The sequence below is a fragment of the Pelodiscus sinensis genome, chromosome 1, assembly GCF_049634645.1.
Source record: "Pelodiscus sinensis isolate JC-2024 chromosome 1, ASM4963464v1, whole genome shotgun sequence".
Taxonomy (NCBI): Eukaryota; Metazoa; Chordata; order Testudines; family Trionychidae; genus Pelodiscus; species Pelodiscus sinensis.
The window spans coordinates 322553596-322625109 of NC_134711.1; the positions used below are offsets into that span (position 1 = coordinate 322553596).

The following is a 71514-nucleotide window of genomic DNA, read 5'->3' on the forward strand; positions in this document are numbered from 1 at the left end:
CAAGAGCCTGAATATGATCCCATGAATATGTATATTCCATTTGCGTGCATGTATCATTCTTGTATGTGAAGTTAGAAATATGAAGTGTAAACCTATTCATTAATCTAGAATTTCTAGTGAGAGCCATTAGTGGTACTTAAGGAACTTAATGGCCTGGTGCTCAAGGCAACAAATGGTACATGGCTTTGTTTTTCATGTTAAGTCCAAACTGTGGTTAGTTCTACAAAGACGTGACCAAATCCAGTTGTTGCTGGAATCGATCTTGAATTTGGTATTTTTCCATGGGGATGGGGACATTGGAACAGAGGATTCCTGCCCTGGGGAAATTCTATTTAAGGGGTGGGAAGCAATCAAGGATTGTCTTCAGCTGGCTTTTGGAAAACTACCTCCCCACCCTAAGAGGATACACAAGAAGCTTTTACACCCAGGCCAGAGAAAAAATCAGCTCTGACTTGAAGGATTTTATCTGGAATAAAGGTGAGAAATATGATCTGTAACAATCTCTCTTAGTGTATTGGATTAACTGGCGTGTTTTGTTTATTTTAGATTAGTAACTTTCTTTGATTTGTCTGTTTTCACTTGTAATCACTTAAAGCCTACTTTTTATACTTAATAAAACACTTTTGTTATGATCAAACCCAGTGTAAATAATTGTATCGAGGTGATGGGGGGGGCAAGGTACAGCTGTGCATATTTCTCTTTCACTGATAAAGAGAGTGCACTCTGTGAGCTTTTTCTGTGTAAAACTTTTATACAGAGTAAGGTGGCTTTATTTGGGAGGTTTTGGTCCCTTTTGAGGACTGTGCTTCCTATAGCTGAGCCTGATAACAACTGTTATCAGTGTTGGTGTTACTCTGTTGAGCGGCTGTTACCCCTACTCTGTGCCTTTGCAGGGGCAGACCAGAGCTTCTGGCCCAGCAGGACAGGGTGGTGCAGCAGATAGGGAGGGCTCCATGGTATGATCAGCACACTGGGTGACAGTCTCAAGGGCACCTCTGTGATCCAGCCCATCACACCCTGCATTTAGTAATACATAATTTGTGACCCACCACCAGCCAGGTTAATTACAATGAGCTCCATCAGCTGATTATCTAGCAAAGCAGGAACAACTATTTACTTAAACACACCCAGGGTCTTCCTTCCCATCCCAGCCTGCAGTCAGCAAAGCATTCACCCAGACCCTACTTACAGCAGTATTTTGCATTTGTCCACATTGATTTCATCCTATGCCTTTCAGACCATTTTTCCAGTTTGTCAAGACCCTGTGCTCTAACATGCTTGCAACCCCTCCCAGCTTGTTGTTATAATTTACCAAGATATTGGCTAAAATTATTGAAGTCATGTAAATTATACTTATAATTATAGCATTCATAATTAGCATATGCTTAATCCTCTCTCAGGCTATATCTACACAGCAGCGTTATTTCGGAATAACTGACGTTATTCTGAAATAACATAGTCCGCGTCTACACTACAAGCAGCTGTTTCAACATAATGTCAAAATAATGTTGAGCTGGAAGACTTTTATTCTGACTCCTGTAACCCTCATTGTATGTTGAGTAAGGGAAGTCGGAGGAAGAGTGCTCTTTCTCAGACTTCCTGCTGTGTACACAGTGCCAAAAGCTGAAATAAGCTATTTCGGCTTTATCTATGCAATTGACGTAGCTTAAGTTGTGTTGCTTATTTCGGCTTTATCCCTGCTGTGAGGATGTGCCCTCAGTGTGGAGGGGTGGAATAGACGACCTTTTGAGGTCCCTTCCAGCCCAAGCCTCTTTGGAAGCACACTGATTAATCTGGAATAGAGTGACTTTTATACTCAAATAGAGGGCCTGTGTGGGGAGTTATTGCAAAATAGCTTCTTCCACAATAGTTATTCTGTCAACATCCCCATTAAGATAAGTCCTAAGGCCGTGTTCCAAATGTCACAGATGCCTGTTCTGATTCTGTATGTTGTCAGCCAGGAGGCATATCAATTTCTGTGGGGTATGTGATAGTGACGGCTGATAACTCTTCTGACTTGTTTGTTGCTCCCTTTTTGCACTTGTGAGGAAGGCGGCTAAGGGCCTGGTTCTTATTTCACTTAACCAATCCAGTGTGAAACCAATACTGGAAGGGCTCCATTTACTTCCATGGAATCACTCCCTGATTTACACAGGGGTAAGAGGGAGGAGAATCAGGCCCGTGTCTCTATTTATGCATCAGTCCTGTGAGTTTCATTTGGTAATTTAAGTCCCTGCCTGTTAATCAGGTGAAACGTATTTCCCCTGAACACTGGATCTCTTCAGCAGCCTCTAAGAGATGTCTCGTGGTCAGGGCTGGGATAAGAAAATTATTCAGTACCAATAATTCGATTGACTCTGGGCAAATGTAATTAGCTGGGCTTTGACATTGGAGTGTCTCTTGCCGTGCTGCTCGATGTTTTAGGAAATCGCCTCATGATGGAGTATTAATGAGAACATTCACAGAACCCAGTGAAACAGACTCCTCCCTGGAATGTGCTTTTCCAGCTGCTGTATATAACAAGGGACACCAGCCACTTTGCTGGTCTGCAGGGAGGTGTCCGTGGAATGGCTGCCACCATGAGTCATCGGGGTTTGCTTCTGCTGGTGCTACTGACTCTGGCTCTGAACATCTGTAAGTACAGTGGTGCCTTGTCTGTTGTCTTTATAGGTGATCGGAAAAAAACTTGTTTAGTGATTAGAGCAAAGGCTGGGGATTCCTCTTCCGTCCCCTCTGGGGAAGTGGTTCCACTCTGCATAAGTACTGACATGGCCATTGGGCCCGGGGAGGGTGAGAAGGACTGAGGCTGGTGGTGAGGGCACCCACTTGGGAGGTGCAAGGTCCAGTCCCCAGCCTTCAATTGCTCTTTCAATAGCATTGCTTCAGCAGGCAAGACTGAGAGTGCCTATCAGAATGGGCCACAGCTCAGGGGTTACAGCATGCTTTGGGCGGGGCGGGGGAAGCCCTTGTAAAAATCCCTCTTCCCCATCCAGCAGAGAGGGGACTGACCCTTGGTGTCCCATGTGCCCGTGAGTGCGCTAACTGCGGGGCTGCAAGTCACAGTCTGGGCTGCAGCACCTTGGCCTTTGGCTGTGTTTCTGTGGCGCGAGGCAGGCACCTAATTCACTCCCACAAGGGTGAGTGTGGGTGCCTAAGCCACCTGGCTGCAGAAGAGGGAATCCCCTTCCCGTACCGCAAGCTGCATATCTTTGCTTGTGATCCACAAAATGGGAAACCGCTCTCTGGAATCAGGCTGGTACATCTAAAGTGTTTCCTGCGACTGAGGCATCTGCTTTGCTCAGGAGGCCACAAGGAGGGTGGGTGTTTAGATGCATCCGTCGTTAGCATTTCCCATTGGCGGGCTTAGATGACCCCCGTGGAGCACACTGGCATTTATGGGTCACACTGTCAGGTGCCTATCGCCCCCCAGTCATTGTGTAGGAGCCTAGTGGTAGGTGTCTAAATCAAGCTTTGTGGATAAAGTGTGTTCATGTGATTTTCTAGGTGCCTAAAATCTAGGTGTGGTGATGCTGAGTATTGCACTGCCTGGTCCACACAAACATTTGGCTGCCAGCAAGCCGGGGCCTGAGTCTATCCTGCACTAGCCTGCTGCTGTCTAATGGACTCTGTTGATTCACACTAACAGTTTGTTAATGTGCTTTGATCTACTCCTCTAGGAAACAAGACTGTTCACCTGCGCCAGCAAGATCTAGGTGGACAGTTTAGCCTGGTCTACACTGAGAAGTTAGACTGGTTATAACTACATCACTTAGGGATGTGAAAAACAGACCTAACCCCCAGTGTAGATCGCGCCAAGTCAACGGAAGAATTCTCTTGGAGAGGTGAATTCCTGACACTGATAGGAGAGCCTGTCCCATCAGTGTAGGTAGTATCAACAATGATGCATTGCAGCATTTTTAGTGTAGACAAGCCCTTCATCCCCCATGGCTGGCTAATGCAGTGTAGACAAACTCTCCAGCTTGCTGCATGCTAACTGCTCATGTAGATAAGTCCTAAGTTCCATTGCGGAGCTAGGCCTGTGTGCCTCAGTTCCCTCATCCATAAAATAGGGATGTGAGTGGTTAACCAGTTACCTGGTAAGCCTCACTCTTAACGGGTGACTCTTGTCGGTGCTGGTTAACTGGTAGGGGTTGGAGTAGCTCCCTGCTTGCCAAGGGCAGAGGGCTGCTTTATCTCCACTGGGCTCACTTCAGGCAGGGGCTGCTGTGGCTGGCCAGCTGGAGCAGCTCTTGTCTGTGGTGGGGGTGTGGTGTGATCTCCCACCCACTCCTCCTTTAATCAGTTAATTATTTAATCCATAATGTTTAACCGGTTAACCAATTAAACAGGATTTTACATCCCTACCACAACATAGGGATAATAGTCACATTTCTCAGAGCTTTTGTGCCAAGTAGTTAGCTAATGTCTATAAAGTGTTCTCCTACCCACAGCAAAACCTGTACAAGAGACCACCCTACTGGGCCACTGAAGAGAATTACTGGGAAGCAACTGTTATACCACCGATTGTTGTCCTTCCCTTGAGTGGTCTTTCAAGATGACTGTATCCATCTGAAAAAACGTAAAAAACAACAAATAGTCCTGTAGCGCCTTAGAGACTAACAAAACATGCAGATGGTATCGGGGGTATGCTCTGTGCTAGGGCGCCGCCCGCTGGCTGCTCTGGGGATTAGTTCCATTGGGGATTAGTTCCATCCGGGAACAATGGCTCTGCCTGTCACTCACTCCTTCACCCAGCTGCTACTCTCTGCCATTCAGGGTGCTCTTTTCATTGTTTGGCCCTCTGGCCAGGTCACTATAGTGCTCCCCTTCCAGGGTAGAAAATCCTATCTGGCAACAGTTCTAGGCCGTCTTCTGTTCCACTGCCCCGTTAGTGCCACTTCCCCAGTGGCTGGTGGGGAACGCAGACCCACCCTCTAGTCTGGGTTTCAGTTCTGCTTTCTGTAAGACCCTGTTGCTCTTTCCCCAGACTCCTTCCTCTGTCTTCTGGCTCCCCCCATCCTGGGCTTACCAGCCCAAACTCCCTGATTACTTAACTCCATAGCCCAAATCTAGGGTTGCTAGATGTCCGGTATTGAACTGAACAGTCTGGTATTTTCACCTCCTGTCCCATCAAAAAATTCAGAAAATACCAGACACCTAAAAAGTCCGGTACTTTCTGATTTTTTTTTTTTTCCCAGCTAGGAGGTGAAAATTCTGGGCTGTCTGGCTCAATACGGAAACAGCCTGGCAACCCTAGGCTATGTCTAAACTACACCCCTCTGTCAGCAGAGGGATGCAAATTAGACATATCGAAAGTGCAAATGAAGCTGGGATTTAAATATCCTGTGCTTCATTTGCATAATGGCGGCCGCTGCTTTTTTTTCGAAATGGGGCTTTTCGAAAAAAACCGCAGTTTCGACGGGGTATTTTTGACAGAAATGCCCCATTTCAAAAGATCCTGTATTCCAAACAGCCCTGTCGAAACTGCGGTTTTTTTCGAAAAGCCCCATTAAAAAAAAAAGCGGCGGCCGCCATTATGCAAATGAAGCACGGGATATTTAAATCCCGGCTTCATTTGCACTTTCGATACGTCTAATTTACATCCCTCTGCTGACAGGTTCCGCAGGGGAGCTGCCTGACCCAGCACAGGGAGGCAAGATGGCGGGTGTCCACTGGTAGCCTGTTAGGGCCAAAAAGCCTCTCTACGCAGTTTTTAAAGGGGCCACAGGTTTTTGTTTGGTTTTTTTTTTTTTTTTTTTTGCTTAATAACTCTCGGAGTCCTTTTTTTTTTTTTTTTTCTCTTCAACAAACTTTTTTCTGGCGTGGTTTTTTTTTTTTTTTTCAGTATTTTTTCTGAAACCATCCGGCAACCCTACCCAAATCATACCGCCTTACTCTCAGGGAGTTACCACAGCCTCTTTCTGCTACCAACTTCCTGCCTTATTCCAGCCCCACCCATCCCTACTCCGCTGGGTACAAGTCTTCAACCAGCCTTTCAAACCTGGGCTCTCACCTTGGTGCAGTCTATCAGGTTAATTAACCTAATTTAACCTGCTTAGCCTTGGCGGCGGGGAGAGGGGGACACCTCATCACAGAGCCATATAGGAAATGTGATTTTCCATTGTCAATCATATTGGATGTAGATAGACTTCTCATCTCAAACTGATCTGGAATGGTACCATCACTGTGTGCAGATGTGTAATCTAGTGCTTAGCAGAGAGGTCCAGGAGCCAGGACTCTTGGGTTCTGCTATTGTTCCTGATTCTGCTGTTGACTTTCTTCTGTGAGCTTTGGCAAGTCATTTAACCTCTGTATATGAAAAGTGACACGAAAGCACTAACTCCATAGCAATGTTCCCTCTGATTTTTCCATCTGTGTGGAATAATTTTTGTTCTGTGCACCAAGGTATGTGCAGATGTGCACCACCAGTATAAATGCATGCTGCCAGCTGTGGGTGCTCTGCTAATCATCATGGCAGTGCCTGATTCTCTGCTGGGTGGCCCTCCAAGCGCTCCGCTTACAGGCAACACTGCTCCATAGGGGTGTTGTCATGCTTAAAGAGTAAAGGGTTTGAAAAAGAATTAGACAAGTTCCTGGAGGACAGGTGTATTAATGGCTACTAGCCAGGATGGTCAAGGATGCAACCCCATGCTTCTGATTGCCGGAAGCTGGGCATAATAATGGGATAGACCACTTGATTATTGCCCCATTGTGTTCATTTCCTCCAGGGGCACTTGGCATTGGCTATTTTTGGAAGACAGGATACTGGGCTAGATTAGACCATTGGTCTGACTCTGTATGTCTGTTCTTATGTGTATGGTGTTAATTGATATTTGCGAAGTTGCCTGATACAGTGGAGTTAACCAAAAAGGGTGCCTATCCCATAGAGCTCTTTGGAGACCAGAGCTGTCACCACCTCAGTCCAGCGCTACACTTACTGTGGGGCAGATGAGGAAACCTGAACCCCTCCGCCCCATCAGTGTTAACTTTTGGTCTTGCTTGATGCTTCATCCTGCAAGATTCTGGCCCCGTGCATGGAACATTGTGATGCAGGAGTAGGCTGTAGACATGGTGATAGGACAGTGGAGTGGTATCTCGTGCACTCAAGCCCACAATGGGACCTCCTCGGCTCATCTCTTATAGATACTGTATTATCTCCTTTAAAGACCAGTTGTGCTATTGAAATCAAAGCCCAGACTCCCTTTGATTTTGGTAGGAGCAGAAGCAGGTCAATAAAGCTATGCTGATTTACAATAGCGTATAAAAGATCCCTCCCCCACCCCCCAACACACACCCCAGGCCCTATCTTGCAACACTTACTCCCAGGAGTAACCCCACTGAAATTAATGAGCTAGTTGTAGCATATTACACCAGGCACGGTGGGACTAACCTATGAATAAGGCCAGGTTTGCATTTTTGTGCCTGTTGCAAGGAAACGCTTAAATGCCCATTTTTATTTTTGCAGGTCTGGGGGTCAGCCCTGGAAACTGGGGCTGTGCGAATTACCGGGGTTACTGCCGTGCTGCCTGCTTTCCCCAGGAGAATTCACTGGGCCCCAAGGACTGTGCTGAAGGGTTTGTGTACGTCCCCCGAAACAGCTCTTGCCTTTGTACCCTTCTTCCGACCCTTCCACAAAAACGGAGAGGCTAGGGCCCTGCCGAGTGCCTAATGCTGCATCTGATTGCGATCAAATGGAGCAGACTGTTGCGAAGGTCAACTTTAACATGGGGCAGCGTGAGTCCCAGTATGTGTGTTAGGGTCGCCACCTCTCTAATTGCTGGTAACCACATGCCCAAGGCCCTGTCATGGCTTCCCTTGATGCCCAGCCCCTTCTGCCATTTTCCCCCAGGCCACGCCCCTTGTCCACCTCTTCTCTCAAGGGCCCATTCCCCTTGCTTGCTCTTCTTCTCCCTTGCTGGATGGTCTTCATTTCCCTCTTCCCTCCCAGCGGGCTCCCTCTACTACGAGGCTGGGGCAGTAGCCTGATAAGGAGCCTGCCTGTAAGAAGGAGGTGGCCTTGACTGAGCAGGGGCTGGCATGGGTTAATAACCCAGTGCCTCCCCTCATCAGTGGTAACAAGACATTTGGTGGCCAGTCAATATTTGACAGGACACTGCAAGTCCCCTTTTTCGACTGGACTTTCCGATGAAAAACCGGGCACGTGGCAATCCCAAATGACACCTGCAATGAGGAGTAACGGTAGTTCGAATTAGGAGCTTTAATTCAAACTACCTAGTCCATGCCGCGTGTAGCCGTGGGCACAGAGTTCGAAGTATGGGGCATTTAAAAATGGCGGCGCCCGGGACCGTGCAAATAAAGCCTGGGATATTTAAATCCCGGGCTTCACTTGCAAGTTCGAATGCCTACATTAGCCACCCTAGTTTGAACTAGACTGGCAGTGTAGACATACCCATATAGTGGAGAGTATGTTTTATAAAATTTGAAGATGATACAAAGTAGGGAGGGGTTGCAAACACTTTGGAGGACAGATTAGAATCCAAAATGACCTTACGGCACTAGAGAATTGGTTGGAAATCAACAAGATGAAATTCAGTAAAGACAAGTGCAAAGTACCTCACTCAGGGAGGAAAAAGCAAATGCATGGTTACAAAATGGCAAATAACTGGCTGGACAGGAGAACTGCTGAAAAGGATCTGGGGATTAGAGTAGATCCCACAGTTATAGTGGATAACAAATAGAATGAGCCAGCTAGGTGATGCATCTATGGAAAAGCCTAATATCCTTCTAGAGTGTATTAACAGGAGTGCCCTAAGTAGGACAAAGGAGGGACCTGTCCCACTCTTCTCAACCCTGGTGAGGCCTTAGAGCAAGTGCTGTGTCTTGTTTTGGGCACCACGCTTTAGGAAAGATATGGACTAGCTGGAGAGCATCTGGACACGAGCAACAAAAACGAGAAGAGATTTAGAAAACCTGACCTATGAAGAGAAGTTAAAAAATATTGGGCATGTTTAGGGTTGAGAAAAAGACTAAGGGCAGGGGTGCTTCAGATATGTTAAGGGCTGTTATAAGAGGACTTTGATCAGATGTTCTCTAGATCCATTAAAAGTAGGATACAAAATAATGGACCTAAATCTTCAGCAAGGGAGATGTAAGTTAGATCTGAGGAAAGGCTAACTGTAAGAGTATTTAGCCCAAGTCTGGGCAAAATTTGCCCCACGGGCCAAATCTGGCTCACCGAGCCACCAAATCTGGCCCATGGAGGCAGTGAGGAGCCCCTGGCAGGCTCCCCTGCTTGCCTCGCAGTCCCACACACTGCTCAGAAACGTGGCTGCAGGGAGCTTTCTCTTTATGAGTCTGGAAGGGAGTGGGGAAGATTTAGATGCTGCGCCTGCCCCCAGCACAATCCCATTGGCCAGTTTCTGGCCAGAAACTGACCAGTGTGGGCTGCCTGTTTGAATTACAAGCAGCCATGAAGCAAAAACTCTCTCCCCTCCTTCTCAGTTACTCATTCAAGCACAGGGCCAAGCAGGCAGAAACATTTTAAGGTCTGCAAGCTGTTAGCTCTGCAGGCAGGCATGCTGGTTTGGCTGTGGGCTGGTAAGTCTCCTGGCCAGAACCTGCCTCTGGCATCCCAAACCCTCCCTTCCCCAATCCTATGCACCCCACATGAACTCATGTCCCCTCCCAGATTTGCCACCCTAATCTCCTGCCCGAGAACACAATCCCCTCTTACTCTAGGTCACATCCCAAAACTCTGCACCCCAGTCTCCTGCCCCAGGTCACAACTGCCTCCTTTACCTAAACTCCCTCCCAGACTCCATTCTCCCTCCTGCATCCCAATCCCTTACCCCAAACTCCCTTATACACCCAACCTCCATCCCAGACTCTGCACCCCCTCCATTAATACCATGGAAGAGTGTGGTCCTTGAGTGGCTCCCCATTAAAAATTATTGCCCATTACTGATTTAACCTATGGATCAAGCATCACAGGGAGGTTGTGGAATTCCTGCCAATAGAGGTTTATTTGGAAACAAGTTAAATAAACACCTCCCAGGGATGGCTTAGATTTACTAGATCTTGCTACAGCACATGGGGCGGGATTAGATGAGCTCCTCGTATCCCTTCTAGCTCTAAATATCTATGGGTACTTCTTCACAGCAGTGCAAAACTTGAATTAAGCTACGCAACTTCAGCTTTGTCAATTGCGTAGCTTAAGTCGAAATAGCTTAATTTGGCTTTTGGCGCTGTCTACACAGCAGGAAGTCGAAGGAAGAGCACTCTTCCTTAGACTTCCCTTACTCCTCGTGAAATGAGGGTTTTGGGAGTCAGAGTAAGAAGTCCTCCAGCCCACCATTATTTCAAAATAAAGGCTTGTAGATGCGTACTATGTTATTTCAGAATAAAGCCAGTTATTCTAAAATAACGCTGCTGTGTAGACATAGTCGATGATTCTATGATCAGCATTTCATTTTGCTGTATCATCTAAAAGATTTAAGGGGGAATTTGTATCAAATCATTTCCTTTTCATTTGGTTGCACATTGTCATTTTTATTGCTTTTTTCCCCTCCTCTCAGCTGCTGTGTGTCGAGTGCTTTTGGATAAGAACGGCTTTACCCCAGGAGTCAACGGTACCTGCGATGAAGCTCCCCAGCAACAGAAGAACACCAGATGTCAGTGTCTAGAATGATCAACCTTTGCTGTTTCATTGAAATCAATAATGTGTCAATAATTGTAGTTTCATCCTTCCCACTGAAATCAATGGGAAAATCCCTACTGAATTCAATGGAAGAAGGATGGGGTTGTTTCCTCTGCCTTTTGTAATTGCATTTATCCAGTGTAGCAGCCTAACAACCAGATCTGGCTTAATGAATCCTGTCAGATTCCTTACTCTCACCCTGACTCTAGAGGGTGCACAACTGTTCTCTCCTTTCACCCGCACACCCCCAATCTATCCCTCCACCCTTTTCTCTGCCATATAGACACACAGGCTGCGTCTAGACTGGCATGATTTTGCGGAAATACTTTTGCGCAAAAGCATCTGTGGCCAGTCTAGACGCGATTTTGCACAAGAAAGCCCCGATCAGGGTGACAGGCCCTGTTTCTTTTGGTGGTTAATCCACTGCAATGTTTGGTATTTCAATGGATCATTGAAGACCCTGCAACAGAGAATGATTTCTGGAAAAAAATGTTTATGATTGTACTTTAGATTTCTAACAGATTTTTGTCAGGGTGGGCTGAGAACTCATCTGTTGTGGTGATGGGTGCTCTGGAAAATAACTATATTAGACAGAAAAAAGTCTCTGCAAGGGATAAACTAAAAAAATTCACAAATATCTGATTTCAGGACATAATGCAAGAAAATGTCACCTTGTCTGACAGTGCACAGCATAGAAATGGTTGTAATGTGAGTGCAATGTCACAGACTCACAGTGACTGGCTGACTATATGGCATGATAATGGGATCCAGTCTTTTACCAGTTCAAAGCCAATTCCCGGTCAGTATAACTATCTTTACAGCTTATTTTGGGAAAGTATCCCAGATCTCAAATGGTGCCCAAACTTCCCCCCTTCTCTGCAATATCAGACAAGGTGGGCAAGTTAATAGATTTTATTGGATCAAATTCAGAAAACTTGTCTTCCTCATCAACAAGTGACACTTGTTACCTCGCTCATCTTGTCCCCCTAATATCCTGGCACTGAGACAGCTACAACTACATTGCAGACAAGGTTTGGATAGACATGGAGCCTGAACTTGCTCCTGGAAGTGGCCTTTCTGAATCCCCTTCTTAGAAGTGTCTGCTCCAGCTCAGGGGTAAGGAATATTTGAAGAGCAAACCCACACTGCTGCTGCCCATATAGCAGCAGATACCACAGTGTGCTAGGCACTATATAAAAACCTGAATAGAATAGATGAATTCCATGGATTAACAGAATTCTTCAGGCACCAGGAACTCATTTCCCTACCACTGCATACAAGTAACTCCCAGCGAAGTCAAAACTTGCTCCAGTGGAGTAAGAAGTGGGCTCCAACATGGTAAATTTATAGGTCCTTCATCAGCACTGCATTTTCTTAGAGAAGATACGTCTGTTAGCTTGTCTTGTCCATCTCTCTGGCTGATACAGAATTGTTCTCCACAGTAAAGAATACACTTGTGCACAGACTAAATGACTGACACTGTTTTATTGGACTAACTGGAAGGCAAAAAGAAATCAAATGTGTGATTCTTGACAACTGCTGATTAATTATTTCTAGTTGGACCAGAACTGGTTATTATTGGCTACTAAAATGGGGTGGGGAGAGGGAGCTATTTTTTTTTGACAATGTAATCAGTTGTACGCCTTACAGAGCAGTAAAAACCTTGCTTGAGAATGTCTCTAGACTAGAGTGTTTCTAGTGCGTACAGGTTAAACATATCTGAAATAACCCCTCCGTTCTCTGCTTTGATTAATTGAATTGCATTGTATTGTTTAGGATGATTAAAGGTGGTTTAACTGGAAGCTGGTACCATATAACACTGACGTTTTTATGTAAGAGCAGTTCACTGAGCTCAGAGTTTGCTGGAGACGTAACGCCTTTAATTAAAATGCAATTTAGAGTTAATCATGTGTTAAAAACTGTTCAATCCAAGACTGTCTTTGTTATGGACATACTGGCGACATGATGCTGTGTATATACTAGGCTGTAATGGACCAAAGTATGTGTCAGAATCCAGGCCCATACACAGGAATTGCTGTGGGGGCTGGAGAGATACTACTTTGTAAATGTGGACAGCAATTTGGACCATGAGCTGTGGTGGCTGCCAAGATGGCCCAGTCTCACCCCCAGTTTTGCCCTTGGGAGGAGGGATCAGCCCCAGCCTTCTCCTGGCTAGCCAGAATTAAGACCATGTGGGGGAGGGGGAGGATATTCATACCCATTGCCCTCCTTCCCCCCGACACATATGGGCCTGAGATTGATTGATAAATTAGATACAATTAGATAGGATGTATGGGGATAGATAGATACATGAGGGCTGTGTCTAGACTGCATCCCTTTTCTGTAAAAGGGATGCAAATTAGACACATTGCAATTGCAAATGAAGCGGGGATTTAAATCCCCCCCCGCTTCATTTGCATGAACATGGCTGCCGCTTTTTTCTGGCTCGGAGCTTTGCCGGAAAAAAGCGCCAGTCTAGACGGGGATCTTTCGGAAAATAAAGCCTTTTCCAAAAGATCCCTTATTCCTTATTATAAGAGGAATAAGGGATCTTTAAGAAAAGGCTTTATTTTCCGAAAGATCCCCGTCTAGACTGGCGCTTTTTTCCGGCAAAGCTCCGAGCCAGAAAAAAGCGGCAGCCATGTTCATGCAAATGAAGCGGGGGGGATTTAAATCCCCGCTTCATTTGCAATTGCGATGTATCTAATTTGCATCCCTTTTACGGAAAAGGGATGCAGTCTAGACACAGCCGAGGTGTATGGGGATAGATAAGTAGATTGATTGATTTGGGGTCTTTTTTGTGCCTTTGCTTTCTGAGCCTTTTGGGTCACACTCAGGTCATGTTTTCAGACTTTTCTCTGCAAACCTGAAGACCTGAAACACTTTTTAAATGAAAGTCAAGGGTGCTTCTGCACTCCAGAGCCTATGTTGACATAGCTGTGCCCCCTAGCTTAGATGCAGCCCACATGAACAGAAGTTTTTCTGTTGGCATAACAACACTACCACCCCAAACAGAGCCCTCTTAGACTCACATCTTGTGAAGTCATGCCCAGTAGTTAGCACAGTGGCCGTTAGAGACCAGCATTCAGAGCTGGGGTCAGGAGTCCAAGAGCAGCCAAAAAGCAGGTTTTCATAGACTCAGACTTTCAGGGGAGAAGGCACCATCATGATTATCTGGTTTGACCTCCTGCACGTTTAGGCCAAAGAATTTCATCCACCCACGCCTGGCTACATTGCAGACCACAATCTGTGGCTAGATAGGCGACGGGTGACAACCTGGCTTGGGGAAGCCCCACCCTTTCTGTGTCCACCAGAGCCCCACCCCCAACATAGCCGCTGACCCCATCCTGTGCCCCAGTCCCATCATTTATGGTGCAACCCTCCACAACGAAGGGATGTGGCCCTAAGGGGCACAGAAAAGGAGAAAATCTCTTTTTGGGTTGATACTAAAGTTAGAGCTGAGAGGCAAGAATAAGGGGAATGAAGGTCCAGGACTGGCAATCAGAAAACTTGCCATTTTCCTGGCTTTGTGACCATGAGCAAGTCCCTCCAGCTCTGGATGCCTCTGTTCCCTACCTATAAAAAGAGACCCAATCTGGGGTCTATCAAGGCTGTTCCCCACTCTGGCACTCATTTACTGTTCCCATTTTACAGAGAGGGATGCCTTTTTGGTGTGTGCTTCAGTCAAAACTTAGCTACTGTGATATGCAGGAGGGCTGGGATATGCAGGGGACAGATTCAATGCTCTAATGGTCCTGTCTGGCCTTAACATCTAGTAACTAATGTCAAACTCAGTGTGGCCTAGAGAGCAGCCTCTGGGGTTTACTGTCCAGCCAGTTTGGTTCCCAGCCTCAGCTGTCATTAAGTGGGATGATCAAACATCCCCGGAGGCTGGTCAGGGTCAGGACATCAGCCTTGCAGGGGAGGGGTGGGTGTAGAAGTGAGGGTCACAAAGGCTGGTGGCAGGACCTCTGCTGATAGAGGGAAAGAGGTGGGTGGTTGGTGAATTCACAGAGAGACCCTGCCATCAGCCAATCAGGGCAGGGTGCAAAGCAAGGGCAACCTCAGAGATTCCCCAGGCTTTGCAGGACCAAGGCTCCTTCTCAAGGTCTCTCCCTGAGGACTGATAATGAATTAGGATTAAACTGAGTTTAACCCTTTAGTAACTGGGTGCTGGCCAGCACTCCTCCTATTCATCACAAGCCCACCTCCCCCATGGTCCCAATTCCTGTCAGCCATGGGAAGGCTGAAGCTGATTACCCTCCTGCCAGGAACAAGGCTGAGGGTGGGGCTGAGCCATCATGTCAGCCACCACAGCTTGTGGTTCACATTTACAAAAAAAGCACCTTCCGGCCCCCACAGAAATTTCTGCATAGGGACCTGACATAGGGTTGCCAGATGGTTTCAGCAAAAATACTGGACACACTTGACATTACATGACAATCTACATTACATCTTATTTAGAAAATACTGGACATTTATATTGTCTCATTTATATTTTCTCAATTTGTTTCCCAAACAGAAAGCTAAAATACTGGACTGTCTGGTTCAAAACCAGACACCTGGCAACCCTAGCCTGACAGAACAGCAAGGAATCTGAGAGAAGCCTAAAAAAGCAAGGTGAATAGGCAACACAATGCAAATTAAATCAGTGTAACTTATTTTGGAGGGGAAAAAATAAATTATATATTTTACAGAGTTCTACATTATCAGAGAGATCTGGGAATCATTGTAGGCAGCTCAATGAGGACCTTAGCTGAGTGTGGGGCTGAGGTCAACAAAGCAACCCATGTTATGATGCATATGGTGAATAACTGAGAATGCCTTTATTTAAAGCAATAGTGCAGCTTTATCTGGACACCATGAGCTGTATTGGTGACCCCCTCTCAGAAAGGATGCTACAGAGTTAGAGGGGGTTCAGGGACAGGTGATGAGCATGACTAAAGGCCTGGAAACATTCTGCTACAGAGAAGCAGAAAACATTGGGATGGGTACTTTAGAAGGAGACAAGTAAAGGGGTCATGCTACAAATATATAAAGTAATACATGGTTTGGAGAAGGGAGATGGGGAACTTCTGTTCTGTCTCATAACATCCAAACACAGTGACATTTAAAATGTGGGAAATTCAAAACTGCTTAAAGGAAATACTTTGTCACAAATCTAATTAGACCGTGGAACCCATTGCCACAAGAAAGGATTGAGACCAATTTAATAAGATTTAAGAAGGAAGCAGACATTTATGTAGATATCCAGTTATGATAGCGAATGGTAACAAACATTTGGAAGAGGTGGCCAAAGGAGATTGAGGTGGAGGAGTGGCTCAGAGAAGGGAACCCTGGAGCTGGGGGACTCTGTCCTGGACTCACTGGGGGTTTAGAGCAGCAGTCATTGGGGCCTCAGGCCAGGGGGATGTAGGCTTGGAGTCATTGGGGTCTTAGGCCAGGGAGGCACAGGGCTGGGGTCTAGGGTTACCATATTTGAATTTTCCAAAAAGAGGACACCCCTGAAACTATAACACATTAATACAATGTGGGTTGGTAGATACTGATACACTCTTGCTTCGGGGTGTCCTCTTTTTTGAAAGTTCAAATGTGGTAATCCTACTGGGGTCACTGTGGGCTTGGGCAAGAGGGGCTCGCTTCTCTGTGGGGGCTATGTGCTGGGAGTGATGGGGGGCTCAGAGACAGTCACTGGGGGGGAGCCCAAGGTGAGGAGGACTGAGGACTCCCAGGGTGGGGGTGGGGTTCTGTCTGGGAGCACTGGGGGGAGGCTCAGAGAGAGGGTGATTGGGGTGCTCAGAGCACTAGGGGAACTCAGGGCAGGGAGGGAGGCTTAGGACGGGGGGCTCTGTTTTGGGAGCACTAGGGGGCTCAGGGCGGGGGGGGCTCTGGCTGGGAGCACTGTGGGGGGGAGGTCAGGGCTGGTCACTGGGACGGGCTCAGGGAGGTTCGACTCGGGCTGGTTCCAAGCTGCGCGCAAAACGCGACTCTGGCCCAGCAGCAGGGCCGGGGGCGGGGCCAGTTACTGCACAGGGGGCGGGGACGGAGCGCGCGGCGTGTTCTGTCCCCTCGCGGCTGCCGTAGCACGCCCCCGGGGGTTGCTATGGAGGCGGCGGGGCCCCGCGGTCTCTGGCGCTGATCCGCGCGGGAAGCGGCTCGGCCGCGGCCCCGGCACCGGCACCATGGAGGACGAGCTGTACCTGGAGAACATCGACGAGTTCGTCACCGACCAGAACCGCATCGTGAGCGGCGGGCTGGGAGGGGATTCCGGAAGTTGGGGCAGGAGGAACGGGAGGGGATGAGGGTGGGCGGGAAGGGATGGGGAGTTGGGGGGTGGTGACGGGCAGCATGGGGGGCAGAGGAGCTGGGGGGTGGTGACGGGCAGCATGGGGGGCAGGGGAGTTGGGGGGGTGGTGACGGGGGGCTGGGGAGTTGGGGGGTGGTGACGGGCTGCATGGGGGGCAGAGGAGCTGGGGGGTGGTGACGGGCAGCATGGGGGGCAGGGGAGTTGGGGGGTGGTGACGGGGGGCAGAGGAGCTGGGGGGTGGTGACGGGCTGCATGGGGGGCAGAGGAGCTGGGGGGTGGTGATGGGCTGCATGGGGGGCTGGGCAGTTGGGGGGTAGTAACGGGGGGCTGGGGAGTTGGGGATGGTGACGGGCTGCATGGGGGGCTGGGGAATTGGGGGGTGGTGACGGGCTGCATGGGGGGCTGGGGAATTGGGGGGAGGTGACGGGCAGCATGGGGGGCTGGGGAGTTGGGGGGTGGTGACGGGGGGCTGGGGCTGCGGTGGTGATGGGCAAGGAGTTGTTGGGTGCGGTGCTGGGCTGGGGCAGGCAATGAGGAAGAGCAGAATTTCTCCTGCGTGGCTGCATGAGCGCACAGCTCCTAGTAATAGCCATGGATGGACCGATTGTATTACGGAAATACTTAAGCCCTGTTATTGTAGGCACTATAGAGAAACACAGTAAGGGTTTGTCTGCACATACGAATTAGAAATGTATGTATTGAAACTGGTGCAGTTATACCCATATGAAGGGGATTACATAACATATGGCTTATTTAGGTAAACTTAAGCTTCTAAACTGTTAAATTACATTAAACCTATATAAAAAGAGATGTACATCAACACTAAGTGACTGGCTTTGCCCTGTGTACATTAGTCTGACTAGTCAGGGTGGGAGGGGAAATCCACACCTAACAGTTCAGTGGCAGGGATAGGAACAGAACCCAAGAAGTTGCCAGACTATGCTGCAGCACCTGTAACATAATTGGAGTTTGCCATGTGCCCTGTGAGACGCAAAGAGAGCCATAGAATCCCAGGGCTGGAGGAGACCTCAGGAGGACATCGAGTCCAGCCCCCTGCCTAAAGCAGGACAAACCCCAACTAAATCATCCCAGCCAGGGCTTTGTCAAGCCAGGACTTAAAAACCTCTAGGGATGGAGATTCCACCACCTCCCTTGGTAACCCATTCCAGTGCTTCACCATCCTCCTAATGAAACAGTTTTCCCTAATATACAACCTAGACCTCTCCCACTATAACTTGAGACCATTGCTCCTTGTTCTGCCATCCCATTCACTACTGGGAACAGCCTCTCTCCATCCTCTTTGGAACTCCCCCCCCCCACCCCTTCAGGGAGTTGAAGGCTGCTGTCAAATCCCTCCTCACTTTTCTCCTCTGCAGACTAAATAAGCCCAAATCCCTCAGCCTCTCCTCATAGGTCATATGCTCCAGCCCCCTAATTATTTTGGTTGCCCTCCACTGGATTGTCTCCAAAAATTGCCATGGCAATCTTTGACACAGAGCCCAAGGCGAGAGAAGACAATTGTGATCCAATCTGATCTCATGTATAACTCAGGCCCTAGAATGCCCCCCCCTCCTCCAATTATTCCTGTTAGAACTAAAGCTTATATTTTTTGTTTTCAACATCCAGTCTTGATTTAAAGTGCCAGTTATGGTGACTCCACCACACCCTTGACATGTCCTTAATGATAATGTTGCGTGAACAGCAGCCACTTTTCACAGTTATATGTTGGAGCTTGTTTTAGTCTCTCCTTTGGAAACTTCAACTCGATAATGTCATATGTTGATTTCTGAAAGTCATTGCATTTATCAGAGCTATTTGTCCACTTTCAAACCAGCATTCACAAATATGCCTCTCTTAGGTAGAGGTAACGTACCAAATAGTTGTTAAGTATTAATAGTGAGTTCAGCATGGTACAACACACTTAGGCAAATTGCTTCTTCTCCATTTCTTAGTCTCCTCAAAAGCTGGATGGGCTTTTTTGTGTCATGAACTCAGATCGAGAATCTGTGACCCGAGCAATTATTTCTTTCTGTTGCAGGTGACGTACAAATGGCTGAGCTTTACTCTGGGAGTTCATGTCAACCAGGCTAAACAGTGAGTATTTGTAAAAACAACAAACAGTCCTGTGGCACCATAGAGACTAACAAATATATCATGAGCTTTCGTGGGTAAAACAATTTTATCAGATGAGTTGGAGTGGAAATTACAGAATCCAGAGCATATATAACAGAAAAAGCAGTTACCTGTCAATTGTAGGACCAGTAATAATGGCTCCAGTTGAATCAGGCTGGATGTGTCCCATTCATAGCTTTTGATGTGTAAATGCAAATATCAAAAGTGGGGAAATTGCCTTTGTTATCCAGTTAATATCTTTATTCAAGCCCGAGTTGATAGTGTTGACTTTGTAAATGAATTCCAATTCAGCAGTCTCCCTCTGTAATCGAGTGGTATAATTCCTTTGTTGAAGAATGGATACTTTTAAATCCATGATTGAATGTACAGGGAGGTTAAAATGTTCCCCTACATAAAACATTTTAGATAGATAGATAGCATTCTTGGTGTTTGATTTGTATCTATTTATCTATTGCAAAATCTGTCCGGTTTGGCCAATATACATGGTAGAGGTTTTCAGAGTGTGGTGCCTAATTAGTTGGTGGCTTTGATTACAAAATTAAATCCAATCTTTTATAGAAAGATATAAAGTCCTGTGTATTCAGCACACTTTATTCGTGCTTCACTTAAGCAAGTCTTGCTTTAGAAAGAGCCTCTTTTGCTGGAAAGATCTCAAAACACTTTACACATGCAGATGCAAGAGACATAACTAATCTCAGGATTGTTGATCCTCTGTATTATAGATAGGAATAAAGAAAGCTACTGACAACAATTATAACTGACCCATATTACAAATAAATATTTGCAATGACTGGCCAAGGGGTTAAATGCACACTTCACTATATGTTTACTCTTAACAGCCTCCATAATAATCAAAGCTATATATTTGCAACATTAACATGTTAACTTTGCTATCAGAACCTTTTGGTTGTAAATTTTTATAATGTAAGTTTGCATCCTTAATATTGTAGTAACATAGCTCTTTGCATTTCATTTTTTAGGACTGTGAAAAGATGAAAGTAATTTCCATTCCTTGAAATACATAATTGCCCATTACAATAATTGGTTCAGTTCTTACAGAAGCCAAATGATTTCTGTAGGAAGTTTGTTGGGAAATGAATTGTACATCAACTTCTAAAGCTAGGCTGCAAGGAGCCAGTGAGGGTCCAGGTTTCTGCTTCCAACTGTGGAGGGAGAGGGCCAAGAAATGACAGAGAGACCCTCTCCTAATCTGGGATGAAAAGGGTCTTGAGGGTGGATGGAGGACCCTGTTAGTGTATTTAGCTGGTCTGGGTTCTGAGAGCTGGACTACATTTTAGAGTGAATGAAAAAGTTCTCCTTGGGATGAGGAAGGAAGATTCAGGTGAAGAGGCACTAGTTAGATAAAACATAACTGGGAGATATTTCAGTACTATAGTATGGATACCAAAGTGATGGAGTCCATACAAGTATCCCATTAATACAATGAATTGCGGTATACACGTGGTGCACATACGCAAATTTGTCTAAACCCATTTTTGAGATGTGAGATGAGGACAAACAAAATAGGAACTGGTAGTTCAGTGTGTGTATTTTTGTGAATGTAGCCCTTATATTCTAATTGTAAGCATGGTATAAACGTCAGATTAGAACAATGGAGCATGGTAGCCATGTCAGTCCAAGGATATTAGGGTATGTTTACACAGCCAAACCGCTATTTTGAAATAGCGGAGCACTTATTTCGAATTTGGTAAACCTCATTCCACGAGGAATAACGCCAAATTTGAAATAGCTATTTCGAAATAAGTGCTGCGTAGACACTTATTTTGAAATAGGGGGCCTCCAGCCTTCCCAGGGTGTCCTGGTGGCCACTCCAGCCTCAACCAAGAACACTCCTCTCCCTCCCTGGAGCCCTTAAAGGGGTTGACTCTGGCCACGGTGCCTGTGCCAGCTCCAAACCTGCCAGCCCAGAGCCAACAGTCACTGCCCCGACCCAGTGGCCCCAAAACATGAGCCAGCAAGCCACTGGCCGCCAGCCCTCCACCGCTTCCCAGGAGCAGTCTGTCAGCTCCCAGGAGCCTGCCAGGATCCGGAAAAAGCAGGTGCCTTTCTGGTCCAGGGTGGTGATCATGGACCTTATTCAGGTTTGGGGGGGATGCCCCAAACGTCCATGATCTCCGCACTAGAGGGAGGAACGTGGCCGTCTATGGCAGGATATCTACCAGCCTGGCCACCAAAGGTCACATGCAAACCCAGGAGCAGGTTCGCATGAAAATCAAGTTGGTCCGGTGAGACCCCCAGCCCTGAGCTTCCCCTTCCCGTTCTTCTCCTTGCTTCCCCCTTCCAGCTCCCTCCTCCCAGGTTTCCCCCTTCCCTCTCCCACCCTCTCTTCTCCCCTCTCCTGCTTCCTTTCCCCAGTCTCACCAGAGCTTCATCCCCCCCCCCAGTTTTGTTGAATAAAGAGAGTTTGTGTTCATGAAAATATGTGTATTTTATTTGACATCAGGAAGGGTGGTTAGGGAGGGGTAAGTGGAAGGACGTGAGGGAGAAATGAGGCACAAGCCCCCAGTGCGGCAGACCAGGGAGGCTCTTAGTGCGCCTCAGGGTGGAAGCTCTCCCGCAGGGCCTCCTGGATACTGATAGCCCCTTGATGGACCTCCCAGATGGCAGCCTGCAGAAAGTGCAGCCAGGCTCGAAGCAATGCATCCATGAGAAGCACCAGAGTGCCCAGGGACAGCTCTGGCTCCATGTTGCAGAGTGCTGTGGTGTCCCGAGTGAGGGCAACCAGAGTATGCAGAGACAAAATGCTTTGCTGTTCCTCATTGAGGAAGGCAAGCAAGCAGGGAAACTTGAGAACTGGCTGTCGGGGGGTAGGGGGGATCCTTTTAAGCACAGGCCTCGGATAGCCTCAGGCAGCAGCCACACAAAGTAACTCCGGACCTAATGCCCTGCCGGACCTGATTCCGGCCATCCTTAAATGCGATTCATAGTCCACTCAATGTGGATGCGCTATTTCGAAATGGCAATACGCTATTTCGAAATGCATTTTGCGTGTAGACGTGTTATTCCGAAATAACTTATTTCAAATTAACTATTTTGAAATAAGATATTTAGAAATAACTCTGTAGTGCAGACATACCCTTAGAGAGTCAAAGGGGGTGAGGTAATGTTTTTTATTGTATTAGACCAACTTCTTCTGTTGGTGAGACAAATTTTTGAGCTACACAGAGCTCTTTAGAAAAAATAAACATATTTAGTGAATTGAGAACATTTTACTATTATTGTCACACAAATTGCTGTGAAGTGGTAGATGAAGGGGTAGGTGAAGGGGTCTTTCCATTCCAGGTGGTTAACATTGGTTTCTTTGTTGTATAGGATGCTGTATGACTATGTAGAAAGGAAGCGAAAGGAAAATTCAGGAGCTCAGCTGCATGTCACCTATTTAGTGGCAGGAAATCTCATTCAGAATGGACACACTGTAAGTACTCGACTCCCTCAATTATGTATGCATGTGAACTCGTAGTTTCACTGTGTCCTGCCTTCTGTTATCTTTGGCACAAACACTCTATTACTGCTTTTACTATTATTTGTTTCTGGTGGTGCCCTCGGTCCTGTACGACCATAAAAGAAGGTGAAGTCTCTGTCCAAAGAGATTGCAATCTGCTAGACAAAATGACAGACTGCAGAAGGAGTTTTATTGGCCATGTTTTGATAATACTTTGATAATATAACATACGGATGCTGTCATAGAATTGGCCCTTCAGGAAGGATTTGAATGTGGAGAAGGTACTAGACTTGTGGTCCATCACAGGAAGGGCAAGTTAAGGTGTGATATGGAAGAGAGCAGCATGCAGACTGTTTTCAGAGAAGCAGTGGGCAAATGATGTGTCAGGGGCTGGTGTTTGGGCTTTTCCCTGATTCTTGTCACACACAAACAGAAAACCATTGTCCAAAGTGCAAGCAATGCAGTGTTTATTGGGTTTAATCAAGCAAGCATATCCATAGCGCTGTATGCAGCAGAGCTTCCTTGTTTCCCCTTCTCTTTCTTAGCAGGCATAATTCTATCTGTAGGGTCCCACTCCTTACAATTTATGGTTATCTTCCATTTTGGAGCATTGTGACTTTGGGGGCTTTGGTACCACCTCTTTTGAACCCTATGGGAGGGATAAGGAATGAAAGTGTGTGTGTGTGTGTGTGTGTGTGTATATATATATATATATATATATATATATATATATATATATATATATATATAAATTAGTATATTTCACCAAGGTCACCTTTTCTCTGGCTTTTTAGTGTCTCTTGTCCCTTTGCCCCTCTTGCCGGTTGCTTGACCTTTCTTTGAAATCAGTGTCAAAGCATTTTTCAGGTGTATGCACTTACATTAAACACCCGCCATACTAGGGATGTGAATGGTTAACCCGTAAGCCTTTCCCGTAATGGGTGAGGCTTACTAATTCCAGTTAACTGGTAGGGGCTGGAGCAGCTCTCTATGGCTAAGGGCCTGCTCCAGCCCCATAGGGGCCCACTGCAGGCAGAGGCTGCTCCGGTTGTCTGGAGGAGCCCCTGTCTGTGCTCTTCCCTCCCCACCTCAGGCAGGGGCTGCTCTGACCAGTTGGCCAGAGCAGCTCTTGTCCACAGCAGTGGGGGACACTCCAGCCCAGATGTGTCTCATTCCCCCTTTAATCTATTAACCAATTAAGCCTAAAGTTTAACTGGTTAACTAATTAAATGGAATTTTACATCCCTATACTATACTCCCTCAACATTTTAACTCTCTTCCTTTTCTCTTCTTTGTGCCATAAACACCATCTGGTTAGGCAGAAGCAACATAAAGTGTCTTTGTTCACACGTATTAGTAAAGATATACAAGTATAAACAATCATACCCAAAATTCTATCTCAGGCTAAGTGACAGGCTTATATACCAACAGCTGGCATCTGTGGCACAACAGAAAGGGGTGGGGAACAATATGGAATGATACAAGAGTTAAAAAGGAAGGAACGTAGGATTATGAGGGTCTTGAAAGTAAGAGAAGACCTAAGTGATGGAGCAGAGAGAACCACTGAAGATATCAGAGTGGGTTGATTTATAATGAATTTAATCTTATTTTGCATTTGTACTTTACCTTTTTCCCTAAAAAAGGAATAATTTTCATTGGCTGGTTGGTAATGATAAAAAAAGGTTGACTTGCAATTAAACGTAGGCTTAATGCTAACCTTGGTATTTTTGATATTTGCTAATTGGGATATCGCACTCTGTACACCTTCCTTTAACCAGTTATATAGCTCAACATTCATTTATTCAGATTCACATTAGAAAATGGTGAAAAATGCACATGATTACAAAAAACATTATTTCTGTCATGCTGCATTAGGATGGAAATTAGAATTCAGTTAAAATTCACAAAGTCAGTGTTTTAAATTTGTTTTTTAACTGGCTAGATAACTTTATCTTAAATGAGCTGTATACATTAGAAAGAAATAGTAAGCTTATCAAGACCTGCTTTGCATTTAAAACTAGTTAATATGTATTTTAAAAAGGAATTATTAACTGTAGCTAGTGAATTGCAGAGTTGTGTCTGGCCACCAGGGGCCAGATTTGCAAAAGTACTTAAGCACCTTATGTAGATAGTGAATACCACTAGGCACCTCAGCAGGGTAAGTGCCTAACCCCTATTCAAACTAAAGGGGGTTAGATCCCTAAATTGCATAGAAGATTTTGGAAATCCTATTTTAGATGCCTAAATATGTGCAGATCTGATCCCATGTCTTTCATGTTTTTAGAATTGTTAGATCTCATCTTTACCCCATGATTTTGTCCATAAATTGTAAGAGTAAAACATGCTTTGCTTCTTTTTAAATTTCTAATAAGCTAGTCCAAATGAAGAAAATGCAGTAGGTGGGCCCGCCCCCCCCCCTCCTCCAGCAGACCAGGGAGACGTGGAGCAGCTTTTCTCGCCACGGAGGACGCGTCCTCTGCTGCGAGAAAAGCCCCGTTTGTATGTAGGGATCCGACGTAAGTCGGATCCACGTAATCTGGGGACTGCCTGTATACTAATTCTTAAATTTAAGGAGGACTCATTGATGCAATTTTTGTTTTTCATTTACATCATTTTAATAGATTATAGTAGATTTAAGCCTTAACATTGATTGTATGCTATCATAATGTCAAATTTAATTTTAAACAGACTTATTTTTTAAAATAAAATATATGTAATTATAAATGGATGTTTTAAATTAAAAAAGCCAGGTATTTTTATTTATTCTAGGAGATGTTAAAACATGTAATCAGAATGGACATGCAAGAAAGATACTTAGGATTAGGGATGTAAAAGTGACTAGTCGAGTAGTTTTATCGGGTTGTTGAGTCATTACTCGACTACTTGCTTTTCTTCCCCTTGCTGCTTCTGAATCAGAGGCAGGAAGGTGGAGGTGGGGGGTGAAGCAGGAGTTGGTGTTAGGGGGAACCAGCTTAAAAGCTGGTTCCCTTCACTACCATCTCCATGCTGTGGGGAAGGAGTGCAGGGGAGGCAGAGGCACAGCAGTCTGGGACCTGGTGCAAGCTGGGACTGCTCAGCTGGGTCCTGCACCTACCCCCACTGTGGCTCTGCATTTTAAATGTAGTAAGAGATGGGTGGCTCTTACTACATTTAAAATGCAGAGGCTTGGTGGTCTGGGACCTGGATCTACCCCCGCTGTGGCTCTGCCTGTGCACCTGGCTCCTCCTACATTTAAACTGCAAAGCTGCAGTGAGGCCCTTATCGACTAATCGTATAGTCAATACAAATTGTTACAAATGATTAGTCAATTACCCACTTCTTAACATCCTTACTTAGGAGCAGTGATAGAGATGCAGTCATGTTAGTCTGGTCTAGCTGAAACAAAAGACAGAAGTATGTAGCACTTTAAAGACTATCAAGATGGTTTATTAGGTGATGAGCTTTCGTGGGCCAGACCCACTTCCTCAGATCAATATGTGATACCATATTGATACCACATATTGATCTGAGGAAGTGGGTCTGGCCCACGAAAGCTCATCACCTAATAAATCATCTTGTTAGTCTTTAAAGTGCTACATACGTCTGTCTTTTTTTTTTTTTTTTTACTTAGGAGCAGCATTTGGTAATTACTGTGTGTTGGGGAAAATAAGAAGTTTTGAGAGAAGCCCAGACAGGACCTGCAGAACTGAAATAAAAGGCTTGGTCTTAAGAGGTGGCTGATTTCGGAATAGATGAGGCTTTATCTGACACAAGGTCATTTAATGTGGAGGAGAGTAATGAGCTTGTGTCATTCATTTTTGATTGAACCTTGTTTCATAATTTTGAGAGTTCCTGATGATCTTGCAGTACTGACTCCTCTCAGTAGGGGCTGCTGCAGGACTATATATTTAACACTGCAAGAACTGAGTGGCGAGATGGAAATTAAAACTCCTCATGGGTATCTTTTTATAGTACCTTAATTTATTCACTACATGTTCCCTTTACAGTTATCACACTGCTCACTATCTCTTAGGGGATGGCTCTGATTGCTGCTTTTCCTATTCTCGGTTCTTAGACTTTTCCCTCTATTTGCTCCCGTTTCATCTGCCTGTTTGTGAATATTGAATGAACACACAATTATTGAATGTTGTCAGATCCATGAATTCTGATATTCTTTGCATGGATTGCAATCTTTTAAACATGGTAATCCAGCTGTACACAACAATGTTACCTGGCTCTTACACAGATTTGTCCTCAGTCAATCTTAAATCAGGAATTACAGGCGTTTTATGGAGCACGGTTCCCTGGATGTGTGTCTGCAGCTAAGGGATGAATGGTCGATTTCTCATTGTGTGAGACTTTGTCTGCACTAACCATGTTAACTGTAACCTGTTAGTCATCATAAATGATTACAGCTAAGCTGGGTCAGTGCATCACATTTGTGCAGCTACATTCGCTTGTGCACACCTACCATGCTGCACACTTGTCCTTATTCTAATGTATTTAGGCAAATGTTCCATTATTGCCTCATCTGCTGCTGCCAGAGGTTGCAGATTGGGTATTTCTCCAATGTTGTACTGATTCGGGGGATATTGCTCCACAAAAGTAGGTGCACAAGGCCCCAAAAGACTATTCTGAGAGAGCCATAATCAAGTTTTGTGCTACTATAAAGCTGCTTTAAATATCCATACACCACTTCTTTGTTTTATTTAAATTTCAAGATCTTGGGTTGTCTCTGTGATAAATTATCATTTCTTTACAGTGCCACAAGGTTGCAGTAGTGAGAGAGGATAAACTGGAAGGTAGGTGATTTTTGGAAATTATGCTTTTGTAACTTTTTTTCTCTGAAGGAACAATGTTAACAAAGCTTAAAACCATCTATACATGCAATCTGCAGGTATTTTAATCAAATTGTTGCATTCAGGTGTATACTCCTTCATTAGATTTTTCCCAGAACGTTTAAAACCCGAGCACCCATCAGCAAAACTTCACAAACTTTTAGCTTAGTAACTGATTTTTAGATAGCACTTCTTTTATTTATAGGGATCACTTCACCCGTTCCTGAGGCTGCTACTCTCAGCTGGAATGCATCAGTACTGCTGGACCTGTGAGCAGCAACACCTTGTAACATTTTAGGGTGGCAAGGGAAGAATACTGAATTGAACTGTGAAACTACAAGGGAAGCTAAGGCAGAATCAGAACACTGGGGCCAACAGCCTTACGTTCTGGGAATTAAAGTGGGGATCTTCATTATCCATGAACATCTTAGTCTCATCTGTAGGACATCTCTGCATTATGTTGTCCCATAGTCCCATATGGAGATGGTTGATTCAATACTGAACGGGAAGTGCTACTTACTAAACTGCTAACAATGTTTCTTGAAGCAGCTGAGGCTATTCGTGGTTGGTCTTTCATCCAACCGTCCGAGCCTAACCCTGGTTGTCAGAGCTGATGGATCTCAGGCTACAGATCATTAATAATTTCCATCTGATGACTTTGGCATCAGATAATATACCAATATTTATGTTGTTCAGTTGAGTCTGCAAATGCCTCAGTACTAACATTCCAGCTTCAATAGTCAGGCTCTTGTCATTTTGCTATTGAAAACCAAAATGTAATGAGTCTAACATGGATTTTTCATAACTATTCCATTCTTGTACCGTGCTCCTTATAATAATATCTGAACACTTTCTTGTAGTACATTAAGCAATGTGATTAACATTGCCATGTGGTTGTTTTTTTTTTGTTCTTATCATCTCTCCAGGGAGAGAATTGTGGCATGTATTGTTTTAATGTTTTTTTTCTGTAGTTGTCTCTTAGGCACATGTTGCTATGAGTTTATATTTAACTATAACTAACTAAATGTAATATAAACTCATAGACTTAAAAAGACAGAAGGGACCATTGTGATTATGTATTCTGATGTTCTTCACATCATAGGCCACAGAAACATATACACTCACTCCTATAATAGATCCATATTAGAGAAGGCAGATCAAAAATATGCCTTGCATTTGGAGTGGAAAATATTGAGATTGTGATGGTCCATAATTCTTGTGGTAGTTCATTCCACAGTTTAGGACTTATCCGCATGGCAGCTCTCTCTCCTGTGCAGGTAAATTTTACCTTTTCAAGAGAAAATTCCATTGTGCAGGAAGAGTGTTATCAATCACAGCCTTCAACCCAAAGCTTTAGGCAATCTCTGAGGTATCCTGGCTCTAGGCCATGAAACACCTGGAAGATTAGGATCGAGACTTTGAAATTTGCTCAGTATTCTGAGAATCCAATGCAGAGCAGAGAATAGGTTTGATGTGCTTGTGGTAGCTTGAATTCTCAGTCAGTGGGTGTCACTGGGTTACAAAATTGGTGTTAGCATTCTGAGTTCTTAATATCTCAAAGTTAAAACCCTGGTATCTAATGGAATCCTGCCCAGCCTTTCCTCCATCTTTAATTGAGGCTGGCAGTGCTAACAAAGGGCTGTCTTGTTGATTTTTAGCAATGAAGTCTAAGCTATCCACAATTGCTAGTGTGCATGTCTACAGCATTCAGAAAGCCATGCTGAAGGATAGTGGGCCCCTCTACAACACGGACTATGATATCATCAAGTCAAACCTGCAGAACTGCAGCAAGTGAGTTAAGCATTGCTATTGTATGAATGTTCGTCTAGGATCCCTTTACAGTTGTTGGAATTGCATTTATGTAGCATTCTTCCTCAGTAGAACTCAGTGTTTCATAAAACCAATGGCAAAGTCACAGCTAGAACCCTGGTCTCAACTCCCAGTTCTGTGCTCTGTCTGCTGGAGCATGCTGCCTCCCCTGAAAGGTGCCCTGGAAATTATCTATTTTATGTACAGAACAGACAGAGGCGGGCAGAGGCAGGGCAAGCTATCCCCATACCTAACTGGGAAAGGGATCATCCCTGAATTGAGGGGAATTCTGTGTCCAGGGCTGCTTAATTCTTTTTCCTCTGTCAGACTGATAGCAAGGGGCCAAGTAATACCAACTGCGGAGGTGATTTCTGTCAAGTCGACATTTGTCCACAAGGGACTAGATTGAGGCCCCCCAAGTAACTAAATAGGCCCCCAAACAACTGTAAGATAGTGACTCCACCTTTGAGCCTCCTGTAGAATTACTATCTCCATTGTAAAACAGAGATGCATAAATACAAACACCTGTTGTGCACTTTTTTCTTTGTACATTTGGGCAAATTAGAGTGAATTTAATTTCCATAGCTCCATGAAATCTGTTAGGGACTTGGTATGACTAGTCTATTTTATGTGCAAGGCACTCAGCTACCAAGGTGATGGGCAACAGTACAAATCCTAAAATAGATATGTACTGCCTTGCAAATGCCTACGAGAGAATGTTTGCTACCTCAGCCCTGTAGCTGTGAGTTGGGGAGAGGTGTTTTTCCTAAGTGGATGCTAGTAAGCTCCATAGCAAATGGTAGAAATTATGTAATTGTGATCTAATTAAAATGTGCAAATTTTGTCCGTATTTACCACAATTTGATTTTAATGTGTCTTTGGGCACCCTCTGCAGTGAAATCTATTTTGATGTAAATCCATGTTTCTGATTTAAAAATTCCTAAGGTTTAGTCCATAGAACTTTAAAATAATTCTCTAAAACCTGTGTTTTTGAATTTGAGACATCTTGGTGCTGAGTTTTCCAACTGAATTTAAAAAATGCAGCTGAACTGGTTGGATATGACAGGGGAATAAGAGATTCTTCTCCATATTATCATTGTAGCTTGTTAATTTGTGGCCTAATTAGAGTAAATTTAGACTGCTTCCTCTTTTTGAAAATTGAATTAATATAGTAGTCAGCTATTGGGTTTTAATGTGCAAACACAAAAAGCAGAAAATCTTGCAGGTGGACTTCAACATTAAAAAAATTTGTGTGAATTTTGGTCCTGATCCAAAGGCCATTGAAATCAGCAGGTAACGGGTTTTATGTGAAGTAATCACACTACTTCTCATTAAGGTGTAGTACAGATGCAAAACCTTAAGTCACCTCTCCAGTGTTAGGAAGATTAATTTCCCAGACATATGGAATATTTGACATTCAGATATACTGATCCATTGATACAATAAATGTGAATGAATGAAAGTTCACTGTTAAATTTTTCCATTTTGGTGTGAAATTGATGAAGTTGGGGTATGTGTTACTTATGTGTGTCTGAAGAGGGCAGTGAAAGCTTTATGGGGTGATGGAGTGTGTTACTGTTACTATTGGAGGCAAAATGAAGATGGAAAGGAAAGCACATGTCTTTTCCCTTCTTAGCTTATGTCTACACTACAGCAGAAAGTTGAAAGGTATACAACTCCAGCTACGTGACACACCTTAGGTCAAATTACTGCAAGCAGGGGACTTATCTTACTCTTCTTTTGGGATAGATTACAGGACTCAACTTCAGGGTACTTTGTGATTGATTTGGTGGGTCTTCACTACACCCGCTAAATTGAATTGATGGATTGATCTCAGAGTATTGATCCCTGCTGTAGTGTAGTTTTATTTTCATGTGTGTAAGGTTTTGTGTGGATGGGGCATGTCCTGTCACAATCTTAAACTACGTAAGTGAGGGTATTGTTGGTTACTGTATGTTAGTTTTTATATTTACAAATTATTGCATGTATGTGGAAAGCTTAAGCACCAATTTACTAGTAATATAAATGTAACCAATTTAGGAATAAAATAGGGCTAGTTTCCCTCCTTTTTTCCCACTCTGCAATGACAAGTTTTTTTTTCCTCAATGAAATTTGATCAGTTGTTTTGTATTTTCATGCTTCGGCCCCCTGCTGACATATTCAGATGATTGTTTCAGTGTGACGTCTCTCCCATTCTAACTCTGTGTTAGCTTTCCTTTGTAGTCCATGCCTGAATTAAATTGCTTCTTTTCCCCATAACAGTATAATATAAAATCAGGAAAGTAAGACACTACTAGGAAGGAAATTGAGGTGGAAAATAAGACGTTAAAGTGCTAATTAAATTTTTCACTCCATCAACCAGGTTTAGTGCCATTCAGTGCACTGCTGCAGTCCCCAGGACGTCAGCTGAAGTTTCTCAAGTTCATACTTCTGTACAGGCTGATTCCCAGACACCAAATGACACACATGCTGTCAATGGGCCTACAATCAATGGTCATGCCTCATCAACTGCTAAGCATCCCTCCCCTCCGCCCAAAGGGATCATGGGAATGTTTGCTACAAAATCAGCTTCCAAATCCCAAGATACAAATAAAGAAAGTAAACCAGAGTCCAAAGAGACAACAGGTGTAAGTTACCTCACATCTTTTTGCAATTTGTTTTGATAATAGCCTTGTTAATCATTTTTTTTCCTTTTCAATTTAAAGAAATGTCAGCCACAGCTTCTTCCCATTGCTTCAGATTCTAGCCTCATTGTCACCTGAGAATACTTAATACGTCTCCCCATTTAAAATAGCTAATGATTGGTTGTCAGTGGTTGTTTCTGTAGCTAGATTATACCTCATACACTTATCCTTTCCTCAGAAGTCCTGTTTTCCAAGCCTGTTGTGGTTTTTTTTTTCTTTCCTCCAGACTCAGAGGTTGGTGTAAATCTGCATAGTTCCATTGTGTCCATGTAAGAAAGATAATTTTTTGATAATTTCCATCTTTCAAAGAAAGATAGTTTCTTTGAATTTTGATTGCTTAACTATAGGTAAGGACTTGATGGTTCAATTTAATTGTATAGCATTTTATTAACTATTCTTAGTAACAGCCACTAGTAGTATAGGATGTTAGAAGTTAAAAACAGTATTGGATTATGATTTTGCTAACAAACTAAAGAAAACTGGTGGATATGATAACCATTCAAGTTTTCATAATCAAATAACACAACCACAGTAGAAAATAACATGCACTCAGCCACTGTGTTAAAGATGGTGACTTTGTGTAGAATTTTTTGATGAAAGCCATGTCTAAACTACAAATTTGTACAGGTTGAACCTTTCTTAACTGGGACACTCTGTCTGGCAACATTCGTGGTGCTGTCAGACCATGGATGTTCCTGGACCAGAGAGCCCTGGCGGCAGGAATCAGGAGTTGGAAGCCCTGCTGGGATCCCAGGAGAGTTGGAGGCTGGGAGTCCTCCTGGGCCAGCAGTAGCAGGACCAGCAGCTCAGCTGGGACTGGAATCTCTGCTGGGCCTGTGGTAGAGGGGGTGACAGCTCTGCCGGGTACAAGAGCCCAGTGAGATTGGCGAGCTGGCGTTGATCTTCCCGGGTCCAGCAAAATCCTTCATTAGGGACTGATCCGGCCCCAAGGATGCCAGACCAGGGAGGTCCAACCTGTATTGGTATAACAATGTTGCTGAGCTAAGTGGTATATTTATACAGGCGGACCCTGACTTGCAATGTGATTGGTTCCTGGGGAATCACTGCAAGTCGTGGGTGTCACAACTTGAACCCCAGAGTGGGTGGACTGAAGATAATGATCAAGCAATTTGTCTCCTGCCATTTTTCTCCAGCCTCTGACAAACAGAGACCAGGGACATCATTTCTATCCCCTGGCTAATAGCCTTTTATGGGCCTAACCTCCATGAAATTATCTAGCTTCTCTTTAAACTCTGTTATTGTCAGTCCTAGCCTTCACAGCCTCCTCTGGCAAGAAGTTCCACAGGTTGACTACGCGCTGTGTGAAGAACTTTCTTTTATTAGTTTTAAACCTTCTACCCATTAACTTCATTTGGTGTCCTCTAGTTCTTCTATTATGGAAACTAATAAAAAACTTTTCTTTATTCACCCTCTCCATACCACTCATGATTTTATAGACCTCTATCATATCCCCCCTTAGTCTCCTCTTTTCTAAACTGAAAAGTCACAGTCGCTTTAACCTCTCTTCATATGGGACCCGTTCCAAACCCCTAATAATTTTAGTTGCCCTTTTCTGACCCCTTTCTAAGGCCAAAATATCTTTTTTGAGGTGAGGAGACCACATCTGTACACAGTATTCAAGATATGGGCGTACCATAGTTTTATACAGGGGCAGTAAGATATTCTGGGTCTTATTTTCTATCCCTTTCTTAATAATTCCTAACATCCTCTTTGCCTTTTTGACTGCCGCTCACACTGTGTGGAAGTTTTCAGAGAACTATCCACAATAACTCCAAGATCTCTTTCCTGATTTGTCATAGCCAAATTAGCCCCCATCAGACTGTACGTATAGTTGGGGTTATTTTTTCCAACGTGCATTACTTTACACTTATCCACATTAAATTTCATTTGCCATTCTGTTGCCCAATCACTCAGTTTGGTGAGCTCTTTTGGGAGTCCCTCACAGTCTGCTTCTGTCTTGACTATCCTAAACAGTTTTGTATCATCCGCAAACTTTACCACCTCACTGCTTATCCTTTTTTCCAGATCATTTATGAATAAGTTGAACCGTATTGGTTCTAGGACTAACCCTTGGGGGACACCACTAGTTAACCCTCTCCATTCTGAAAATTTACCATTTATTCCTACCCTTTGTTTCCTGTCTTTTAACCAGTTCTCAATCCAAGAAAGGACCTTCCCTCTTATCCCATGGCCATGTAATTTACACAAGAGCCTTTGGTGAGGGACCTTGTCAAAGGCTTTCTGAAAATCCAAGTATACTATATCTCAGGCATGTCCAAAGTCCGGCCCGTGGGCCAATTGCGGCCCGTGTTCCGATTTAATACGGCCCCCGCTTCCTCCCCCTCTCCTGGCTCCCTGGCGCTCTTTTGAACTGGCGCGTCCAGCGCGCCGCTTCCGGCCGCGCCGCCGCCGCCCATAGCCTCTGCGGTCCTAGAGCCTGCCCTGTAGGGCACGTCCACACCCCTGCTCCCCCGCTCGGCTGCGGGTTCGCCCTGCCCCCGGGCCGCCGTGAGGCCGGCGTGCCCTGCGCTCTCCGCCCACCTCCGACCCTGCGGGCCCTCCGCCTTGGGGCTGAGAGTGCGGGGTCGGCCCTCACGCATGTTCACTTCTTCAAATCTGGCCCTCTTTGAAAAAAGTTTGGACACCCCTGCTATATCTACTGGATCCCCCTTATCTGCATGTTTGTTAACCCTTTCAAAGAACTCTAATAGATTAGTAAGACATGATTTCCCTTTACAGAAACCATGATGACTTTTGCCCAACAAATTATGTTCTTCTATGTGCCTGACAATTTTATTCTTTACTATTGTTTCGACTAATTTGCGCGGTACTGAAGTTAGACTTACCGGTCTGTAATTGCCAGAATCACCTCTAGAGCCCTTTTTAAATATTGGTGTCATGTTAGCTACCTCCCAGTCATTAGGTATGGAAGCTGATTTAAGGGATAGATTATAAACCACAGGTAATAGTTCAGCAGTTTCCCATTTGAGTTCTTTTAGAACCCTTGGATGAATGCTATCCAGTCCTGGTGATTTGTTAACATTAAGTTTTTCTATTTGTTCCAAAACCTCCTCTAATGACACTTCAATCCAGGACAGCTCCTCAGATTCATCACCCACAAAGGACCGTGCAGATTTGGGAATCTCCCTAACGTCCTCAGCTGTGAAGACTGAAGCAAAGAAATCATTTAGTTTCTCCACAATGGCTGTATCGTCCTTGATTGCTCCTTTTGTATCTCGATCGTCTAGGGGACCCACTGGTTTTTTTTAGCAGGTTTCCTGCTTCTAATATACTTAAAAAACATTTTGCTATTTCTTTTTGAGTTTTTGGCTAGCTGTTCCTCAAAATCTTTTTGCTTTTCTTATTACATTTTTACACTTTATTTGACAGTGTTTATGTTCCTTTCCATTTATCTCACTAGGGTTGGACTTCCACTTCTTGAAAGATGCCTTTTTGTCCCTCACTGCTTCTTTTACATGGTGGTTAAGCCACGATGATTCTTTTTTAGGTCTCTTACTATGTTTTTTAATTTGGGGTATACATTTAAGTTGGGCCTCTATTATGGTGTCTTTAAGAAGTTTCAATGCAGCTTGCAGGGATTTGGCTCTAGTCACTGTGCCTTTTAATTTCTGTTTAACTCACCTCCTCATTTTTGTGTAATTCCCCTTTTTGAAATTAATGCCAGAGTGCTGGACTGGTGAGGTGTTCTTCCCACCCCAGGAATGTTAAATGTTGTTATATTATGGTCACTATTCTCAAGCGGTCCTGTAATAATTATCTCCTGGACCTGATCCTGCGCTCCACTCAGGACTAAATCAAGAATTGCTTCTCCCCTTGTGGATTCCTGTACCAGCTGCTCCAAGAAGCAGTCATTTAAGCCATTGAGAAATTTTATCTCTGCTTCTCTTTCTGAGGTGACATGCACCCAGTCAATATGGGGATAATTAAAATCCCCCATTATTATAGAGTTCTTTATTTTGGTAGCCTCTCTAATCTCCCTCAGCATTTCAATGTCAGTGTCACTGTCCTGGTTAGGTGGTCGATAATATATCTCTACTGCTCAGTTCTTATTATTGGAGCATAGAATTACTATCCATAGTGATTCTATTGAACATGTTGATTCATTTAATATTTTTATTTAATTTGATTCTACATTATCTTTCACATACGGTGCCACTCGGCCTGCTCTATCCTTCCGATATATTTTATATCCCGGTATGATTGTGTCCCACAGATTTTTCTCATTCCACCAGGTTTCAGTGATGCCTATTATATCAATCTCCTTCTTTAATACGAGGTACTCTAATTCACCCATCTTATTAGTCAGACTCCGAGCATTTGTGCAGAAGCACTTTAAAAATTTGCCACTGTTTATTTGTCTGCCCTTCCCTGATGCATTGGATTCCTTTATATGCGGTTGTTTGTCTGTTCTGGACCATGGTTTGTCCTCTCCCCTCCTCTCTTTGACTACAGCTTAGAGAATCTCTGTCAATGGCTTCTCCTATAAGAGAAGTCTCCATCCGATTTATGTGCTTTTCCGAACCAATCGGCTTTCCCCCATCTCTTAGTTTAAAATCTGCTCAATGGCCTTTTTAATGTTTAGTGCCAGCAGTCTAGTTCCACCCTGGTTTAGGTGGAGCCCATCCTTCCTGTATAGGCTCCCCCTCTCCCAAAAGTGTCCCCAGTTCCTAATAAATCTAAACCCCTTTTCCCTACACCATCGTCTTCTCCACGCATTGGGACTCTGAATCTCTGCCTGCCTACCTGGACCTGCGCGTGGAACTGGAAGCATTTCCGAGAAAGCCACCATAGAGGTCCTGGATTTCAGTCTCTGTGTTGCTAACACAGCAGAGGAAAAACAATCCAAAGCTAAAGCATAGCACATTTTGGTCAGATAATTGCATCCAGTTCATCAAGGTCTCCTTCCCAGTGACTCTACCATAGTCAACTCTTTTTACCCCCTTCCCCCAGAAATTGTATTTGCCCCAGGATCTGATCTGATCAATACTCCTACCTACCTAACATTAACTTCTACATTTTTCACAAACTGTATTCACTAAAAAAACAACAAATGGTCTGGTAGCACTTTATAGACTAACAAAACATGTAGATGGTATCATGAGCTGTTGTGGGCACAGCCCACTTCTTCAGATGACTGGAGTTTTGAGTTTAGGATGTGCAGACCCAAAATAAATAGGGGGGAGAGGTGGAGGAGAGTGTATAGAAAATCAGGAAGGTAGAGGGGATCAGTAAGTATCTGAAGATTGGGTAGTTAAAACGAAGCAGCTAAGAATCAAAGTCAGTTGATAGTATCCTTCCTGACATAGGAATCTACACAAAGAGCTGTTTGCACCTTCATTGACTGTTAGGTTGATAGTGTCCCAACCATCCTTCATCACGACTGAGTCCATTTGACTGCACATCCAGTAATTTGATCTATGCCATCAATGCCCCACTGCTATATATATATGGGACAAACTGGACAGTCTCTGTGGGAAAGAATCAATGGACACAAATCAGATATATGTAAAGGAAACATACAGAAACCTGTTGGGGAACACTTTAATCTTCCTAATCACTTGGTGTGAATATACTTGTTCAGTATATAATGCTGAACAACCATCAGATGAGAATGACTTTTTGATCTGGGCTGACCTTGAACTGATGACCTAAGAGTGAATGGTTCCATGTGTCTTTAACAGTTCCCTGAAATATGAAGTCCCTGCAATGGAGAAATTCCAGTCTTTGTTTTCCCATAAACATATTGAAAAGGAAAAAAAAGCAAACCCCAATCAGCATGTTGTTGTTAGTGAGTTTTATGTATCTAGCAACTACAGTACTACTAATTTGGAAGGATGCTTGTGCCAGGTTTGGAGGAGGTTTTGTGTTAATTCTTGTTTTTACTAGAATCTTTATTGTATGTGCAAAACTGTCTTACAACTTATTGTCTCTTTAATTCTAGGCAACTACAGTAAGCAGCAAACCGCCAACTAAAGGGAATGCAATGAGCAACTTTTTTGGAAAAGCTGCCATGAGTAAGCATTATATAATATGCATTTGTCTCCTGAAATCATTGTGGTAATGGATGAGCTGATTGCAGTAAGGAACTACTTTGTGACATTAGGAACTCATTGTTTTAGCAAAATATTGATGCAGTTAAAATATGGCTGATAACAAGTGTGTATTCTTTGCTGTATTGGAGTAGTGGAGGGTCTAAGAAAAAGCAAGACAGGGCCCTAATTGTATTATTTCCCCCCATCGAGCCTGTAATTTACTATACTTTTGTCTGCACTCTGAATCAAGAGGTCTAATTCTTGAGTCTGCTGTCTTAGAGCAGTTAGTAATTCTAAGGCAGAAATTAAAGGAGAGTTGTAAGTGGAATATTTCACACTAGAAAATTATGTGGTGGAAATCAATTGGGCTAATATCATACAGATTTTTAACCCAGGAAGAATTTTTATTACATACATTTTTTTTTAATTTAAAAATGAGCATTTTGAGGCAGGAGAACTGACTATTTGTGAAATAGTTCCTGAAAACTGATACACAGGGAGTGTGTTAATGGGAGTGATTTAGGAGAAAAAGCAAAGGAGGAGGAGGTAGCTGGCCTTGAAGTGTATATTGTTTGTGGGATAATAAAGAATGGACAATTGGAATGGATGAATGAGGGAGATTTTTCTACGTGATGGGATGTTAAGATTCTGAAAGGAAAAAGTTTGGAAAACAAATGTGTAAGACTATTCAAATGTGCACCAGTAACAACAAAAGGAGGTAAGGATGCCACTGGTTAACCAGTAAGCATCACCATTACCGGGTGATACTTACTGGTTAACTAATGGCCCAGCTGGACTGGAGCAGCCCCATGCCTGACACAAGCAGGGAACTGCTCTGGCTAGGCCCACCGCGCCACGCCGCGGCCAGGGGCCACTCCAGCCTGCGGGATCCCATTTAAGCAGTTAACTGGTTAAATGGGATTTTGCATCTCTAGTAGGAGGAGTGAAGGAGGTGTTTCCAGAACAAAGTCCGGGATGATATTGGTAGTATTCCAGTGAAAGAAATCTGTTGGATTTTTCAGAGTGCAGCATCTGGCATTCAGCATTTAACAAATGATATTAGAATAGTGTCTGATCCTAGTGCTAGAGAACCACTTGTGAGTCCTTATTTTGTTAAAGTATGACACTGTGAGGTGTGGAGATTTTCATCAAACATTTAAAAATTATACAAGCAGCTATTACCATTAATCCAATTAAATTCTTAATATCTACAAAGAGTCCAAGATCAAAGGAATATGTTCTAAAAAGTGGGAAAGCTGACGTAAAATGGAAAGGTAAGTAATTTGGAATAAATTACACTTTTTTCCTCTAATCTGTTGCCATGTGTGGTATGCTGTGCACTACTGTGGTACTGAGCTCCTGCAACTATACCCCTTCACAATGACCTCTGTCCAGTGGCTAAGGATGGAGCAGCATTGCCAGGAACAAAGGGGCTGAGAGGAGCTTGGCTCTTGGGCACTAATCTCTTTCCTAGCCTCAGAAACTTTATCTCAGGACTCAGGCAATAACAAACAATGATTGGGTCTTCTGACTCTTTGTTGTTGCTCAACTTGCGGTTGATCATTTTGTGTCATAGGTGCGATGTGTTACCTAGCTAGGATCACTGAAACTGCTAGATAAAGCATCTGGCCCATTTTTGATGGCCCTTTAGCCCATTGACAGCTTGATTCAGCATGAGCCGAAGGGTGGGTGCTAGAAAGATGCTGATGGCAATTTTATCAGAGCTGTTGGCACTCTCTGATCCCATCGGTCGTGAGGTTTTGTTGACTCAGTTGTTGAATACTTCCTCTTCCTCTCTGAGGTATCTCAGATGTGGGTTGTCACCTCTCCTGTTCAGTGTGCATGTATGGCAGCTGAGTGAAATCAAGGCATTGTGATTAGGCTGCTGGTGAATAAGACCACTGCCAATTATTCTGAACAATGTTGTCTCACTGGTTCTTTGTACTTCCTTCTCTATGTCCATCTGCTGTCTCTTGTATTGTACTAAGATTGTAAACTCTTTGGGGCAGGGACCATCTCTTTAGTCTGTGACTGTACAGTCTCTGATCCATTGGACTGCTTGCTGATGGCATGTAGAGAATTGCCTGGTCACGTGGTGCTGGCTCCAATCCTTGTTTCTAGCAACATGAATTGCATTAAAAACAGCTAAAAATATATTAAAATTCTTTCCTATTTCTTTTCCATGTAAGCAATAGCTGTTGCTACAATAGGCATTCTGCAATTGCAAACGGTACGGCCGTAGTCCAGGTAATCACCAGTGGATGGGGAGGTATTCTACAAGATGGGTCCTAGGTTATAACCGTGGCTCCTTGATGCTGTGGTAATACAAGTAGTAGTCATGGGCTACAGGACCACAACCATGAGGCTAAACACAGCTCCGGTTGCACTTCTTCAAACCTGGATTTTGCTGTTTCTGTGCTTCTCATACAGAACTCCTATTTGAACTTGGATAGGAGTGAAGTTGCTGATGCTGAACCCAGACAAGTTGGAAATTTGTCACTTGGAGAGATTCATCTAGAGCAGTAGAGGAGATTGTGCCTGTGCCTTCATATAGAAGTGTAGCAGTGCCCCTTTTCTGGAATGGCTTGCAGTTGTAAGGTTGCAAAGGATCCCTTCGTGCTTCTGAACATGGTCTGTAGTGCGCCTTCCATCTGTAGCTGACTGATACTACGACCTGTCCTTTTTCTTGCAGACACTGTATACTAATTCCTTTGTCATTTCCAGACCGTGTGAAATAAGCAGTATGCACTCTTATTTGTCTTATTCGCAGATAAGCTTAAAGTCAGCTCTGAGTCTGAACAGCCAAAGGAAGAAAAAACAGTTGCCAAGCCCTCCGTTTCTACAGTGGAACCCAAATCACCCCCCATTGCCACACTGGAGAAACCTGGGAAAAAAATGGAGCCTGTGAAAATCCAGCAAAAGGACAAAAGAAGGTAGAGCAGTGGTTTTCAAACTCTGATCCATTGGACTGCTTGCTGATGGCATGCAGAGAGCTGCCTGATCACATGGTGCTGGCTCAAATCCTTGTTTCCAGCAACATAAATTGCCTTAAAATCAGCTAAAAATATATTAAAATTCTTTCCTAGTATTTCTTTTCCACGTAAGCAATAGTGGTCGCTACAATAGAGGCATTATGCAGTTGCAAACGGTATAGCTGTAGTCCAGGTAATCACCAGTGGATGGGGAGGTATTCTACAAGACAACCTCTTTATGGAATTGTGGCCCACACGGAACGAACTTAGTAATCTTGGGGAGAAATAAAGGGACCTGGCAAGAGCACCTGCTTTGCAGGGTAGATTTATATTCCTGAATTTATGTGTGCAGACAGCTTTCAACATGTGAAGTTCTGCTAGGTGGTTGAGGTAGCTGATGTACTGCTGCTTTTTAAGACACTGAATTATGTTGGGTGATGTTCCAAGTAAAATTATGTGCAGTCCTCTGTTTTTAATCCAACCCAAGCTGACAGAGACCAAAAATCATTACAGTCTCATAGCTGTTTGGTGGCCTGCGTGTAATTAATTGGTGGTCTCATTCCATTTCCTGCTGAATGGGTATACACATCACCCAACTCACCATCACAGCTGTTGCTAATTGGCCTCCTTGTAGATAGTCTCGTTTGAGAAGCCAAGGGCCTGGGAACTGCACGTTGGCAGTGCAGTGTAGAGAAGGCTACTTGGGCTTACCTGTTCTATGAATATGCAGAGGCCTTCAGCCTCCAGGGCTTTAGTCTGGCATGTCGTGCCAGCTCGAAAAGAAGAAAGAAGCTGTTTTACTTTTTCAGTAGCAAAAATGCGATTACATTAAAAAAAGTCTTTTAAAAAATGGCTCCAGAAATCTGAGACACTACCTCATAGTCCGTGGCAAGGAGTCTATCAAAATAACTTCTGAGTGGGTCTGTTAGGACACTAGTTCTTAGATGGCTGAGCAGTGGTGACGAGATCAGTAATGCCCTCCTGCCAGGCTACCTTGGTCAAGCAAGGTAAGTCTCTAGGCAAAACCTCTGCACACTGAAGTGTGGGGTGCCAGAGAAATCTTTGCTATAGGAAGAGCTGGGGAGGGGTGAGAAGGCGGGTCTTAAAAAAAGTCCGTGTGTGTGTGTGTGTGTGTGTGTGTGTGTGTGTGTGTATCCACGTATGGATGTGTGCATTTTGTAAATGTCTGTGAGGTACTTGTTTTCATGTAATTTATATAATTATGAAGATTGTAGTTGCCTACATCAGTGTCATTTTTTATAAGCACACTAGAGGTCTGAAGCATGTTCAGTTTGTTCCTTTGTGCCAGTAGAGTGAAGAGGGTGGATATGACAGATAATGAGGAGAAGGAGGATGAAAATCTGAAGAAAAAGAGGAGGCGAATCAAACGGCCTCAGTCTGACAGCAGTGAAGATGAAGGTAAGAAGATGTGATTGCAAGAAACTAATGAAGGAAACCTGGGACAGGTGTTCTTGTTTTCATCATATTACTAAGGGATAATACCACCCAAGACTGTTAAAGCCAACAGTTTGGATGACCTCAGATGTATTTGCTGGCCCAGTATCCATGCAAATGGCTGCAGTCTGAGCTTCCCCCGTTATTTTTGCCACAAGCCACCTCAGAGAACCTTCTGGAGGCCCCGAGTAATTTGGTCTTATTGTGACTTAGCTCAGGCTTGGCTCTGTCCTCTTGAGTGTGCTGCCAGCAAGGTTCCCTATAAGCCACAGAGCTGCCTAATAAGCCTCAGGCAGGGGTTCTGAGCTACTGGCACAGGACTGCAGTGGCTGGGGAAGAGGCCCCTTTCCCTTGATCACAGCAGCTCCCTGTTAGCTCTGGAGAATCATGTCTCTCCCCTGACCCTGGCAGGGAGCTGGTGCAGACAAGGCAGAGGCACCCTCCTCTGGACCCAGCAGCAGGGCCTGATTAAGAAAGTGGCCTTTGGGGCTGTAAAGTCTCTGTTCTGGGCCAGCCCTTCCTGGCAGCTCTGCATGCTGCTGTTCCTTCCTTTTCCCTCTCCCACCTCTTGGCTGGAGCCATGTCACCGTGAGGGGCTGGGCTGTCTATTCAGCTCCCATTGGCTGGGACTTGAGGCCAGTGGGAGCTGTGAGAGACAGTGCCTGTTGGTGAGCACAGGGCAGCACACTGTCTATGTCCCCTCAAAATGGGAGTTGCCTCAATTAAGTGTTCTGCCCTCCAACTCCCTGCTTCAGTCCTGAGCCCCATCCACCACCCTAGCTCCCTCTTAGACCTCAAACTCCAACCCTGAGCACCTTCCTGCACCCTAACTCCTGCCCAGATCCCACCCCTCTCCCCAATCCCAGCCTTCTGCTCCAAGCCCACTCCTGTACTCCGAACCTCTCGAACCCCACCTGGAGCTCCCTCATACCTCATCCCCAGCCCCACCCCACAGCCTGCACTCCCAGCCAGAGCCTTCATCCCTCCAACCTTGAGCTTCTTCTCACACTCTGAATCCCTCAACCCCACGTACAGATCATCCATGAGCAGAATGAATTTCGTTATATGCACCAATATGGAGGCGATTGTTGCACATGAAAAATTAGAGGGAGCACTGGTTGTCAGTTGCACTAACTTGTGCCAGAGAGTTTTATGATACTCTCTGAGAGGTATAGTGCCCTCCTCAGAGTCCTAACCAGTTCAGTTAGTAAATTGCAAGTAGGGAGCTCCAGGAGTTAGTTTTTAGGATCTTGATTATGCAGAATGTTTATAGATGTTGTTTGCATTACTATTAACGTGAGATTTTTCAAGAATACAGATAATAGAGGAAAAAAATACAGCCTGAGTCAGCAAGGTGCTGAGTGCCCTTGTTCTTATTGACTTTGATGGAAGCTGAGTGGGCAGAACTTTGCAAGAATGGGGCCTGTAATGAGGAACTGACAGCCAGATTCCAAAGGTCTTGGGTATTTTGAGGTGATGGATGTTATTTACTATATATAATTGGGAGCCAAGCTAGGGAATGTATGTGAAATGAAACAGTCATCCAACAAGCTGATTAGGAAAAGAATTTGGAGTTTGTTGAAAAATGAATGAAACCCTCATTCAGTGTCTGACAGTAAGAAAAGGTACAACTGATACTAGGTTGGAATAAATCCCAGCAACCTCCAACGTATGACGGGGGGCTTGAGTTTTTTCACAAGGGCCTTGCCTTGGATCCTACTACTGAAGCCACCCCCACTTCCCAGGGCTAGTTTTTCATAGCCAGCTCTGGCTGGTCAGTTTAGCCCAGTATTTCTTAAACTTTTTAAGACTGAGGAACACCAAACAATAATTTAAAAAAAAAATTTTTTTTTGAGGAACACCAAGGATTGATTTCTTTGAGCCAAAAAAAAAAAAAAACCAACCCAAGGTCGGGGGAAAGTTATTGGGGGAGGGGAAGGATCGGGGGAAAGTTATTGAGCCCTTTAAGGGTGGCCATTTTGAATTCTGTTCTCCGCGGCGCACAGTTTAAGAAACATTGGTTTAGCCCTCTGGCTGGTCGGTTAGGCCTCTGGCTAGCCTTCAGTGAATGTTTCAAACCTTGCCTAGGAGTTTCCAGAGGGTCCTTACTTTCAGAATATTGGAAATGGGAATTTTAAACTCTCTGCAACGTCTCACCCAGGAAAGCCCAAAGGCAGCTTTGCCTATCTCAGCAGGTAGCACCTTCGGACAAGATCAGGTGTTGAGTGTCATGGGGGAACATTGCTCTGAATGAATGTCAAGACAGGAGCCTCCTCTAATGCAGCACCACACAGGGCAGGCATCTCTCTCACTAGGGAAAGCCTCATTGCCCACCTGATCTCAGTATGTGTTTCATGCCGGGACATCCCCTCAATAAGCCCACCAGAGCAGGACATGTTGGAAGCTTTACATGCCCCCAGAAGGGGCCATGTACTCCAACTTCACAGTAGCAGTGATTCTCAGAGAGTGTGTAAAACAGAAGGGTTTATTAGTCATCTGGAACACAGTATAGAACAGTTTTTGTTAGCAAGTACAAAGGTTCTGCAAAGTCCATCTTAGGGCAGGAGTGGAGGGGGATCCAGACCACTGGGATCTCCCCTACGAGATCCAAACTGAGAGCCTGATCAACTTCCAGCAGCCCTCCCTGAGTCACTCCAAGTTGCACCACCTCTATCCTTTGTCTCTTTCCTGGGCAAACTGGTCACCTGGTCTCTTTGTCTCTCTATTCTCCAACTCCTTCAGCTGGCTCCTTGCAGAGGATGGACCATCAGGATGGACCTCCTGGCCATCAGTTTCCAGGGTGCAGAAGTGTCTGGCTATTGTTTGGGCTCTGGGAGAAAGCCGGCAGTTAGACCTGCCCTCCAGGGTCTCTGCAATGATCTCACACCTTTGTCCCACCACTTAGATACTTGTGCAACACATGGAGAAAGCATGGCACACATAGTATTCATACAAATCATTATGAAAGTTCCTATTTCATCACATTGGGTTTTGGTGTTTGCACAACACCTGCCATTTACCAACTCTGCAGCAAGGTGAAATACTGAATTGTGCTGCCTGTTTCTGTGCCTCGTTCACTGGAAGCGCGAGTCTTGGTTTGAAGGACGTAATTTATTATTTAGCATTGGCAGCCAACCATTCTTTCACTTGAGCCCTGGATTAACCTGTGAAGATCAGTTGGCCACACGCCTGGCACAGTCAGAACTCTTAACACTGAGCTAATCGTTGGGATAGTTACAGATCCAGAATTCATGTTACAGCTACAGTATGTGTGCTGCTCTGTGGCCAGCAGAGACAGGGAGGAGGTGGAGCCAACCAGGAACACTGCCCTTCTCCCCCAGCCAACACTTCCATAGACTGCGGGAGGAGGTTTTCCTCCCATTACTAGCTCTCACCAGGTTTGAAGCCTCGCATGGTAGTAGCTTTCACTGGGCAACTTTCACTTGGGCAACTTTCACTCTTCTAGCAGCCATGTAAGCTAGTCAGAATGGTGTCTCTTGAGAGATACAAGGCACATCTCCCTCTTGCACTGTGCTGAATACAAGACCCCTTCACATTTCTTTCCCTCTGTCAAATCCAGAGGGCATTGAACCCAGACCTCTTACATAGTTACAAACCTTGTCAGCTTCACTCTGCTTCTGCCTGGCAAAGCTATGAAATGCTCTGGAACTAGTGCTTCGCTTCACAGGCTCCTGAAGGTAGCACTGCATCAGGTTAGGTTCCTTTTGCAATTTGAAGCTTGCAGCCACTATTCCTCCACACCCACCGACTGACTGCATAGTATAAATGCTGAAAAGATTGTGTGAACAGATGAAATAATTAGCTAGTGAGTATAATTAGAAATGTCAAAGTGTAACTGACACAGTAAACAATGAACCCAGGCTCATGGGTTAAATGTGCATGGTTACACGCAGGATCTTCCCCTGCGCTGCTGTTTCTGTATCTGAGGCAGCAGTGTGGGAGGCAGCCTTTTAGACCAGCTACATGCATACTGGCTCCCACAGAGTTGCCCCCCCCCCCCGCCTCTATCAGAGGCAGCAGCAGAAGGTAGCAGGCGGGAGCTGCCTGCCCCAGTGTGCAACTGTATAGCCACTGAATTTTTCAGCGGTTACACAATTACTTAACGAAACGCTTAACGAAATGCATTTTAGCATCCCTAATTATAATGGAAGGGAGGGAACAGAGTTGTCCTTTGGTGAACTCTTCAGATATTGTAACTTACCCTTAAGAGTTCCTTTTCATAAAAGTATTTGAATGCCTGTAAGCACTAGCAGTTTGAGATTCGTGACACCCTTGTGAAGTAAGTGTCATGTCCATTTTACCAGTGGGCGGAGACAAAGAAATTGAGTGACTTAGTGAAGGTTTTGCATTGAATTGGAATTATTGAGTCTCCTAAGTTTCTCTAACAGAAAATTGCTTGGCCTCCCTTTGTGAGAGTCTGTCAGTGATTGAAATGCATAGTAACTGATGCTAACATATGCCAGTTTGGGGGCCTAAAATAGTACCTGAGTTTTCAGAGGTGCTGAAAACACACTTCTGCCATTGAGAACTATGGCTTTGCAGCACTTCTGGAAACTTAGCCATTCACTTGGAGCCTAAACGTGGATTGATCATGCCTAACGTCAGACAGCCATTTGGAACAGTTTGCCCTGACTTTGATGAGGCAGCAGCTTTACAGGCAAGGGCTACATGTACTTAACAAGTGAGCTGGGAAACGCTGCAGGCTAACAGGGGGAGAGGGGGTGCTGTCCCAAATGCCATCACGGTCTCCAGCTCCTTTTCTTTTGGCAGATATCTCAGTATCTCCCACTCCTCCGGAAGCTAACGCCCCCTCGCCTTCTCCAGAGCCTGCACTGAAGATTGAACTAGAGCCGACAACCACTGAGGTAAAGACATGTCAGGATGGTAACTTGCATTTATGTGTTTGTCTGGATGAAGTGCGGAAATGCATGGTGTTCACAGAAGCAGGGCTGTAGGGAGTGCTGGAGAAGGGAGCATGGTGCATCAGACCTGACTGACTACATTGGGCTCTCATAGATCATGCCCATAGCAGCTCTGTACACTCACCCTGACTTCATTTTGGATCCCTTCAGGCTCCGACTGGAGGAAAGAAGCGGAAACGGAAGCGTGTGCTGAAATCCAAAACGTTTCTGGATGATGAAGGCTGCATGGGTAAGAATAGTTAGCTCTGTCCCCTGCACCCACAAGTAGGGGCTCCCTTTGTCAAGGTGTTTTGCACCTTTTGCTGACCAAACTTATCAGGAAGGAGCCTACAGCATCACTTGATTCTTTTTTCCATGCGTGCTGAGGATTCCACTTCCACTTTCCTGCACTGTGGTAATCGTCTCTGGCAGAAGAAGGTGGAGTGGCGTTGTCATTGACTGTGTCACTCTCAATCACAAACTTTTTGAAGATTTTTCTTTTGTTCCTTCTTTCCTACCATTTATAACCAGCATTAGCCCTTGTTCTCCTTTCTGAAAATATATTCCTTTAAAAAACATGCTGCAGATTATAGATCAGTTTCCCTGGTGACACAAAGCAGATAGAATACCCAGGGCAGCTGGATTCTGGCCCTCAGTATAATGTAGAATGCCCCAGGTAAACTGGGTAAGAGCAACAAGAAGCATGTTTGGGATTTAAAACTTTAAAAAAGCAACAAAAAGCAACTTATTTGTTCTTAACAGGCTAAAGTGCTTTAATTCTGAAAAACTGGTGGATGCATTATTTATAGTAAGCATAATGTAGACCTGATCCAATAAGACATTGAGTGCCCTCGATTCCTGTGGACTTGAATAGGAATCCAGGGAGTGTGGCCTATTGCAGGAGACTTCAGGTCCTGTGTTTTATATATCTTCTGTAAAGAAAGCTAAAGCTAGCAGGAAAGTAACTGTCTTCAATAGTAACTACAAGCTCTAGTACTGGAGTTTTGTCAGAGGGAAATAGATTTGTTCAGAATCACTTGTTGAGTTTGCATTGGGGGGGGGGGGGGTGTTTTGCACTCCTGACTCCAGATAATACTGTTAATACTTTTGGAAGGAAAATAAAACCTTGCTCCACAGCTATGTTTTAATAAGCTCTGCATCCTGAGCTCACCATAATGAACATTAAAGCTTTTATTTCTAGCAAAAAATTCTGCATTCCTTTTTCTGTTCAGCTTTTTCCAAATGTGCCAGAACTGGGAAGCTTGCCTTTTCCCCACTGGAGCATGGGTTTAAATGGTCTCTTGTGAAATAGGCAGACCTTTGGTTTACAAATTAATATCTACTACAGTTTTATGAAGGGGAAAATAAGGCCCCTGTGGTGCACTTGGAGAAGGCTCAGAGTAGCACAGGGAAAGTCAGATGAGCTATGATACTGAAGAATAGGGTAAGAAAAAATTTGCACTAGTCTGTGGTCCAGAACTTGCTATCCCCATTTCATCCCGTCTCTCCCCCTGCCCCATGTGAGCCTGATAACTGCAAATCTTCTGGACTGGTACAAAATATTTGCATCATTTGAATTATGGGATTCTCATGTTTTTAAAATGGGTTAAAGCCACCTAGATCAGAGCCAAAATATTAGATCTTCGGATCCATATCTTCCTGCTATATGGCCTCCCTTGAATGTCTCCATGCTTTAGTGGCCACTTTTCCAAGGACTGCTACAGCTAGGAATGGGGTTGTAAAGCGTTGTAAACCCCTGCTTTGCCACCTTTGTTTCTTTGCCATGCTTGAGGATTTCCCCTTCTCTGCAGATGAGTTGGAGGAAGTAGCTTCTCCCAGCCTCAGCCAACCACTTTCCATGCCCTGTTGCTTAATCCAGAGTACATGTGTTAACCTTAACTCCTCTTCAGTGTCCCTGGTTGGAGGTGAGGGGTAGAAGGGAAAGCAACAAGAATGATTAAAGGTCTAGAGAACATGAGCTATGAAGGAAGATGGAAAGAATTGGGCATGTTTAATTTAGAAAAGAGAAGAGTGGGAGGGGACATGATAGCAGTTTTCAAGCACCTAAAAGAATGTTACGAGGAGGAGGGAGAAAAATTGTTCTCCTTGGCCTCTGAGGATAGAACAAGAAGCAATGGGCTTAAACTGCAGCAAGGGAGGTTTAGGTTGGACATTAGGAAAAACTTCCTAACTGTCAGTGTTGTTGAGTTAAAAAAAAAAAACTGACCAGGGCAACAAAACTAGAAGGGAGGGGGGGTTGGGTTGCCTCGTGTCCCCCCAGGAATTTCTTCACGTCCCCCAGATTGGGAACCCATGGTCTAGATGGTGCTTGGTCCTGCCGTGAGGGCAGGAGACTGGACTTGATGACCTCTTGAGGTCCCTTCCAGTTCTAATGTTCTATGAGTCTATACTTGCTGCATGCCATCCGTATCACAACTGGCGTTTTCCACATCCACCAAGAGCAGGGCCAGCCCTACCATGAGGTGAACTGAGGTGCCAGACTGTGGGGGGGAAGGGGTGCCACTAAGACCCAGAGTGTAGAAAATTGTGTCTGCTGCTGGTGCCTATGTATTCTCTATGCTCTAGATGCACAGAGATGGTGGAGTGCTGTGCTGGAGGAAGGAGGGCACAAGAGACCTTTCAAAGTTTTGTCCCAAGCGAGGGGACATGGGGGCGTCATTTGAGCTCCCCACCTCTAGTGCCAAAATGTTGTGGGCCGGCCCTGATGGAGAGGCATTCCCTGATGCAACAGTTTTATAACAGCTTTGTAGCATCAAGCAGAATTCATCCATTGACCCTAGACAGGTTCCCCACATTGTCCCATTTGCATACCAAAATGGCACAGCCACCTTGTGTTGTGCGCCTCTCACACATCCTCCTGTATTCCTTGCATATACTGCTTGGTTGCAACTGTTCTGAGCAAAGCCTTAACCACTCCTGTCACATTCTCTTGCCAGTGACTGAAAAGGCTTACGAGAGCGAATCCTGTACAGATAGTGATGGGGAAGTCACCAAAGCCAAGCTGCCAGCTGCACTCGGTCCGTCCATGTTGGCTGGGAAGAAAGAACCCAAGGAGGAACGGAAAGGCCTGAAGAAAGGGGTAGCCCCAGCCAGCAAAGCAAACAAACAAGTGTCCATCATGGGCTTCTTTCAGAAGAAATGAACTGAATCTCTCCCCACGATCCCTGGGCAGCTTGGAAATGTCGCTCCTTTCAGTAGCTTTCTATAAGCCTCAGCTTTGGAGGAGAACAACCCGACGGGCTATCCTGGTGGGAAACATCTAGCTTCCTGTGTAAATAAGCTCTCCAGACCAGGTTTTACATCAGAAAACGTAACTGTATCCATTACCGTTTAATTCTGTCTTCTGTGCTATGCTTTTGAAAGCAGCGGCTGGGAGCAAACTCTAGAGGAACACATGGAGCTCCGTTAACTTGTTTACATGATGACATTTTAATTTTTTTTAAGCATGGCCTGTGACCTGTCCAGAACTAAGGCCTGTTCCATGAGTAGCTGGAGAAAATAAGAAGCTAATCCTTTTAGTGGAATCATTTGATCTTTTTTTCCTGTTTAAATGTTCAGGTTGGTTAAAAACTGTCGTGTAACAGGCTCACACCCCAATGTTGAACATCTGCCTACAGCTGTAACTGGATGAAATCAATTTGATTTCCCACTCAAGACAGGTAAATAGTTTTCTCTCTGCCTTTATAATCTTTGTTGGACAAAGTACCACATAAAATTCTTTCAACTGTTTCTTCCTTTCATACACCCTCTGTAAAGTGCTTGGGTGCCTAATTAGAAACCAGAACACTGCTTATGCTCCATCACTCTTTTCAAAAAACATCAGAAAGGCTTGCCACGCAGTTGGATATAGTGAACCTAGGGGAAGGTCAAGCCCATCTGGCCACTGGGAAAGAACTGTATGTTCAGCTGGAGAAGTGGGTGGTGATTGAATTGAAGTGGGTGTATGAGCAGGTTGTCCTGATGTACCTGCCTGCAGCATAGCCAGGGACATAAAGACATTTGCAGCTCCTATTTTGTTAGCTTTTATTTATTTAAAATCTAATGGACATGTGCCATGTACAGATTTTTTTTAAAAAAACCTTGTGTCTAAGGAAATGTGCCATAGCAAAATATTGGCCCCAAGGAACCAATAGCCTGTGAAGATGTGCATGGTTTTGGGGCCCAAATTGCCAAACGTGACTAGGGGTTTTGGTTGTCTGAACTTTCATCTACAGTTAAAATTTCGATGGATTTAGCTACGCCGCTTAGGGGTATGAGAGATTCCCAGCCCTGAGCACCATGGTTAAAGTGGCCTGATCCCAGTGTAAATGCAGCTGTGTTGATGGAAGAATTCTTCAGTCGACCCAACTAACTCAGCTCAGGGTGGTGAATTCTGCACGTGGACAGAAAACATCCTTCTTTTGAGGTAGGGACATCTTTATCCACTGGAGTGTAGACATGCCTCAGCTTTGGGAAGCTCAACATGAGACACCTTAAAAGAAACTATTTTTCAGAGGGTCCATGCTTAGTGCTTTTGGAGAATCCAGCCCCTTCAAGGCATTTCCCATTGGACATCTAAACTCATGAGTAACTTTGAACAGGATTTTAGGCCTACTCGTACAGATGGAGAGCCTTGAGTGAGTGCCGATGACAGGGAGTGGATAAAGGAAGGAAATTGATTATAGTTCAAACCTGAGGTACTGAGGAACATTTTAACGTTCAAGAAGCTGTAATTCAGGCTTACTTATCAAACAGTTTCTTTTAATAGGTCATGGTGCTGAACAATCAGAATTAGCACTCATCCTAACAGAAATCCCCTTCCCTTTCTTCCCTGAAATCAAGAGTAGTTCCAGCTTAGTGAAAGCTAAAACATTATAAGCTGCTAACATGCTAGGCTGCTACTCTCATGTCTGCTCAGAGCAAGAGGGTGTCTCTGGATTTCTGACTATACTTATGCCGTACCTGGATGGTAATGGTGATTGTAGTAAATAAACTCAATCAACAGTTTAGTGTTTAAGGTTAGCCTCATAACTGAGCTGTGGATAAAAGAGAGAAACTACACTGAATTCTTTGACTGGGATTTCCCTAGCAGGAGACTATAAGACAGATATCAGTGGGGCAGAAGTGGGGTTGACATTGTATCTGTAGGTGTTAAAACTTGGCTTTTCATGCAGCAAGATGGGTAAGGTTTCACATGTTCGGGACAATTTTAATGGCAGTAGAGGGCCCCCACTGCAAAAGGATGTAAAGCCTTGGTTTTACGAAGAACTTTGCATCTGTCCCAGAATAATTCCACTTCAATGTTTCTATTTTTCTTGACACAGCTGGAAGTATATTCTAAGAGTAAATTTCAATAATAAAACCCTTTAAACACTTACCTTCTCTTGTTTGTGTTACTGATTGTTCTTGGAGAGTCGTGCTACTTTCTGATTTCCTGAATAGCTTGTACAAATCTGTGTAAAACTGGTTCATGGTATTCAATTGCATGGAAAAAATTCCAGATATAAAAGCAATCCAAGACTTTATAGAACAAAGGATGCAACTATTACCCAGTCTGTTAACTGGGGAGTCTAGAGAGAGTTTGAGGGCTTTAAAGTTCCAGATATATTGTTTAATGCAATGCTGTGCTATGAGACAAACATGCTGGTTTCTCTTGCCCTTTATAAAGATTAAAAGGGTATCTTCTGGCATGACTGTTATAAGTTCTGTCATTGGTTGGAGGCCCTCTACTTTAATAGTTCTCAGATTCCTGGGTGATCTAGGGTAAGTTGCCTGGCACAAGGCTGAATCATGGGTCAGTTTCTTGTGAGACTGTGGGCAAGTTCCCCATCTATAAAAATTGGACTAGCACTTCCTAGCTCCAGAGGTGCAGAGGATAAATGCATGAAAATATTGCGAGAGGTTCAAATATTAAGATAATGGGAGCCATATAACTACCATAGATAGTAAGATTTTCTTTGTATTCCTGTGTGCAGATTGTTTGTCCGGGATGTTGCCTAGGTTAACATTCTCCATTGCTAGGTATAATACCCAGCACTTGCATGATACCTCTTTTCTTCTGAGGATCTTTGAAATCGCATTACAGTTCTTGGTATCGCTGTCCCCATTTTAAAGATGAGAAAGTTGAGGCTCAGAGGGGTTAAATTACACATTCTGATGCTTGGGAGTAAAAATCAAGAATCCTAGTGTGCCAGGTCCCTGTTTCGATCAAGGCCCCTGGATCTTGCGGCCTCAGGGTGGAGGGTAGTTTAAAAACAATGCACATATGCTAAGCGATGGCTCGAAACACTGCGGATAGTTCGACAAGTGAAAATATACGTCCTTCGCTTTGTAAGAAATCTGGAAAGTTAACTCTGACAACTTCCCACATCGTTAAGCAGAGTGGATTCTGTTTGGAATGAGTGTCTGCATTTTCACTCCTCCATGCTGCATGTGGCTGGTTCAACCAGTCCTTTGCTGACTGTAACAGCTGTTGCAAAAAGAAAGCGATTGTGGGAGGAGCTGGGAAGCATTTTTATCAACTTGCACTTCCCTGTTCTAATAAACATCTGCAGCGAAATCCATCACTACTTGGCGTGCAAATCAGTCATTTCTAAACCCTCCCTGTTGATGTTCCCAGTGATGTTCATTCCCCCAGACAACCATGTGGAATCATTTTGTTCTCTCTGTATTTTAGTTCCTGGAGTGCGATGCCAGCAGAACATTAGATATTGAACAGGAGAGTGCAGAGAACAGCAGGGCCGTATAAGGAAACATAATCGCTCCACAAGGTCATGAGCAGAATGAGTGGATCACACGTATTTGCCAACAAAGTATTGTGTGTCAGTACACCATTTTAGTAGACCCATCTTTTCACCATGGTGAAGAGATCCTAGGTAGTGTAATGGCAGGTTTAGTTGGAGCTCTTCTTGGTGTTTGCATGCATAATGATTATGGAAGCTATGGCTTGGCCTTTAGGGCATCAACTTGTTGGATTCCATTTTGTCCCATTGCCCAAACTATATCACGTAATAGCTTTCAAACTCCCCACTCTGCAACTCCTTCATTTCATAGTGTTTTGGCTAATAGCCCTGTTCATGGCCGAGGAATCGGTGTGTGCCACCTTGATTCTACCCAAACCAGTAATTCTGCATCCTTTGTCATATAAATCTAGTTGTATTGAGGAAATTAATGGCCTCTGCCCATGCAGCAGTTCACTTTTCTGCCAATTTAAATTCTGTGGATTCCATGGATTTCTTGGTGACATCACATCATAGCTGGAGATGTTGCCATGTCTTATTGCTTTTCCCTCCAGCCCCTGCTGGGTGTTCTGCTTACCACATCTTTTCACCCTTTAGATAGACCAAATGGGTGCTTCTCCTGACTATTAGGCTGCTTCATTCCAGCTACTGGTGAATTTCTTAGATCCTCCAACTCCTTCCTTCAGGGATGTAATTGAAGTTAAGAATATAGCAAATCTAAAAGGGGATTGGACATTATCCTAGTTAAAATTTGGAAGGAATATTGAATCTTATGCTTTAGGATTCAAGAGAAAAAGATTAAATCTCACATGGGTGCCAAGTTATCCCACATCCCCCTGCTGTGGGGTTCTGATGCCTCGCCCTAAAAGAGCTGGTTCTTGTTACTGTTGGGTGGGCCTTGTGTTGCTATTCCAGTATATCTGAGACTGGCTGTCAGGGCCCGTTGTACCATCAGCTGATCCACCAAACTGCGCCTATTTATTGGGTCATACAGACCAAGTTCTCTAAAGCTCTAGAGCTAACCTATGGACTAGCAGGACCTGGAGACTACTGCTGTCTCTCGGATGGGCATGCAGGGGCTGACAGAGCCTGAGGTGAGACTGCCATGAGCCAAGCCCTCTATTATGGCACATCCTGCAACTGGGTTTCAGGAAGAGCCAGATGGGGCTAGTTTTGGGGTGCAATGCCAGTTTTGTCTGTCTGTGCCATGACCACTACAAACCCAAACTGAACTGTCCTCAGTTGCTTTTTTTTTTAAAAGCAAACAAGAGCAACTTTCTTTAGCCAATGGCAAAAACCTATGGAGAGCATGAGCCTTTTGTTTATTGGTCTAGATGCTCTCTTTCTGGGGAAATGAGATTTGACCACAGAACAGGGTGGGTGACACTGCTGAAGATTCTCTAAGGATCAAGAGAGAGGCTCAAGCGTGTCCCCTTTTGGTAACATCAGCAGGTTCTTTCTGGGGATCCTTTCCATGCACAACAGGCCATATCATCTGGCAAAGTCTGTCTGACGACTTGGTCTGAAGCAATGTTTCCTCAAACCTTTTGCATCCATGTGTGGAATACATTTTCTAATGTGCACCAAGGCATGTGCACCACTAGTAGAAACACAAAACTAGCTGTAGGTGCTCTGCCAAACAGCTGGGCGTCACTGGAATCTCTCGTGAGTGGCCACATAAGCGCTCAGTTTACAGGAAACTCGAGTCTGAAGGCAGATCAGCAGTTTTAAACCCTTCTTCTCAAGGGTTAGTAGAATTCCATTACTTCTGAAATTTGAGACACACATCTCATGCCAAGGGGGAAAGCTAGTGTAACCTGAGTAGGTTTCATTCTTCTGTCCTTGTGCCCTGGTTTGAAAAAGGCTAGATTCGCTTTTGATGAGTTACAATTTCTCCTTGGAGGCTGACGAATATTTTTGTGGTATTTTGAAGAAAGATAATGGGCCATTCTTCCTTTGGTTATGTCACCTGGTTGGAATGCAGCTAAGATACCAAATTGAAGTGTCAGTGTTACTTGGTGCTGTTCTTTGGCATTTTTCAAAACATGTTCTACCATAGGCAAAGTAAGGATTGCTAACAATAAACGGACTTTTATGAAAGCTTATACATCCAGATACTTTAACGGATAATGAAGTATAACCACTCTTACTCTGAGGGGATGTTGAGGTTGAATGAGGAGATAAATTGGGTAGCTAAGATTTTTGAGTGGGTATTTTTCTTACTCTGCAAGCACAGGCTTGAGGGGTCATGCTTTACAAGATTAGTCTCTTAAATACAAGAACTGAAGCATTGTGGCAGTGTAGCTCAATGGGTAGGGCATTGGACTAGGAGGCAGGAGCTCATGTTACTGATTCAGTGACTTTGGGCAGTCACTTGCCCTTGCTGTGCCTCTATTTTACCATCTTTGAAATGGAATAATGGTACTGACCTCAGTTGTAAAGTGCTTTAAGATCTCGAGCTCCTTGTTAGATTGGCATAAAGACTGAGAGAGGTGGCCCCTGGGTTATTTTTTCTTGTGGGGGTTTGCAAACATATTTCCCTCCTCTTAAACTTCACTTCTTGTCCATGGTGCTCAGGACAGGTATTCACCACGTCAAAACTCAAACTTCTCCCTGCCTCTGGGTTTCCTAGAATGAACTGTTTAGTATCCTCAGTATAAGTATCTCTCTTGCTCTTTTACACACTGACACACTCACACACTCTCTCTTCAAAGCTCATTTGTGTTCTTTCTGTTTTCTCCTTCATTAGTTGTAAAAGTGCCTTGAGCTGCAGAAATAACATTTGATCTTTTTACCCATCCTGTCCTCTCTCACTGGGCAGCTGTTGCTTGTTTTCCCAAGTTGGAAATGGATGGGAAATTGGCTGAGCTGCCGTGTATTTTAACATCAACTTCCACTTAGATGGCCCTGATGCCAGAAAAACATTCTTCTTTGTCCACTAGAATTGGCCAGCACAGCTTCTGTTGTTAGACTTGTGGCTGCTGCTACTGCAGGGCCAGTAGGGGGAGCACACAACATTTGAAACAAAGGTGTTTAACTTTTAGTTTCTGGATGAGGGAGAAAATTTCAGTAGCAGCAGAAATGGTCAAAGCCTATCCAATGGGCAGGATCCAAAGCCCACTGAAACCAATAGGATTCCTTCTATCAACTTCATGAAGAGTTAGATCAGATCCAAAGAGAATTCACTCAATATGTGCACGTGGCAATGGGTGGGAAATCAAAAAAGGGCAGACTTTGAAGTACAAATTGATCCAAAGTATCTTTCTTTTATTTGTTTTAAGCATCCGTCCATTGCACTGGGCATATTTGCAAAAATGTGAACCCACAGTATCATCATTTGAAAGGATATAAACCCCCATACTTCAGGGCATGAACCAATCTCCTGCTATAGGGGTCAGGAAGGAACTTTCCTGAAAGGCAGTTTACTCCATAACCACAACGGGGTTACTTGTACTTTCTCTGAAGTGGCTGGTGCAGACCACTCTTGTATACAGAATACCTAATGATCTGACCTGCAACAACAAGCTCATCTTCTCAGGGCCTTTACAGCTCTCTTCCTTTATCTTTGTGGAAAAAAAAAATCGAATGAACTAGTAGACGAAGCGGGTCTTTGCCCATGAAAGCTTATGCTCCAACACTTCAGTTAGTCTATAAGGTGCCACAGGACTCCTCGCCGCTTTTGCAGATTCAGACTTAACACGGCTACCCCTCTGATACTAGTAGGGGTAAGAGAAACTGGGCATACACAGGTGGGAAATCTAAAAGGCTAAGTGGCTAGTTTTGATTTGACATACCCCTGATTTACACTGTGGTATCTTACTTGAAAACAAAGTTTAAGTAAGATCAGAAGGCGACCCCCTGCTTTCTAATGCATTATCCCTTTGCCCACACTGCATATACATAGCAGTTTCTATGGAGGATCTCTCAGGCCTTGTCTATACTACTGCAGGCCATCAACCTAATTTATGCAACGTCAGCTCTGTGAATAACGTAGCTGAAGTCAATGTACCTAAATCCAACCATGGTATCTTCATAGCGATAAGTTGACAGCTGATGCTCTCCCATTGATTCCACTTATTCTTCTAATTTTGGTGGATTATTAGAATCGACGGGACAGTGCTCGGTGCTGGATTTACCGTGTCTATACTAGACACAATAAAGCGACACCTGCTGGATTGATCACTGCCCATGGATCCAACAGGTAATGAAGACATGCTCTCAATGTGTATGGACGTGCATCACAGCTGAGTTAATCTTGGGTTGGAAACTCTATATTCTTGGATGTCCTGCCTAACAGTGTAGTGGAGATGAGAAACGAACATGAGATTTTTGCATTTTAAGAGATGTTTTATTTTGCACAGTCTTACAAACTTAATGCGGCTTAGTGTCCAGTGAGATACAGCTCAGACTAGATCATCAGATAACCCTGTCTGGCCTTAAACTCTGTGAGTACATCTACACAGCACAAAGAGACTAGACTTATTGACAGGGGAGACAAATCCAAGGTTAATCCTAGTTACTGTGAGGAACATTTAAAAAGTTATGAAACAAGAAGTCAGTTTATGGATCATGGCCTTTTGTATTGTCACAGTCGGTCCAACAGCCAAACTATCATTCCATTTACCTGCATAAAGCACGAACATACTAATGGGGACAGAATGTCCTGTAGGTCAGTATTATTACTCCCATTTTATGGATGGGGAAACTGAGGAACACTGTGATTTAATGACTTATTTAAACCAGTACAGGAAGTTAGTGACAATGCTACGCCTCTGTTGCTATAAAAATCTCTTACCCAAACTAGGAGGACAGTAGTTCACTATGCTTTGGCCTTCTTGCACCAGCCTGCGATGGGGGCAGAAGGAGACGGAAAGCAGCCTACATGCCATTACATACAGCTTTAGAGGAAGATGCAAGAACTATTTGTGGGCAATTATGGAATAACCTGCCAATAGGGAAGCTTCTTCCTAACAGTCAGTAGTTTATTGAGGGAGAAGCCAACAACTTACAAAGCTTTATATTTCTTTTATCCTTTCTGTTATAACGAAGACAGTTCATTCAGATGAATGTCAGATTTTTTTTTAATTCTACTAGGCTCTTGCTCTTGGTGTTATCATGAGGCGATGAGTTCCCCAGGTTAGCTTGACTCCTCTCTAGAATGACTGTTTAATACATTCAGTATTTTCCATCTTGTTCAGTAGAGAGCCTCACATTTGCTCTTCTGGCCAGTGACACACTGTTTGCAAGTCACTCCCAGACCCTTTCCCTAGGCCAGGAAACAGTTCCTTCCCTGAAAAGCTTAGACCTCGACCCAGGGAGGTACATACATACCCAAGCCCTGATGCTGTAGCTCAGGGTGGGGAGCCAGCCCCCGGCTTGCCTGGGTCTGGCCCCTTTGGGGAGCCCGTGGGGCTGGGGCACACAAAATCTATTAGCCTGGGCCCCCCAGGCTTTACTGTGTCTTTCTCCTTCTCAGTCAGGAGCCAAATCAGTGAGGGACTTTTGTCTTGGAGGGTTTTTTTTTCTTCTCACTTGTGTGTGGACCCTGACTGATTTTTCTGTGGGTCAGCAGCCCCTGGCCCAAAAAAGGTTCCCCACCCCTGCTGTAGTTGGTCACAGACTAGAAATAGTAAGGTGCATACTTTTAACACAGTCATTTGCCTTTGGAATGACATACCTACCAATGTGCTGGAATCTCTACCAGGTTAAACTAGAATAGTCATGATTCCATCTAGCCTTGGACCCTATAAAAGCTCCCTGGAAAGAGCTAAGGGCAGCTAAAAGCTGGATTCAAGGTCTGCCTTATGGCCACTGTACAGCTGTATAAAGAGGGTGGAAGGTAACGATGCTGTGGGCCCAGTGAGCACTCTCATGTTTTCCCTGCTGCAGGTCTGAGTTTCCCAGTGCTTTTTGGTAGCTGACAAGGGGCGTGCACACGAGCTGAGTGTCTCCTCTCGCCCCCCATCTCCCCTACCCGGCCTGTGATTTTTCCCACAGAAAGGAGGATTGTGCAGTTCAAAGCAAGTTAGCTCAGTGCATTAGTCACTGCTCGGTCACAGCCAGAACCCCAGCTTGCATCTAGCGCTGAGCAGAGTGACAGACATTTTACACAGATCAGATGGCAGTGACGGGTCTCCCGGGGAATTAATTTTATGATCTCACGTCGGCTCAAATTCTGGTGGGCTGCAATCCACAGCGCGCATCACACTCCCAGCTCAAAGCTGGTCCATCTGGCGAGCCTTCTGTGACGGAGCCTTTAGGGGAGGAGGGGAAATGGCAAAGCATTGTTGCCTCCAGTAGAGGGCAGCTTTTCAGCTGACGGGTCAGGTAGCTCCCAGGGAAGGAGATGACATTGGATTGTGGCTAGAAAGCGTATGGGGACCGATTCTATACCAAACACAGGGAGAGGCGGGTGGTCACTTCTGTTCTTTGCCCTGTCAGAGATGTCTTCACAGAATTTAGATCCATTTTAGCTGCAGCCCTGAGGTTAAAGCATTGGGTGTAGGGAATGGAATACAGACCTTCATGCTGTGCGGCTTCCATCTCTAAGCACTGCACAGTTCCCAGGAATGCTGAACGGGGAAAGTTCTGTTCCTCCGTGTGCTGGTGGAGAACAGAGCTGCGCAGGCCCTCCGCAAAACCTTGGTTTCAGTGGAAGTCAGGAGGCTAACTATCTTTGTGGGTCTGGGCCCACTTACTTGCCCATGGTCATGCAGGAAGCCTCTAGCAGTGCCAGGTGTTGAACACATGCCTTGAAAGTCAAGGGCTCACCCCCTAAGTACTGCATCACCTTCCTCTGAGCACATCGCTCATACTAATGAGTTCAGGTTCCTGGCGCCCTGAAATACAACTGGGGAAATGGGGTCCCAGAGAGGAAAGGCCAGATCCTCTGAGGTATTTTGGCTCCTAATTTCCCTTGAACTGCATACTGCTGAGGATCTGGGCTTGTGTGAATTTCTCAAGGTGCCTCAGCAAGACAGAATGCAGCAGGGAACAAAACCTGAAGACTATGACTATGGCCACTCAGGCTACGTCTAGACAGCGGTGCTATTTTGGGATACTGGAAGTATCCCAAAATAGCAATTCTGTGTCTTTAAATGCGCCCGTTATTTTGAAATATACAGGCAGTCCCCGAGTTACGCGGATCCGACTTATGTCGGATCCGCAGTTACGAACGGGGCTTTTCTCGCCCCGGAGGATGGGAGCGGCGGGACGCCCAGATGAGCCGCGGTCCCGCCGCCCGCGTTCTCCGGGGCGAGAAAAGCTGCTCCCCGTCTCCTTGGTCTGCTGGTCAGACTAGGGAGACGCGGAGCAAAGCCTCGGAGGACGCCCGCAGCGGGACAGCCCAGGCGCTCCGCGTCTGTCCCGCTGCGGGCGTCCTCTGCGGCTTTGCTCCGCGTCTCCCTGATCTGCTGGGGGGGGGGGGGGGGGGGGCACAGCTAGGCTTTTCTGCCCATGATGCCTGGGGGAGAGCAGCTGGGGCGCTGCTGGGTTGGTCCCGCAGCGCTGCTCCTTGGCGCTACTGGACCAACCTGGCAGCACCCCCGCTGCTCTGCCCCAGGTGTCCCCAAGTCAGCCACTGCTGAAACTGACCAGCGGCTGACTAAAGTAAGCCCGAGGCAGAGTTGCTCTGCCCCCGGCTTCCTGGAATCAGCCGCTGATCAGTTTCAGCAGCAGCTGACTTGGGGACGCTTGGGGTTCTTAAGTTGAATCAGTATGTAAGTCAGAATTGGCATCCAGATTCAGCCGCTGTTGAAACTGATCAGTTTCAGCAGCGGCTGAATCTGGACGCCAGTTCCGACTTACATACAGATTCAACTTAAGAACAAACTTACAGTCCCTATCTTGTACGTAACCCGGGGACTGTCTGTATTTCAAAACAATGGGCGTGCTATTCTGGCTTCCCTGTAACTCTTGTTCACAAAGATTAAGGGACTTGTTGGAATAGCATTTTATTTCAAAATTTGGTGCTGTGTAGACAGTGCCAAATTTCAAAATAAGCTATTTTGAAATGGCCTCAAAATAAGCTATATAATTTGCATAGTGTGAATTTGCATAGCAAATTTTAATGTAAGGGTGCAGTGTAGATGCACCTTCAGAGAAGTTTTTCTTCATGCAATGCACAGTCAACCTGTGGAACTCCTTGCCAGAGGATGTTGTGAAGGCCAGGCGTTTAACAGGGTTCAAAAAAGAGCTAGATAAATAGGCACATCAATGACTATTAGCTAAGATGGGTAGGAATGGTGTCTCCAATCTCTGCCAGAAGCTGGGAATGGAAGACAGGGGTTGGATAACTGACTGTTCTGTTCATTCCCTTTGAACTAGAGATGTGGGGGTGCAGGAGTCAGGGTAGGGGGTAAGGAGGGGCTCAAGGCAGAGGGTGGGAGTGCAGGAATCAGGGCAGAGGATTGAGAGGAGGGGAAGCTCAGGGGAGCAGGAACTCAGGGGAGGGGAGCTCATGGTAGGGGGTGGTGGTAGCCACCAACTTCTCCCTGGGGACAGCCCAAAGTGGTGGTGGGGGGGGGCATGCCCTGCCTGTTAACTTGTCCCCAGGGGGCTGAGCCAGGTCCCAGTTTGGAGTGGAGGGAGGCTGTACAGGCTGGCTGGTGGGGAGGTGCACATCAGCGGCCCAGCAGTGCTGTGGGGGGCGGGCTGTGGCTCCTCTGAGCTTTCTACCTCCATCTGGCAGGGGCCTTCTCCTCTCCCCTCCCCCCATCTGGTGGGGCTTTTTCTCTCTCCTCCACCCCGCATCTAGCGGGTTTTTTCCCCTTCCTCCTTCATCTGGCATGTGCCTTTTCTCCTTCCCATCCACTTTCTCTCCCCATGCGGCGGGATTTTCTCTCCCCTTCTGTCCAGTGAGGCCTTTTCTCCCCCCCCACATCCGCCGGGGGCTTGTCTTTCCCTCGCTGTCTGGCAGGGGCCTTTTCTCTCACTCCCCATTGGGGGCTTTATCCATTCCTGCCTCCCTGCTTCGGTGCTTGGGGCAGAGGGGCCACTTACCTGGTCCAATGTTTGACAAGACAGAAAGCCCCTACCCCAGCTGGGCACTCTCATGGTGCCCCATTGGTCACTCTGCAATATCACTGTTCTCTGATCAACCCCCTCCCTTTCCCTGTTATGGAGAACAATCTCATTCCAGGCACGCCCTGTTTTCCTGGCATGACCAAAACCTGACCTTGCTTTAAGTTAGGAGAAGAGGGAGCTGCATTCTAGTTTGGTATACCTCTATCTTGATTGGTTCTCCCGGCCCCTGACCAACACCTTTGCTAGCTACCTGAGTTTAAGCCCTTTGTCATTAGGTGCTTGCCAAGAGGACTCCTGTCCATTACAGACACATTCTCTGTTGATGGGGTTTCAAGAAACTCCTTCTCTCTCTTTTGATATTTCTTTAAGTCAATGGCACCAATTACATATCCAAGATATTCAACCGATGAGTTGAAAAACCCACATTTGTCTTGACTTACTCCCAGTCCTTGGTCTTCCAGTTGTGGCGAGGCAGTATCCAAATGTCAAAGATGATCCTCTCAATCTTTTCCTGTCAGAAGAATACCATCCAAATAGCACTGAACTCCATTCAGTCCCTTCAGAAGCTCATCCATGACGTTCTGGAACACTGTAAATCCGAAAGGCCAAACTAGTGTAATGAAATAAGCCCCTTTTGTGTGTTGATTTGAAAGGTACTTGCAAACTGCCGTGCCAGTCTCCATTAGGAGCAGGGCTGGCTCACAACATTTTGGCACCTGAGGCAGGGAGCTCAAATGACACCCCTATGCCCCCTCACTTGGGCCAAAACTTTGAAAGGTCTCAATTCTCTGGGTCCTAGTGCCCCCCCTCCCCCCTCGCCCTAGTCTGGCACTTGAGGCGGCCACCTCAGTTCACCTCATGGTAGGGCCATTCCTGATTGGTAGGCATATATTCAGCAAATCCAATGTACTGAAACATGGAGTAACAATCAAATCTGCAGTACGCGCAGGATGAAGACAGTGATCTGCATCAAAAACCGGATTCCGTAGCACTTTGAAATCTCCACAGATTCAGACTGAGCCACCCTCCTAGATCACTGGCATGCTGGGTGTACTCCACTCACTGTGTGCAACCAATGATAAGATTCCAATGCTCAGCAAACAGTCCAAATCAGCCGGAGCCTTCGGAGCACAGGGCACAACTCTGGGCTTGCAATATTTTGGCCGGTGGTCAGACTTAACAGCGAGCTTCACTGATACATTGCTCAACTGCCCAAGATCTTTTTCAAACACTTTGAAGTGTCTGTCCCAAATTTCTTGAAGGTTTCAAGGTTACCCAGGTTGTGCTCCACTCTGGTACCTCGAGTGCAGAAGGTGGGGGCCCACAAGAGATCTTAAAAATACTGTGCCTCTATAGGCTTCTGCTTAAAAACTCCCCAAAATCACAGATTCCCTGACCTTGGGAGATAGGCTGCCACCACTCAAGAAAATCCTTTCTTCTTGAACCCAGGGAGAAATCACTTTGGAACTTCTTCCAGAGGGGTACCCCAAACTCTTTTACCACAAGAGAGCTTGGAAAAAAAGAAAGAATACAAACTGTAATCTCTTGATAGCTGACCGCTCCATCTAAGGCATGCATGCACTGACCTCCTACGACCTTTCAGGACACAATAATCAGATCACAGACTTTAAAAAAGTGGTTTTAATAACAAAACAAAAAGATATACTTGGTTGCTAAGTGTTAGAGAGCAACCGAGAAAAACAGATTAAAGCACAGATAATTGCTTCCTTGGGATTCAGCTTTAGTAACAGTGTAAGCGGGGGGGGGGAGGGGGGCACATGGACTCGGGACAGAGTGTAACCAAGCAACAAAACAAAGAAAATAACCTGATCACATCTAGCTAAAAATATGCCCTATCTACTCATATATCTGTACTTCCAAGGTCCAGTCTAATTCTAGGCACACTATTCTTTTCTAGGCATGGTATTCCTGCCTGGTGCAATTCAGCTTGTTCCCCCAGCTCCTGGTTTGAAAACTCCTCCCCAAAAAGAAAGAAAGCAGGCAGATTCCCTTTTGGTTCAAATCCTAACATTTTCTTCCCATTGGTTCTTCTAGCTCCCTGCCAATACTTCCTGGATTTTTTCTCTGAGTCTCTGAGTTTAACCCTTTATAGGCAGTACTCCTCCCATTCATCACAATGGTGCTTTTATGATCACCTTGATCTTGGTCCAGTTCACCGTGAGCTTCTCAAGCCAAGATCTGCCAAATAAGGGTGGGTACTTTACTTCAAATCACATAAAAGGATAACAACTGATTGTCCATCTAGCTGAACTTTCACCTGGAACATCCCTTTTAGGAATAACTTTTTTCCAGTATAAGTCTTCAAAAGTTTGGCGGTTTCTTCCAGGGAAATTAGTTGGAAAGTCTGGTGATAGGCAGATGCAGAAATTCATGGAACAACAGCTCCAGTACCAAGATCCATTCTTGTAGGAACTCCTTCAATCAAGGGTGTGACCCAGGTGCCATCTCTGACTCCAGCTTCCAGTAACATGTGTAATGCAAGTTCTTGTCTTCTTCCACGTATGAATTCCTGACTTAGATCCTTTCTGAGGTTCGGTCTTCATCGGTGTCTTCTTAAATGTACTCTGTATGGCTGATCATTTAACTATGTGGTTGGTCTTTCCTTCTGGTACTTTCTGCAAACAGCCTGCTGTGTACAGTAATCCTTTTTGGCGTGCATCATTAGTACATGATGTCCGCACAGAAATTCCTTACAGTTCCATGGTCTTCTGTCTCACCAATGCAGGAGGCGAAATTCTCAGTTAATACTGAAGAATTCTTCTCTGGGTCCTGCTTGAATATAAGTGCTGATACAGTTGGTAACTTCTTCTGGACCTGGTCATTACATTCCCAAGAGACTAATTAGTCATGCAGGGCACCACTTAATGTTATCCTGAGCGGTCAGAACTCTGACAACTTCCTTAAAGCAGCAATACATTGTGCTACTGACTCTCCATGGATGAAATGCACATCATTCTGCTGTCATGGATGGGGCAGGCGAATGGTACTTAAATGGCTGCTCCAGGGACAGTTGATGACCACAGGTTGTGCAGCAGTCTGTATGCCTTCAGACTTGTCAGTGTCATCAAGGTTGAAACTTGTCATCCATACGGACTGGCGTTGCAGGTAACAAATTGCTCAAAATGTTTGCAGTGCAAAATGTTTGTGGTTTTTATCAAACTCATCAGCATTGCCTAGAAAAGGTGCCATTTCTCTGCTCTTCTGCTGGACTTCACACCTCTGGGACTCCTTTTCCTCAGGGAAATTCTTTTTCCTTTATTTTGTATTGTTGGACCATCTGCATTTGATCACCCTCTGGTGACTGAAGCAAAATGCAGGACAATGTAGCACTTTAAAGACTAACAAGATGGTTTATTAGATGATGAGCTTTCGTGGGCCAGACCCACTTCCTCAGATCAAATAGTGGAAGAAAGTAGTCACAACCATATATACCAAAGGATACAATTAAAAAAATGAACAAATATGAAAAGGACAAATCACATTGCAGAACAGAAGGGGGATGCGGGGGGGGGGGGGGGACGGAGGGGGAGGAAGGAAGGTAAGTGTCTGTGAATTGATGATATTAAAGGTAGGGAGAGTGGGATGTTTGTGAGTTAATGGTATTACAGGTGATAATTGGGGAAACTGTCTTGGTAATGGGTGAGATAGTTCAAATTCTTGGTAAGTCCTTGTTGGCAAGTGTCGAATTTTAACATGAATGACAGTTCAGAGGATTCCCTTTCAAGTGCAGATGTAAAAGGTCTTTGTAGCAGAATGCAGGTGGCTAAGTCATTTAGAGAGTGTCCTTTCTGGTTAAAGTGGCAAGAAACTGTTTTCTCTTTGTGATCTTGTCTGATATCTGTTTTGTGGGCATTAATCCTTTGGCGAAGTGTCTGAGATGTTTGTCCAATGTACATAGCAGACGGACACTTTCGGCACATGATAGCATAGATTATATTTCTGGATGCGCAGGAATATGTGTTCTTGATCTTATAACTCACTTGGTTAGGTCCAATAATGGTATCAGCAGAATGAATATGTGGACAAAGCTGTGCTTCAACTACCCCAGACTAACACGGCTACATTTCTATCACCCCTCTGGTGACTGTGTGCTTACACATTTCTTTGCCTGTACTTGGACTCCCTCTACTGGCAACAGATCTTCAGTGGGGTCGGCGAAGGCTGTTTCTCTGCCATCTTGCAACCAGAGTCCAGTGAAGATGGCTACTTGCTTCCCACTCACTGCGTCTCTATTTGAACAGTTCTGGCAGTTATTGCAAGTTCTGTTATCCTCTGTTTCATCTTTATTTGCCTACTTTTCCCTCACTAGCTGGCTGGCTGACATTGTCTGCAAAGCAAAAACAACATTGTGGTGCTTAGTGCCTCAAGGTGAACTTAACCCCTTTTGCCAGAATATTATTCGTTTGTTTTCTTCTTGTTCAGACATTGGGAGCACCCGCACTCATGAGCTATAAGAGCCATGTAGACAAATGTTATTTTTCTGGAGGCAACAGCGAAAGAGACAGACAGACAGATACAGAGGGAGCTGATGGACACACACACACATCTGCTGTGGTAGCTTTATTGTTCTGGCTGCGAAACAAAAACGAACATGAAAGTGGTTTTGGTCCTTGCTGTACAGGCCCCATTATCGGCACAAGTGACAAGCTCTGCTTCATGTTGGTGCAGACCATTTGTGACGTATTCACTCTTGTCTTCCGTGACTGACTTCCTGCGGTACCTGCAGGAACAGGAAGTGACTCTGTGTCATATGGGGGAGGGGGAAAAAAATCTGTGTGTTAACATTGCCAAAACAAAGGGAACTTTACTGCTTCCGTGATCTTGCCAAATTGGGAGAGAGGAAAAGACAAACCACAGTTTCTGCAGCAAGGAGGTTGGTAGCGGTTCTGTGTGAAAGGGAAAGAAAGCCCACAGAGACCTGAATTGCTTGTACCTCAGTCTAGCCCTCACAAAGGACAAGTCACTGCGAGGACAGTTTTGAAGAGCATGTCAAAATAGCATCGTGGTAAACAATGATTTGGGTGTCTTTGCACGTACAGAAACCAGTTCTTGGCTCACCGTGGCAACAGGAATGGAAACAAGAGGATGACAAACTGCTTCAACGGCCCAGTGGCATCTGCACTTCTCTGAAGGCTTATCTGTGCTGATATCAATAGAGGGTCACTGCACAGTCAAGTGTATTCCGACTCAGAGCAATCTTCCCTGGGCGGAACTGCGTATGTGCCAAGGCCATGAAGATCATGGTCAGGGCCGGCCCGAGCCATTTTGGCTCCCCGGGCCCGGGAGCACAGTGCCGCTCACAGGAGCATGGCGCATGCGCAGGCCTGCCCCTGGGGCATGGGCCCCGCCCCCCCAAGGGTACACGGGTTTGCCTCCAGGGCGCACGGTGCATGCGCTGCCCAGCCCGGCCTGGCCACCGCTGTTGGTGCGCAGCCCAGGGCAGGCCGTGCAGGGCCCTGTGGCCGTGAGGGGAAGGGCACTGCTGGCTGGTGCTGTGGGGATGGGGGCGGTTGGCGCTGCAGGAGCCGGGTATGCGGCGCCTGATGGCAGCTGTAAAGGACGTCACGCACCCCTTACAGCTGCCATCAGACGCCCCCCATTGGTTGGCGCCCAAGGCAGCTGCCCGGCTCGCCCACCCTTTAGTCCGGCCCTCACCATGGTAACCCCCACGCTTTTAACAGAGATGATAAGTGGTCATGCTCCCTGGAGTGCCTCGCAACTATCAGTGCCAGTTTCAGGTCAGATGGTCAGAAAATAGGGGTGGCACCCCAAACTCGTGGCATGTTCTGTAATTAGATTTCACCCAGCCATTAACAAATACCTTGGATCACCGGAAGGTCTTACCCTGGAGTCAGACAGTCCCCTTAGAATCCTCCAGCCTTTCTCGCCACCTGACAAACTGAACTTTGTGATAAAAGGCTGTTAAAACCAAAAATCACATCACATCAGGTGATTCCCAACCCCAAAGTGTCAGTCGTTGACCTCAGGTCACTGGATACTCTGGATCGGCCACCAAAGATGGCACTGGCAGCTAATTTTTTTTTGCAAACTAACTAAAGGTTTATTAGCTCAGAAAAAGAAATGAGAGTTATTGAGAAGTGAGAGCAGACCAGTGGTACCCGCCATTCTCCTATTTCTGGTGCAAAGCATTGCCTCAGCATTTGTCTTCAGCCCCCCTGGTCTAACATTTCCCCTCTAATTCACTAATAACTTGAGTCCAGAGAAAGAGAGGGCTGATATCATCTCACGCAACAGGGCAGAAAAGGCTCTGATGTTTCTAATTGGGAAGTCGTTAGACGTCATTAGAGTTAAGGATGTTAAAACATTCTCTACATCAATGGACATTAATTACGTTGCCTTCTATGGAGCCAAGTTGGAGAGAGGCAGTGGGTTGGCAGGTGCTGGCGTGTCCCATTGTACTTACGCACTGAAGGTTTGTTAATATAGCTAAAGCGATCAGACCAATATGATTCAGATAAATGGGGCTCTTTAGATCCAGACAGAGGTTTCCCTGCTGAATGGAAGTAGATGTGATTCAATTAGCAGTCATAGAATCATAGAATAATAGGACTGGAAGGGACCTCGAGAGGTCATCGAGTCCAGCCCCCCGCCCTCAAGGCAGGACCAAGCTCCGTCTACACCATCCCTGACAGATGTCTATCTAACCTGTTCTTAAATATCTCCAGAGAGGGAGATTCCACCACCTCCCTTGGCAATTTATTCCAATATTTGACCACCCTGACAGTTAGGAATTTTTTCCTAATGTCCAATCTAAACCTCCCCTGCTGCACTTTAAGCCCATTACTCCTTATCCTGTCCTCAGAAACCAAGAGGAACAAATTTTCTCCTTCCTCGTTGTGACACCCTTTTAGATATTTGAAAACCGCTATCATGTCCCCCCTTAATCTTCTTTTTTCCAAACTAAACAAGCCACGCAGACGTATCCAGCAATGACCTAGCCTTTAACGATAGCACACGGAAATGTACTGTGGTCAGCTCTCAACAGCTAGGCAGCAACAAGTTAATGTGAGAACGGGGGACCTCTAAGGAAGATTTAATACTGTGGTGGGAAGTGATGACTCAGTAGGTAGGAATGCCTCATGGCACTGAGATATTGTGGTAAGAACCCCATATAAATACTGAGCAGGAAAGGTGGTAAATCAGTGTCCTGGTAAGGCAGGCAGGGCTGGATTAAGGGAGGGCTACCTGGGCAGCTGCCTGGGACGCCAACCTATGGGGGGCGCCTGATGGAGGCTGTAATGGGCTCAGCGTGCTGGAGGGGCAGGGCCGTGCATGCGTCGTGCACCCACTGCCTGGGGCGCAGGAATGGCTCAAGCCAAGGGTCATTTTCCCTGGGGGCAGGTTTGCGTTCTTGCCTCTTCCTTAAAAGCAGCTGATACTGGTGCTTTTTGGAGGTGGGACACTGGGCCAGATGGAACATAAGAATGGCCATGTTGGGTCAGACCAAAGGTCCATCTAGCCCAGTGTCCTGTCTGCAGACAGCGACAATGCCAGATGCCCCAGAGGGATTGAACAGAACAGGGAATCCTCACGTGATCCCTTCCCTGTCGCCCATTCCCAGCTTCTGGCAAACAGAGGCCTGGGACACCATCTTGAGCCAAGGACTGTGGAAATGCGGCACACTCCAATTCTCCAGCTGTCTATAGACCGCTCCTGGGACTGGGATCCATGAAACCCAAGTAGGGCACAAGCCCCACCCCGCTACTCTCATTGGGAGATCTGGGCAATAGCTCCTATTTAAGCCAGAGGAGGAAACAGGAAGTTGTCTGAACAAATTGAGCTCCAGCCCTCTGTGGATAGTCCCATGGAAATTGGTCGAGCATGGTAATTCCTATGGTCCTGGCTTTGGCTGGCTGCTTTCCCTTTGGCTTCCAGTTTGCTGCTATTCTCTGCCTGGCCATTCAGTGTGCTTTGCTCTGCAAGCGGTGTTGGGGCTGCTCCAGGCTTCCTCGCAGCCTGAGGGGATGCAGGCCCCACAGCGGAGCTCAGAGCACGGTGGCCAGGTGGGTTTCATCCCAGAGAAGTCAGATCTGACATCAAGAGGAAGGAAGAAAATATTATAGCGAGGCAGCGGGTTGGAGGTGGTGGTGCAAGGAAGGAGGCCCAATCTGCCTGATAACCTGCCGGTGGCATAGAACGGCCTATGCCTTCATCCCATTATCATTCATTATCTGTATTACAGTATAGGGTGCCTGCTGAGATCAGGGTACAGTGATATCAAGAACTGGATAGACAGCATACATGCACAATACCTACGTTAGAGCTGCCAATAACTCAGAGCCACAGGCTCTTGAATGCTTTGGATCACTATGCTAAAAACAGAGCTGGGGACTGGGGAGGGGTTGATGGGGAGGGGGGGGGGGTCTGTTGGAGCCCACTGTCTCAGACCAGAGAACATGTCTTTCTGTAAATGCA

The 71514-nt window shown here is 45.2% G+C and overlaps 1 protein-coding gene and 1 long non-coding RNA gene across 4 annotated transcripts; both read left to right on the forward strand.

Annotated features, from left to right (window-relative positions):
- The first annotated feature begins 2309 nt into the window (after positions 1–2309).
- LOC102457799 (uncharacterized) lies at positions 2310–12562 on the forward strand. The gene is made up of 3 exons (XR_332369.4): positions 2310–2634; positions 7466–7580; positions 10536–12562. It is a non-coding gene; the product is annotated as an uncharacterized LOC102457799 (long non-coding RNA).
- Positions 12563–16717: 4155 nt separating this feature from the next.
- Positions 16718–52670, forward strand: POLD3 (DNA polymerase delta 3, accessory subunit). Of its 3 annotated transcripts, none has more exons than XM_075919599.1 (12): positions 16718–16899; positions 19003–19058; positions 22431–22533; positions 27302–27341; positions 29036–29168; positions 31549–31813; positions 37854–37926; positions 40715–40877; positions 42226–42335; positions 47163–47257; positions 47465–47543; positions 50251–52670. In XM_075919599.1, the coding sequence occupies exons 1-12, from the start codon at positions 16840–16842 to the stop codon at positions 50454–50456; spliced, it is 1383 nt and encodes a 460-aa protein (XP_075775714.1). In that variant the 5' UTR covers positions 16718–16839; the 3' UTR covers positions 50457–52670. The 3 variants fall into 3 exon arrangements, with proteins under 3 accessions (XP_075775714.1, XP_075775715.1, XP_025042728.2); XM_075919600.1 differs by having other exon boundaries at positions 16719–16899; positions 42229–42335; XM_025186943.2 differs by lacking the exons at positions 16718–16899; positions 19003–19058 and adding an exon at positions 27583–27646 and having other exon boundaries at positions 22444–22533.
- Positions 52671–71514: the final 18844 nt, after the last annotated feature.

Coding starts and splice junctions, on each gene's coding strand:
- POLD3 (XM_075919599.1), top strand. CDS start 16,840: ATGGAGGACGAGCTGTACCTGGAGAACATCGACGAGTTCGTCACCGAC. Junction 16,900..19,002: donor TCACCGACCAGAACCGCATC/GTGAGCGGCGGG, acceptor TTTCTGTTGCAG/GTGACGTACAAATGGCTGAG. Junction 47,544..50,250: donor GGATGATGAAGGCTGCATGG/GTAAGAATAGTT, acceptor TTCTCTTGCCAG/TGACTGAAAAGGCTTACGAG.